This window comes from Notechis scutatus, chromosome 1, assembly GCF_049901735.1.
Source record: "Notechis scutatus isolate UNSWTSFEM ecotype Mainland chromosome 1, rNotScu1.2, whole genome shotgun sequence".
NCBI lineage: Eukaryota > Metazoa > Chordata > Lepidosauria > Squamata > Elapidae > Notechis > Notechis scutatus.
In genome coordinates this window covers 315,819,802-315,891,890 of record NC_142009.1, presented here as the reverse complement: position 1 = coordinate 315,891,890, position 72,089 = coordinate 315,819,802, and positions in this window count along the sequence as shown.

The following is a 72,089-nucleotide window of genomic DNA, read 5'->3' as shown; positions in this document are numbered from 1 at the left end:
CGACAGGGAGTGGAAGTGTGGCTCTGGAGGTTGTGGAGGAGGCTGGGGAAGGGCAGAGGCCAGCTGAGCAGTCAGAGGAGGACCCAGGCCCATCCCCTATCCATCCTAGAACACGCAGGGAGGAGAGGATCAGGAAAAAACATGGTCTACTCGGGAGGAGAGGGCCATGATCCTCTTCATGGGTTGCAGGTGTGAGATCTGCATAAGAGTTTGGACCTGAGTGCTAACACATGCTGGAGAAAAATGGGTGTTTTATTCCTGGATGAGGTTTCTCTTGGTTGGCCTTCTTCCAATGGACTGTACCTGGTTATCTTCCTGAAGTTTGTAATTAAATATCCTGGTCTGTCATGGAACTTTCTTCAGTGCAGTTTGTTTTTGTTTTTTGCTTCGTTATCTGCTCTTTGAGTTTGAACTGTATTTCTTTCGTTTGGAATGTTATTTTGAAAATAGTTTAATCTCCAACTGTGAACAATTGAACAGTGAAGACAACTTGAAGGCATTAAAGGACCTTTATTTACGTTTTGGTTTTTGTTATATTTGTGGTACAGTCCGGGTCATCACACATGGTTTTGCCATTAGGCCTGAGATCACAGAAAACCAGAGGCTTATTTAGATGGCTCCACTATTGAGACGTATGCACTCACTGACACTCTGTTTGGTGTTTGTATACAGTGTATTTTTAGTTTTAATTAACTCAATTTTAATGACTATTTTTCTATTTTTTAATGTCTGTTTTTATATATGTGTTATATGTGTTGTTTTTCTTATTCTATTGTGTACCACCCACTTCTCATGAAATGGGCAGCTATATAAATTTGATTGATTGATTGATTAAATAACTAAATAAATGAAAGGATGAATGAAAAAATCATTTCAATAACAAGGTTTCACAATTATAACATGAAAAGAAAGGTTTTTATCAAAGTTATTTCTGCAGAAGAAAGACAGGTCTGCTTGCTAAATTTATCAAAGCTGAAATCCTAATCAAAAGCAGAAGTACACAAGTGCAGTTAATGTCTGGATCATAAATCCTGAACATAACTTCAAAATGAGGACAGAAATGAATCATGGAGTTGTATCATACATAACATTTGTTCCATAAAGAGATAATGGTCTCAGTTAAATTGTATGCATCAAATAGTCTGGTGTTGTTCACATTCTTTCTTAGGCAAAAGAGGATTTAAAATCTATTGCCATTTTTTTTTTTAATAATGGAAGGATTTAACTCCTGGGTAAGACCTATCTTAAATCTTAAAGCAGGTCTTGTTGCTGAAGTGGCTCCTATAGGACACCAGTGCTGAAAAATTTAGTGTTTTTCTCTTTCTCTTGGATTAATCTGTGACAGTGTTTTTCAAACTTGACATTCCAATAGTTCTTACTGTGGTTGTTTCCTGACTTGATCTATTTATGCAGAGACACAGCAATTAACTTGGAGAAACTATGAAGAAATAGTTAGAAAAGTAAGAACATGCTTTATGCTCCAGAGGAAGTGTTAGAAAATAGTTCAGACTGGCTGTAGTTTGGACTACAGTGAAGCAGCAATTTCCCAGGAAGGAGGGAACAGACTCCAAGGAGAGGGATGTCAAGGTACAGTATATCCATTAGAGTTAGAGTAGTATGGATTTAGTCTGGCACGATTCTGTCTATATGATGTGAACAAATAAAGAACTAAACTTTGGATGGGTGTGTACTGCCATTCTTGAGTGAAGCACAACAGTGGACCCATAAGTCACTTGTGTCTAAAAGGATGGAAGGGAAAACACAGGCCTTCCAAGATTCCATTACTGTACCCTATAACATAACAATAAAGTATAATTCCAATCAAATGTGTGGAGTCTGTTTGCTGACATGACTTATCTCTAAGGGCTAATAATTCCAACCAACCTTGCACCTCTCCCCTCACTAGTTCCTTCATTATTAATTAATCCCACCTACTTCCCTTTCTGTCACCAAGGACTATGAGATTAACTCCTGCTGGTTCACTCTAGAAGCCTCATGTAGTGATTCTCTCCGTATCTCACTCAAAGAAAGATGCAATTCTTTATCCTCCTAGTCATGTAACTTTACTAGAGCTATAGTTATTGCCATTTGGTTTCTGGGTGCTATTCAAAATGCTGGTTGTCATTTGTAAAGCCCTGTCTGGCTTAGGATCTGGAGATGTATGGGACCACTTATGCCCAGTGACTTCTACCCAGGGGTGGGATTCAACCGGTGTTACTACTGGTTTGGTGATGTATGTTTTGTGTGTGCATGCGCGCTTTGCGCGCACACACGCATGTAAAAACCGTTAAGCTGTGCCGCCCAGACAGCTGAAAAGCACTGTGCACAGGTGCACAGCATTTGAAAAGCCACCTTTTTCCTGCTTTTTCAACCTCAGCTGTGTCGTGCAAAGCAGCTGAGGTTGAAAAAGCAGGAAATAAAGAACAGGTAAGAGACCAGGCGGGCAGGTGGGCCAAACAGCATCAAACACAGAACTGGTTCAGTGTCTGCTGCTCTTCAGAGCTACTGGTTCTATAGAGCCAGGCAAAAATCGGTACCATCCCACTCCTGCTTCTACCCATTTAAAGATAAATGCAAAAGAAAGTTTCCTCTAGGTCTTTTATCCCTGGCATATGCATGCACCACAAGAGCAGGACTTCTCAGTTGCTGTCTCTTTCTCTGGAACAGCATTCCCCTGTGGTCCGATTAACCCCAAGTGTCTTGGGTTTTCAAAAAGCAATTAAAACATGGCTTTTTCAGCAAGCCTTCAGTTCTAATAGGATGGATTTAAGCTCTGCAGGGAGAGCATCGGTTAATTGGTGTTTGGAAGCTCCTTGTGGGGGAATAATTGATTATATTTGGATGTTTTCTTATATTGCTTTAATCTTACTCTAGGAATGTAAGATGCCCAGGTGCATATGTGAATGGAGCAGCATATAAGCCAAATAAAGAAAATGCTCCAAGAATTGTTCTTCATCCTGGATTTCGAAGTTCAGATTCCCAGCCAATGTATAAGAACAGCAGATAAACACTGCTTAATAATGACATTTCTTATACATTCTGACCCAACGACAAGTTAGGGGTGCAGTACCAGAGACCAGTGGAGATTCTTTTGTATGAATCAGTTATTGTGAAGGAAGATGCAGAGTACAGCTATAGCCAGGCTTCTCTCTAGTACCCTCCTTATTTTCTCACATTTCATTAATTGGAACCTTTTGGGTTCCAAAATATTCAAAGTGTGCAAACTATCACCCATACATTCCCATTTTGGGACTCTGAGTCCATAAAAGGAAGATTGTAATCAACCAACTCAAAGCAAAGCAACTCTCCTTCAATTCTGCATGCAGAGCAAGTCTCTAATTATGCAAAGGTCAACTGCCTACAGATGGAGTTGGAGGATAAATCATTTCAGCAATTTTTTCCCCCTTCTTTGAACAGGTCCTCTTGTTCTTTTACCCAAAATGCATAATAAAGATGATTCCTCTCTTTCCTAAACAGTAGTTGCCCCACATATTAACAATCATTTATCAAGAGCCATAGCAATAAAATCATGTATGCCATAACTAGAATTTGCATCTGTACACCAGATATTTCTTTACACTAAGATATATAGTTAGAAATGAAATATCCACCACATTCCATTTGACTATAATCACAACACAGACTCAGCCATTTCTTAAGAAAAACTCTCTGACGCTGCAAAATATCTAGTCAAATAGTTCTTTATATTTGCATCTTGATTTGCATGGGATTTTTTTTTAAGTCCGCAAGTATATAAATACTGATCAAGATGAACATGCACCATGGGAAAAATTGTGAACAAATGTAGAATCTTTATGAATAATAAAAACCTTAAGGTTAGATTTCATATGCCTTTGCTTCAGAATATATGATAGGTTATAGTTACATATTTAGGAAACTAGAACTGAGCTAAGAATGGCAGTTACTAGTAGGTCATTTAGAAAATTGGTTAGTAAAATACGATTTAATGCATGTGTGGATTCCCCTAATGTAGGGACATAAATTGATCATATAGTTTCCTTTGATATTTCAAAGGAAAACTCAACACATGCCTGTCATTTTAACCACATTGTTAACCTGATTTATCATTTCATACTCTTGATACTTATCTTTTGACCGCTGTATTTAAAGGCCTTTCTGCAATTTTAGATAAGTGCACCTGCCAAATAAATGAATGTTCCTGCTTCCTGCTGGCAGCTGCCCACATCCAACATGCTTGGCCTCTCATTGTTCGCACTGATGAATGATTCAACAGACCTTGGGACTGAAGGAGCTCCCTCTCTTTCCTCTTTCCCTCCTCCACTGCCCTTTGCCCATGGAACATGGCTGGCACCATGAAGTTGCGAAGACAAAGCCTCTCCTTTTTCCTTTCTCATTCTCCTGGTCTTGAAATGCAACATTGCTAACAGTGCAGCAAAGAAACAGAAAGCACAAAAGTGACGGCAGTGCTGGACTCAGGATGATAACCATTGCTCGCACGTTCTCTACTCCCGATATGTGCATACTTTTGGAACAATGTCATGTTTCATTATTATTTTTTGCTTGTTTTCTAATTAGCTGGAATCTCCCTCTAACCCATCTGTGCCAAAAGCATTATTTGACAAAGCATCCTAGAAGATGTACCTGATGCATAAGCTATGCGTTTTCTACTTCAGTGCATTAATACCCTGGACATTTTCCCACTTTTGAGTTGATGGTATCCACACATCCTTGAGTCAGCAATAAACTATATTGACATGACATTTGCTGAACAGAGTAAAGTAGAATAGGAATAGGGATAGGGATAGAATAACAAAGTTGGAAGGGACCTTGTTATGTCTTGTAGTCCAGGCTCAGGCAGGAAACCCTATATCATTTCAGATAAATGATTGTCCAATCTCTTCTTAAAAACTTCCAGTGTTGGAGCATTTACAACTTCTGGAGGCAAGTTGTTTCACTGGTTAACCGTTCTAACTATTAGGAAATTTCTTATTAGTTCTAGGTTGCTTCTCTCCAGGAGTGGGGTTCTACCAGTTCACACCTATTCGCCAAAACCAGTTGTTAACATTCTAAGCAGTTCGGAGAACAGGTTGTTAGAAGAAATTACTGGCCTAATTCTGTAAGGAAGGCAGGAAGGAAACATTCTGGTGTTGCTTACAGAAACAGCCTCTCTGTTAACCCTTATTACGTTCTTGGAAGGACTAGACTTCCTGTCGCAGGAACTTCTCTGGAGTTTTTTTCCCCTCCTTTGCTGGTACTTTGCTTGTGTGGAGTGACCATTCAAAGTTACAATGGCACTGAAAAAAGTGACTTATGACCATTTTTCACACTTATGACTGTTGCAGCATCCCCACAGTCATGAGAGGCCAGGTGAGGAGATGCGTGCCTCGATGTGAGTGATATTGAGTTGGCCACTCCCAGCTAATAACATGACTACCAAGCCATGTCCACCCAGTCACATGACCACCACACCACGCCCACCACCTAAGCCACGCCCACAGAACCGGTTGTTAAAAATGTTGAATCCCACCCCTGCTTCTCTCCTTGATTAGTTTTCATCCATTGCTTCTTGTCCTGCCTTCAGGTGCTTTGGAGACTAGCTTGACTCCCTCTGCTGTCCTTAGTAATGATCCCTGTTCTATATCTATTGATTCTGACCTCATATCTGCAGTCACTTGATTTCTCTCCAAGGTGATAGCTGCAAAAGCCTTAAAGATTTTACACGTTTTGATAATATTTGGACAACATCCGAATAAGGAGGGAACAAGAAGAGAAACAATGCTTTATTACCAGTACAGCTAAGGATATTTTAAGCACTTCTCATTCATGGGCTAGAAATGAGACAAAGGCAATATTTTGAGTTTTTAAGGTTGCTTTTATTAAAATATTGTAAGCCGTACAGAATGTTTTTGGAATCGGGTGGACTTAAAAATCCAACAAATAAATAAATGTCAAGGAGATATACGGGAACAGAAAAAAATGTTATCAAGATATATTTCCACTGTGGTTGGGAACAAGTAGAGCATAATATGTTCAATGAACAAATATATTTTTGAAAATAGATGTATGGTTATTTTAAAAAATTAACAATCTAATCAGAAATGGGTACACCTGATCTAACAGCAACAACAAAAAATTATGAGAACTGAAACTGTCAAAGTCACCCACCCCTAACTTTAGAATGAACGTAGCCCTAATGTTTTGTTAATCTAAAGTCACAGTACCACCAGCAAAATGTGTTATATTTTCAAAAGCTTTGTGAAAGTAGAAGAACAATAATAGAATATTGGGGAGCAGGAAGATTATTGGATTGCATCTGGCTAGGGACCAAGGGAATTACAATCAAACAATATGAAGAAACCACATTGGAAAAAGTTGGGTGATCAATGGATGAATTTGTGACCTGAATGTAACAGTACTAAAATGTACTGCCAGTTTAAATACCTTGACTATTACCCAGCCTGCTTCTTGCTCTGTTATTTTCCATTTAAGTGGGTGCAAAAGCACAACAACAGGTATCGTAATATCCTTCCGTGGCCTTAAGTAGTACCGAGCTTGAGGTAGCATCCTGACAATAATCTTAAGGATTGCGTCCTGGTAAGTCATAAATCACTTTTTTCAGTGGTGTTATAACTTTGAATGGTCACTAAATGATGTAAGTAAGTTGTAAGTTGAGGACTACTTGTACGGTACTGGTCTTAGAATCAAAATATGTCTTTAAAGGCATTGAGTTTAGCTCAGCCTTTCCTAATCTGATATCCCCCATAGATGGTAGATCTGCAACTCCCAGACTGCTAGCCAAGATACGAGTTAGAGTTCATGTTTGAGAAGATATGTTTATGTGGCTGTCAAAAAGCTCCAAGTGCTGACATTGTCCTCAACAGCAAAAACCATTGTGCCATTCCAAGCAATATTTCTCAACCTTGACAACTTTTAAGCAGTGGTGTGATTCAAATTTTTTTCACTACCGATTCTGTGGGCATGGCTTGGTGGGCGTGGCTTGGTGGACATGGCAGGGGAGGGATACTGCAAAATCCCCATTCCCTCCCCACTCCTGGGAGAAGGTTACTGCAAAATCCCATTCTTTCCCCACCCCACTAACCTGTTTTCCAGCTCTGTTCTCCTGTGCAGGGCAACCAAAGAAGACCCAGCTGATCAGCTGGGACTCGGGAGGCAGAGAATAGATGGGGGTGGGGTCGGTAGTCAGAGGTGGTATTTACTGGTTCTCCAAACTACTCAAAATTTCCGCTACCGGTTCTCCAGAACTGGTCAGAACCTGCTGAATATCACCTCTGCTTTCAAGTTGTGTGGACTTCAACCCTGTCATGACCTTGTTGGAGACTGACTCCAAGGGAGAGGAAGAACAGCCGACAGGGAGTGGAAGTGTGTCTCTGGAGGTTGGGGGGGAGGTTGGGGAAGGGCAGAGGCTGGCTGTGCAGTCAGAGGAAGATCCAGGGCCATCCCCTCTCCATCCTAGGGCATGCAGGGAGGAGAGGATAAGGGAGAGATGTGAATGGCGTGGTCTACAGGGGAGGAAAGGGAAGGCCTTGATCCTCTTCATGGGCTGCAGCTGTGAGAACTGGTTAAAAGGACGGACATGCGTATGGGCCAGCACTGGAAACAAAGCATGGAAATATCTCTAGTCTGTTGTTCCTCTCTGAGTTTGGTGTCCTTCCCAGTGTGTGTTCCGATATCTGTGGATGTCTTCAAGCTCTTATCTTGCCTGGTTCCCTTAATTGCTTCAGTGTGGTTTGTGTTGTTTTTACTCTTATAATTTATAGGCATTTTTAGGTTAAATGGCATTTCCTCCTTTTCGTAACTGCTTGTGGGGGAGTTTTTTGTCTCCAGTCAAGGATATCTGGAGCTTTGAAGCAAAGTGAAGGAATAAAAAGAGGCTTCACCTGTTGTTCGTGACTGTGTTTATTTTGTATCCCACCCTGGGTCATCATAAACCCCCAGAATTCCCCACCAACCCATGCTAGCTGAGGAATCCTGAAAGTGGAACACCACACCTCTTAAAGTTGCTAAGCTTGAGAAACACTAAGGGATTTGCTATTTGTTTTTAGAGGCCAGGACTGTTTAAATACACACTGCACATTTATACTCTGCAGATGGCTTGCCCAAGTCTGGTTAAGGATAATACCAAAACTCCATTAAAATTTATTATAGTCTCACATCACAGCATGACTCCAAGAGGGCAGTAGGGGGAAAAAATAGATCTAATCCTTTCGGTGCTGTCTTAGTACATCCTGTGCATCTTTTTCCTTGCCATCCCTCTGCTCTCAACAAAGGCCATTTGGTTTCTCTTGGCATCTCTGCAATTGGAATGCAGTCAGCCATGACAGCAATAAGGGAAAAAAATTACTTGACTCTTGGGAGACCTTTCCAGCCTGTTCTATGAGGCTAATGGTGGTGGCAGAAGGCCAGCTGAACTCCAGCTAACTGATCCACCTATGATTTATCTATTGGGAGGGGTTGGATCTATACTAATATTTATCCACCTCTTCAACAAACGGGACTGCAAAAAAAGTGTTTGTGAATTGTTAAGTGCCCAAGGCAGTGGTGGGATTCAAATTGTTTTACTACCGGTTCTGTGGGCGTGGCTTGGTGGCCATAGCTTGGTGGGCGTGGCAGGGGAAGGTTACTGCAAAATCACCATTCTCTCCCCACCCCACTAACCTGCTTTTCAGCTCCGTTCTCCTGTGCAGGGCAACCAAAGAAGACCCAGCCAATAGACGGGGGCGGTGCCAGTATGAGGTGGTATTTGCTGGTTCTCTGAACTACTCAAAATTTCCGCAGTTCTCCAGAACTGGTCAGAACCTACTGAATACCACCTCTGGTCCTTTTCAGACTTAGCATCAACCCTCTCCCCTCCACAATTTCTTTCTCTTCCCTCAAATACAGGTACTTCTCAACTTACAACCATTCATTTAGTGATTGTTTGAAGTTACAACAGCACTGAAAAGGGTGACTTATGACTGTATTTCACACTTACGATTGTTGCAATGTAGCATCTCCAGGATCACATGATTAAAATAGAGACATTTGGCTACCAGCATGTATTTATGGTGGTTGCAGTGTCCTAGGGTCAGGTGGTCACCTTTTGTGACCTTCCGACAATCAAAGTCAGTCGGGAAGCCAGATTCACTTTATCAACCATATTACTAACTTCACAACTGCAGAGATTCACTTCATAACTGTGGCAAGAAAGGTCATAAAAGGGCCCCCAAACTCACTTAACTGTCTTGCTTATTTACGGAAATGTTGGGCTCAGTTGTGATTTTAAGTCGAGAACTCCCTGTCTTTAAAATTAACCCCTTGGCAGAGACAGTTTCAAGTTAGGCACAAATGGCCTTTTGAAGTTTTCTATCCAATTTGTGAATATAGAAATGTAAGTGGGAACCATTTCTCCAACTCTCTCAAGGGAAAAGAGAAATTCTCCCATTATTTCTCCAGGCAATATAAATACAGAGGAAAAAGACCTATGAGAGGACTTGTTCTCATGGGATTTAAAGCAAACAGGAGAAGCTAGGGAGTCTGCCGGCCACTGGAGTGATAATCGTATAATTAAAGACAGCCGTACTCATACCACCTTGGCTTATTCATGTCTAGGTGGCTGCATCGTCACAAAACACTTAGTTTGGTTAGTAAAGTAATCCATTGATGTGTTTTCAAAGTAAACTGAATCATCAATTAACCAAACCAGCAAACTGTGAAAAAATAATAATAATAATAAATAACCATCTCAGGCTAAACATAACCATACATACAAAAACAGTCAATAGGTGTATCAGAAAACCACACTCGATATCCTCCATAGATGGTGGATCTGCAACTCCCAGACTGCTAGCCAAGATACTGAGGTTAGAGTTCATGTTTGAGAAGATATGTTTATGTGGCTGTCAAAAGCTCCAAGTGCTGACATTGTCCTCAACAGCAAAAACCATTGTGCCATTCCAAGCAATATTTCTCAACCTTGACAACTTTTAAGCAGTGGTGCGATTCAAATTTTTTTCACTACCGATTCTGTGGGCATGGCTTGGTGGGCGTGGCTTGGTGGACATGGCAGGGAAGGATACTGCAAAATCCCCATTCCCTCCCCCACTCCTGGGAGAAGGTTACTGCAAAATCCCATTCTCTCCCCACCCCACTAACCTGTTTTCCAGCTCTGTTCTCCTGTGCAGGGCAACCAAAGAAGACCCAGCTGGTCAGCTGGGACTCGGGAGAGCAGAGAATAGATGGGGGTGGAGCCGGTAGTCAGAGGTGGTATTTACTGGTTCTCAAACTACTCAAAATTTCCACTACCGGGTTCTCCAGAACTGGTCAGAACCTGCTGAATATCACCTCTGCTTTCAAGTTGTGTGGACTTCAACCCTGTCATGACCTTGTTGGAGACTGACTCAAGGGAGAGGAAGAACAGCCGACAGGAGTGGAAGTGTGTCTCTGGAGGTTGGGGGAGGTTGGGGAAGGGCAGAGGCTGGCTGGGCAGTCAGAGGAAGATCCAGGCCCACCCCTCTCCATCCTAGGGCATGCAGGGAGGAGAGGATAAGGGAGAGGTGTGAATGGCGTGGTCTACAGGGGAGGAAAGGGAAGGCCTTGATCCTCTTCATGGGCTGCAGCTGTGAGAACTGGTTAAAAGGACGGACATGCGTATGGGCCAGCACTGGAAACAAAGCATGGAAATATCTCTAGTCTGTTGTTCCTCTCTGAGTTTGGTGTCCTTCCCAGTGTGTGTTCCGATATCTGTGGATGTCTTCAAGCTCTTATCTTGCCTGGTTCCCTTAATTGCTTCAGTGTGGTTTGTGTTGTTTTTACTCTTATAATTTATAGGCATTTTTAGGTTAAATGGCATTTCCTCCTTTTCGTAACTGCTTGTGGGGGAGTTTTTTGTCTCCAGTCAAGGATATCTGGAGCTTTGAAGCAAAGTGAAGGAATAAAAAGAGGCTTCACCTTGTTGTTGTGACTGTGTTTATTTTGTATCCCACCCTGGGTCATCATAAACCCCCAGAATTCCCCACCAACCCATGCTAGCTGAGGAATCCTGAAAGTGGAAAACCACACCTAAGGTTTGGAGAATGGTGATTTTGCAGTAACCTTCCCCTGCCACGTCCACCAAGCTATGGCCACCAAGCCACGCCCACAGAACCGGTAGTAAAACAATTTGAATCCCACCACTGCCTTGGGCACTTAACAATTCACAAACACTTTTTTTTGCAGTCCCGTTTGTTGAAGAGGTGGATAAATATTAGTATAGATCCAACCCTCCCAATAGATAAATCATAGGTGGATCAGTTAGCTGGAGTTCAGCTGGCCTTCTGCCACCACCATTAGCCTCATAGAACAGGCTGGAAAGGTCTCCCAAGAGTCAAGTAATTTTTTCCCTTATTGCTGTCATGGCTGACTGCATTCCAATTGCAGAGATGCCAAGAGAAACCAAATGGCCTTTGTTGAGAGCAGAGGGATGGCAAGGAAAAAGATGCACAGGATGTACTAAGACAGCACCGAAAGGATTAGATCTATTTTTTTCCCCTACTGCCCTCTTGGAGTCATGCTGTGATGTGAGACTATAATAAACTTTAATTTAATAAACTTTAATGGAGTTTTGGTATTATCCTTAACCAGACTTGGGCAAGCCATCTGCAGAGTATAAATGTGCAGTGTGTATTTAAACAGTCCTGGCCTCTAAAAACAAATAGCAAATCCCTTAGTTTCACAAAATTTTTGCATCTGGTCGCGAACAAATACTCAGGTGGCAATCAAACACAGCCGTGTCGATTTCCCCTTCCGTGGCTTTTTTTTTTTTTTTTTTTGGTAGGTGCATGCGCAGTCAGTCACAGCCAAATCAGGTTGTGACTGAAGTCATGGAACGGATTACAGTTGTGACCGGAGGTTCTACTGTAATAGTATTTTCTCAACATAATATTAATACTTAATTGTTAATACTAAACCATATTGATAATAAATATATCATAATAAACCCTCATGGTAAAATTAATCCTTTGCTTATAATTTTAAATAGTCTAACTTCTGTTTCTGTTATTTAACCATGGATAAAATTAATCCCATGTTTCAAAATATTCCATATCTTCCTTCTCTTTAATTTCAAGTATTCATCTATCCATCCATGACAAACTCATCTAAATTTACATCTATCAAACTATGCCCAAACTGACTTGTACAGTTCTTACCTTATCATTCCTAGAGAATGTTGCATAGGGCATAACTAAAGCTAGTATCCTATATATATGTCTTCTCTATCTACTAAAGAATATTATTTAAAAGCTTCAGATGGTCAAAGCTGTGATGAGCACCACAGGCCAATATCTATGGGCGCATTTGCTAGCCACTTTGGCACATGGAAGATTGTGACTTGAAATAGAAGATGATGGCAAACTGCCTTTTCCAAAGAGCTAAGTCTTTGCATAATGTGTTTGAGGTTGTCAGGTGCAAAAGACCAGGGCCACACATGAAGTTCCAATTAAACTGATTTATTGCTAGTGCTTATACACAGGAATGTAGGTGACTAATAGTTAGTGCTATTTTAGCGCTAGACATGGGTTTCGGAATTCAAGAAGGTTGGATTTAGTCCATGTGTGGCAATGAAGAAGCTCTAGGCCAGTGATAACAAACCTTTTTGTTGTTGTGTGCCGAAAGCATGCATGTACGCGATAGTGCCCACATGCGCATGCCGGCATCCATAATGCAACACTCCCTGTGCATGCACGCACAACACCCCCTCCCACTCCCTTACCTGCGCTGTGCATGCACATACCTCCCAGCTGATTTTCGGCCTATTTGAGGCCTGCCTCCCAGAGGCTCGAAGGAAGCCTCTGCAGCCTCGGGAGGCCAAAAACGGGCCTTCTGGAAATACCAGAAGTGCCTGTTTTCAGCCTCCAGAGGGCCTCTGGAGCCCGGAGTAGGCCGTTTTCGCCCTTCTAGGGGCTCAAGGGAAGCCTCTGCAGCCTCGGGAGGCTAAAAATGGGCACATTTCAGCACTTCTGGTATTTCCAGAAGGCCCATTTTTCAGCCTCCCGAGACTGCAGAGGCTTCCCTCGAGCCTCTGGGAGGCTGAAAACTGCCCTCAAATGGGCCGAAAATCAGCTGGGAGGCACACACATACGCAGTGCAGGTAAGTTTGGTTGTGCCAGCACAAATGGCTCTGCATGCTACCTGTGGCACACCTGCAGGAGTCTGATTCAATTTTTTTAACCAGTTCTGTGGGCGTGGCTTAGGTGGTGGGTATAGCTTGGTGGTCATGTGATTGGTGGACATGGCCTGGTGGTCATGTTATTAGCTGGGTGTGGCCAACTCAATATCACTCACATCGAGGCACGCATCTCCGCGCCTGGCCTCTCGTGACTGTGGGGATGCTGCAACAGTCGTAAGTGTGAAAAATGGTCATAAGTCACTTTTTTCAGTGCCATTGTAACTTTGAATGGTTACTCCACACGAGCAAAGTACCAGCAAAGGAGGGGGGAAAAACTCCAGAGATGTTCCTGAGACAGGAAGTCTAGTCCTGCCAAGAATGTAATAAGGGTTAACGGAGAGGCAGTTTCTGTAAGCAACACCAGACTGTTTCCTTCCTGCCTTCCTTACAGGATGAGGCCAGTAATTTCTTCTAACAACCGGTTCTCCGAACTGCTTAGAATGTTAACAACCAGTTCTAGCGAATAGGTGTGAATTGGTAGAATCCCACCCCTGCACGCGTGCCATAGGTTTGCCATCATGGCTCTAGGCCTATTCCTCTTTTGGCTCTTCCTCCCAGGCTTTGTCATTCTTTCTCCTACATTGGTAGGATAATTTGAGCCTGGTCATTTGTGCCTCGAGTCAAAACTCTGGGTTGAAAATACCGAAGTACCAAATTTTAATCATAATTCTATTTTAGCTGTTCAGTTTTCTTGGCTTGAAATAATTTTATGAGACCATATGACCATTTGAAACATTCAGTATATTTTGGGTTAAGGTCTCTCTCCATGTGAGCTGCCCATTCCCCCCCCCCTTTAATTTTATTGAAATATGAGTTTCTGTTGCTATTTGCTTCTAAAGCCAATCTTGAGTAAAAACCTGAATTAATGTAATGAGTGGACAAAAAAGGCCCTTGCAACATTCTTTGCAGAATAGAAGGACAAGCGTAGGAGGTGAGGAATTCCAACCAATAATCAGAATGTCAAAGATCCCCTTTTAAAAATGCATTCTATAACTCTGGGTGCATGTGTGTCATACCTCCGTCTTCAGGCAGTCTAAAACTTAAAAATCTTTTTCATCCTCTCCAGAAAAGACAGTCAAAATCGTATCCACTTAATTTGGTAAATGATACTGCTGCCTGTGCATTTGTCTCTCCCTCACCCCACTACCATCCTCCACTGCCAGTGGTATATTTCCTCTCAGGCTGCTTTTAATGAGATACCTTCTACCACATTGACAAAAGCCTCCAGCAGAATCCCAGAGTGATCTGTGAGTATCATTCAGCAATGTCACCAGGATGTGTATGCTACAAAAAAAAAAAAATGCTTGTCTTTCAGAGGAGCCAGGAACAGCAATGTCAGGCTATAGACCAGTGGTTTTTCCAACTTGCCAACTTTAAGATGTGTGGACTTCAACTCCCAGAATTCCCTAGTCAGCCATGCTGGATGGAGAATTCTGGGGGTTGAAGTCCATGCATCTGAAAGTTGCCAAGTTGGGAAAAGACTGATCTACAGATGGAAGAAAGCAGTAGTGAAACAAATGCTAAGCCCTATTACATAAATAAGGCCTTGTTTAGAGAGCAGTGCATTCCCATGAGTCTTTGCTATTTCCATACCTTTTTTCCATGGGTTGCACCATGATGCAGACTGTATAGTCTGGAAAACAAAATTACATGCTTCATTAAGCATAACCTTGAATGAATGCAGTTCAAGTCTGTTTGCTTATCCAGCAGTGGGATAAGTCTGTTTGCTTATCCAGCTATTTGTCTTCTTCATGTTCTATTCAGAGGGATCAGGCACATTTACAAAATATGGTCAACAAAGTTGAGATGGCACCCATGTCTTCATGGACATATGCATATATTTTCATGCACAGAAGATATCTGGGATACTGCCAGCTGTGCTATACTTTTTCTTACTTCCAGGGTCTTCTTTGGTTCTCTGGTCTAGCCTTTAAATTTAAGAATTTGGGGGGATTTCCTATCCAAGCATTAACCAGGTCTAACCTTGATTAGTTTTTGCAAAAAGCCAAGGAGAGCTAATATATAGCAGGTTATGACTAAAAAAATAATTAACAACTAGGAGTAGGAAGAATTATTTGATCCTCACTTTTCAGACTAATATACGATTGTCATACAGTTGTTCTTTGAACACTGAAGTACTCTGAACCGTATAACTTAAGTTCTGTTCTTTAAAAAGGGGGAAAGGCAATATACCCATTATCTGGAAAAACAGCAAATATATTAGTGTACGTCAGAAATTTTTACACATAAAATGCCATGCAAAATTAAGGTGAATTTAGAAGGTGTATATTTATGCCTGTTTGTTTTGGTATCTTTTAATTTACAGTGATGCTGAAACTGTCTAATGTAGTTTTAAATTAAACTTTGCATGGATTACCATAGAAACAAGCCTATTTAACCAATACCATCAGGACGTGGTTACAAAAAATCAAGATGGCGGCCCTGATAGTGCAGTCAAAATTCTGGCAACTAGATGTAACTTTATCACTGGTTTTATTGTTCAGTATCTAATGAGTTGCAAAGTCCCTAAACCTATTCAGTCCTTGGTTCAAATCCATAGTTAACAGAATCTCTTAATCCATTTCATCTATTAATAATTCAAATGTATTTATTAAATTCAAATTTTTTTTACTACCGGTTCTGTGGGCATGGCTTGGTGGGCATGGCAGGGGAAGGATTCTGTAAAATCTCCAGTCAGAGGTGGTATTTGCTAGTTCTCTGAACTACTCAAAATTTCCACTACCGGTTCTCCAGAACTGGTCAGAACCTGCTGAATATCACCTTTGATACCAATGTATAAAAACACAATGAAAATACACATTATGAGTATTTTCTAATCTGGGAAAGAAATGGTACACTTGGCAGTAAACTTGCTTTTTCCTCTATTGTCTTTTGTAATGGTTTTGAACACTTATGAAAAAAATTATAAATATTGATAACCCTCAGACCCTACTTACTTCTCCTTATGATTTGCTTTTCTTTCACAACCAGCCATGCCCCTTCTCTTGTCAATGACATTCTGTTGTGTGAAAGCAGGCAGAGCTGTGCTGTGCTGTGCTGGGCTGTGCCATGCCAGGATGGGAGGGTCAAGGGACAACCTAGGCTTGTTCTTCTTCGCTAGGACAAAAGACGCCAGTGTGTTCTCAGACTCGACCACATCAGGATGAATGGAAGGAGGACAAGTCAAGTCAGATCCTGGGCTCTGGGGTTGAAGGAAGACTTTAAAATAATCCAATTGTCTCCTAGAACTGAAAAATAGCTCTACTACAGAGAAGTGTTTTGCTAATCTCTATTAGCATAAAGCACAATGTGAGTTACCCATCCAGATATGCCTAACACTCAAGTCAGCTTCCCCTGAAGAGCATTCGGGAGCTTCAACTAATGCAGAACGTGGCTGTGTGAGTGGTGCCAGATATACAGCACGCCGTACATTACTTCGGCATGAGTTGCATTGGTTGCTGGTATGTTTCTGGGTATTTACAGGTAGTCCTCGACTTACAAAAGTTCATTTAGTGACCGTTTGAAGTTGCAACAGTACTGAAAAAAGTGTCTTATGATGACCGCTTTTCACACTTGCACCATCTCTATGGTCACGTGATCAAAATTCAGATGCTTGGCAACTGACTCATATTTATGACAATTGCAGGGTGCCGGGATCATATGACCATCTTTTGTGACTTTCACAAGCACAAAACTAAGTCAGTGGGGAAGCCAAATTCACTTAGCAACCGTGTTACTAACTTAACAACTGTAATGATTCATGGAACCATTATGTGTGCCATATGTGGCAAGGAAGGTTGTAAGAATGAGGCAAAACTTACAGCTGTCTGGCTTAATGACAGAAATGTTGGACTCCGTTGTGGTTTTTAGTCAAGGACTACCTGCATCCCATTACATTCTCCCCAAATAAGTAATACGTTTATAGCTCTTATTTTGGAATAAAAGGAGATGGCATTTGCAGACAAAATAAGACAAGGTGGAGTTCAATATCCCACCTTCAAACCTCTTGATGGACGTGTCCCAAATAACTATTTCCCCAATGTAGCCCTGATAGTTAGTCCACATTTTACCTCTTCTAACTCGCTCTCCCCCTCTTTTCTGTTTTATTTAGAGATACAAATCTACACCTGTTTCTGGAGATGCGGGAACTCTCTGGGCAAGAAACATTTGCAAAACCTCATGACTGCCTCTTTTGAAAAGACATTGCTCCTGGCAGAGCTTTAGAATTGTTATAAAAATAACCCGGTTCAGTTTGGGATGTGGCCAAATCCGATGCACAATGCTGCTTATTAACATAGTTATTGATATTTGTTATTGCTGACGGTGGGCTGGATTATAAATTAGCCACAATTTAAGGCTTAAAGATTTGAGTGGGAAATAATTGCAACTTCCATAGTCTGGATCAGCCGGTTATTGTTTTTAAAATTTTTTATATTTACCACATTGCATTTCATTGGAAATATTTTCAGATCAAGAAGCCTCATTGGTACATATTTTTGTTGTTTTATATTTTAATCTTACTCTTGTAGGAATCTTTGTAGGGCAGCTGCTCCATGGGGATGCTGTTTGAGAAAACAGATACCTTGTCCTAAGCAGCCCTTGACCTCTGAAACAGCAGACCATCCTACAAAAGTGCCACAAGTTGTTGAAAATTTGGCTGTGTTCCCAGCCTTCTGGTGATGCCCCGGATGTGACAAACAGGCATATAAGCCAATCATCATTTATTCATTTACTTACCTCATGGCATATTAATACCACTTTACAATGCCTTGGTAAGACCATACTTGGAATACTGTATCCAGTTTTGGTCACTACAATGTAAAAAAAAATCTTGAGACAAAGAGTACAAAGAACAACAAATAAGATTAGGGGACTGAAGGCTAAAACATATAAAGAACAGTTGCTGGAATTGGGTATGTCTAGTTTAATGAAAAGAAGGACTAGGAAGTGACATAGCAATAGCACTTAGACGTATGTACCACTTTACAAGTGCTTTACAGCCCTCTCTAAGCTGCCCCCAACAATTTAGGTCCTCATTTTACCCACTTCAGAAGGATGGAAGGCTGAGTCAACCTTGAGCCTGGTGGGATTTGAACTGTCAAATTGTAGGCAGCTGGCTGCAGAAGTAGCTTGTAGTACTGCACTCTAATCACTGCACCACAGAGGCTCCTTCTATGATAGCAGGATCCCAATATCTCAGGAGCTGCCACAAAGAAGAGGGGGTCAAGCTATTCTCCAAAGCAGTGGCCCCCAACTTTTTTTGTGCCATGGCCCGGTACCGGCATCACAAAATGATCCGCGGCCCGGTACCGGCATCAGCACGCATGACAAGGCAAGGCGAGCCGAGCGACCAGCCAGCCAGCCATCCCCCGCTTCTCCCCGCCACCTTCAACTCCTCCTTTGTACCTTTTTTGTGCTTTTTTGTGCTTTCTTAATCTCCTCCGCCATCGGGACGGCTCTTCGTCCGAAGCCGCCCCCCCCTTCAATGAAACTAAGGCGCGAGGATTCCTTCAGGACCCAAACGCTGCTTTCCAACCGGAAAAGGTCACCCGGAAGCACTTTCTCGTCGAAACAAGATGGCGGCGCCCAGCAAACCGGCAGCCCGGTAGAAAATGATCCACGGACCAGTACCAGTCCAGGGCCTGGTGGTTGGGGACCCTTGCTCCAAAGCACCAGAAGGCAGGACAAGAAGCAATGGGTGGAAACTAATCAAGGAGAGAAGCAACTTAGAACTAAGGAGAAATTTCCTGACAGTTAGAACAATTAATCAGTGGAACAACTTGCCTCCAGAAGTTGTAAATGCTCCAACACTGGAAGTTTTTAAGAAGAGATTGGACAATCATTTGTCTGAAATGGGATAGAGCCATGATGGTGAATGTGCTGGAAGTGGCACGCAGAGCCACGTCTCTGGGCACACCAGCTGTCACCCTTGCTCTTCTGGGTTCCAGCATGCGCATGTGTGTCAGCCAGCTGGTTTTCCAGAAGTCCAGATGGCTGGCGTACATGCATGTGCCGGAATCAGAAGCTCAGCTGCCTGGCACGCACATGCCTGCTGGGGAGCTCCTCTTCCGGTTTTCGGTGCTCCTGCACATACATGCTGCGGAGCTGTTCTTGCGGTTTCCAGGGCTCCCCCCATGCATGCACACGCTCCTGTTTCGGCACTCGCTGCCAAAAAGGTTCGCCAATGTTGGTATAGAATCTCCTGCCTGAGCAGTGGGTTGGACTAGAAGACCTCCAAAGGTCCCTTCCAACTCTGTTATTCTGTATTCTGTATATCATACATGGACTAGCAATATATCATCTGCACCTCTATAATTGTCCGGTTTGGTTCTGCAACCCAACAGGACAGACACAGACTTCAGAGGATAATTAGGACTGCAGAAAAAAACAATTACAACCCACCTGCCTTCAATCAAGGACCTGTATACTGCACGAGTCAAAAAGAGGGCTGTGAAAATATTTACAGACCCCTCACATCCTGGACATAAATTGTTTCAACTCTTACCCTCAAAACGATGCTATAGAGCACTGCACACCAAAACAACTAGACCCAAGAACAGTTTTTTCCTGAAAGCTATCATTCTGCTAAACAAATAATTCCCTCAACACTGTTCAACTATTTACGAGGTGTGCACTACAATTGCTGTTAATCTTCTCGTCACTCCTTATCACCCATCCCCTCCCACTTGTGATTGTAGGACTGTAACTTTGTCGCTTGTATCCTTACGATTTATATTGACTGTTTCCTAGTATGATTTGATTGTTGATTGTACCCTATGACTATCAATAAATGTTGTACATTATGATTCATTATTCTTAAAGCATGTATCTTTTCTTTATGTATACTGAGAGCGTTTACACCAATACAAATTCCTTGTGTGTCCAATCACACTTGGCCAATAAAGAATTCTATTCTATTCTATTCTGTTCTGTTCTGTTCTGTTCTATTCTATATATTAACATTTCATCTAGATTAGTAAAACACAATAAAATATAAGAGTTAAAAAGATCTATGTTCAAACACCAATGTCTAGGCCATCTAACACAGCATTGTTAATGTTTATATTTAAAAAAAATCAGATATTGGACCTTCTGTTGCCATGCAGACTTATACTTTTTCACAGAAGGCCACTCAATGTTAATTTTTAATGCTACAACATTAATTTGAAACTTAGAAATAAAGATTTATGGGCATCTTTACAGGGATGAATACATTACAGGGATTTTCATAACATTACCCTGCCTTTTGTTAGAATGCAAATATTGAGTTATTTTTCTTCCTCTTTCTATTCTCAAGAAAAAAAAATGTTGTGCATTTATTTATCCACATTCCACTTCAGGCGCTATCACACACAATCAATCTTCTCTTTATTAAAATTAAAACATAATTAAGAATGTGTGATGGTGGTGAAGAAACAGCTTGGGTGATGACTACTGGTATGAGACTACTTCTACATTTTAGAAGTGCATCTTGGCAATAAAAACAAGGTTTGAACAGAGTTAAGGCATTCAGTTGTATTGTGAAGTGAAATGCTGCACTGTTTTTATAAACATTGCAGTACCAACTTGCTCTCTCTCTCTCTCTCTCTCTCTCCACCTGCCTCTCTCCTTCTCTTCCCCTCTCTTCCTCTCTCCTTCTCTCCCTCTCTCTCTCTCTGAAGCATGTTCATTTTAATCCATTCCATAGCCCCTACTGAATAACTGGATTATTTGGACATCAGTCCTGATCTTTGCTTTTTAAATAGTATAAATTGACATCAGTCACTGGCAGAATGACAGAGTTCTTAGCTCAAATTACAGAGTGCGCCAGCTGAACAGAGCAAAAGCTCATGCGTGTTTCCGGAAAGGCCTTTGTAACATCTAATTAGCTCTTTGGGGTCAGATCCAAAAAGGTCTGAAGGACCAGAACATTTTGCAAGCACAAATATAAAGCCTCCATTCCAAATCCAGAAAACCTCTGCTTCTGAATAGCATTTATCCTACCTGCAACCCATTTCCCCCTTGTTTTTAAATGTTGTTTAATATCCAAGATTCTGATCATCACACAAAGTCTTTACTCAATCCCACCCTGGAACAAAAAGATTACAGCGAAGGGGAAATCTCAGAAAGAATTATAATAATAATAATAAAATAGTAATTGTTACCATCTTTCTAGGAAGTATTTAAATAAGGGAAGTGTCAAAATACAAGCAGCAGCCACAGAGACACTGTCACCTCTGTTCCTTGTTGTTATTTCCAGCAGGGATGCCCCTTACTCTTCAAAGGTCGCAGAGGCCAACCATTATGTGAGAAAGATCAGCAAAGCCATCTGTTTCCATCACAGCAGGCCACTGGTAAGAACACTTACGGACCCGATGCCTGTTTTCCTTTTGCCTCCCCATCTCCTTTTCCTTTTGTGCCATGTCCTTTCAGTATGCAAGTCTGAAGGTGAGGATTGTCTTGCTTTGTTTGTTCTATAAACATATCTGGGAGACTTGCAAGCCAAAGAATATAGCATACATGTTTTAAAAGAAATAAAGAGCTCACAAATTCCCCCCTTTTTTCCCCAGTTCAAAATAGGATGACGTGCGATTTGATGGCAATAGAAAGGGGGGGAAGATGATTTAACCTTTCCTGTAGCGCAGGGGTGTCAAACTCAATTTCACTGAGAGCCACATCAGGGTTGTGTTTGACCTCGAGGGGCCGGGGTGGGCACGGCCAGCTCCACGTCACTCGTGTCAGGGGCACCTGTGGCAGCCCGAGCGTTCTGCCAGCGTAAACAGGCTCCCGAGCTCCATTTTCGGCTGCAATGGACTCCTGCAACCCTACGCCAGTGAAAACGGAGCTCGGGAGGATTCTCCCGAGCTCCATTTCCACTGGCAGAGGCACTGCAGGCCAATCCTTCACTGTTTCCACGGCAGCCCCGCAGGCCAGATCTGGGCCCCGGGCCTTGAGTTTGACAACCCTGCTGTAGCACAATTCTTCAGATTGGGAAAGCAGCATTCACCCACCCAAAGAAATGTTGCTAATCCCAGAGAAAACAAAAAATTGCTTCTGTTTTGATTCCTCCCCCAGTGAAACTAAAGATGGACAATCTTTAGACTTCCAGGTAATGTTGGACCATGACTCTCATCCCAATTTCTCTCATGGTCAGGCCCTCCACAGCTAATGGGAACATTGGGAGAGATGTCCAAGGTCCATAGCTGTTCTAGTACCACAAGTATCACCAGTATTACTATATTCTTGTACCAGTGAAACTGCATCTAGAGGACACCAAGAGGATATCAGAATGAGAAAGGAGGATAGCTGAGCTCATGTCTATCAAATCTCTTTGGCTTTCAATCATATGCCACAGTGAAACAACAATCCATTATGGAAAGGTTCTCCAACTTTGTGGCTGTCCAAGTTCAGATTTCTTAACCATGGCCATTCTGTCTGGGAATGTTGATAGGCGGAGTTCCTACATCTGGAAGACAGCCAGGTTGGGGAAGGCTGAACATAAGTATTGCTTTTCCAAACAAAAAGAAGAACCTCTTTTTAAAACTGATGTCACTGGAGTGCTTCTAACTGACCCATTAATACACACACATTTTTCTCAGTGCAGATTGTCTCCATACACAAATTTTGGTTCCCACCCCCCTTCACCCAAGGAAAAGGAGGAGAGAGAGGAAAAGGAGACCCAAGCTCATTTCCACATCACCACAACTGGAATTGTGTATTTTAGTTACTCTCTGAATTGGCTTGTACAACAAACAGCACCCGCTTGTAATGCTCCCTAGTAACTAATCACCTATCTGTGGCTACATCCGTTCCTGAAATGGCATCGAAACAACACAGGAAATCTAAAACACACCCTTTAAAATATATCTTGGGCTGTATTTTTCCTTCTTTTTTTGGTGTTGTTATTTCTGCTCAACTGTTTCCTAGTGACAACTTTTTATGTTGGTTTTGCTTACAGCCATGGTATTTTAGAACCTGAGCAGTGCCCTTTGAACACTGGCACACCTTGTTCTCAGTGAATGAGGCCATTCTTCAATGCTTCTGGAAATACTTTCTTATTCCCTCCCAGAGCCCCCACCTCACATACTAAAGTTAATTTTGCAGCGAAGACTGGAACCCAACTCATCAAGGCTGCAGAACCTCAGCGGGATGCAAACAATCAAGATTTTGAATTTTCTGATTAAAAAAATAAAGAGTTGGAAAAGCATGAAGATTTGCAGTGATAGGAATAGTGGGGGAAACCAAAATACTAGCATGCTCATCTCATGAACATGATAACCACATGCTAAATGAATAATGTGATAAATACGTCCATACCGGAAGGAGGCATGCATAGCTACAGAGTGACATAAACCCCATGTATGATACCCTTTGCAGCCTCTCTGTGCTTAAGAAACATACTTTGTGTGACAGGCTTGAGAATCAGTTCCATGATGGATAAGCTTGATGTTTCAGTTTTTTCTTGGTTTTTTCTTAGATTTGTAAAAAATGTCCAATGTGATTAGTAGCATTAGTGTGGCCCTGTGCATAATTTGGTCTGGTTCAGATTAAATTTAATTCCCAGGAGATTAGCTAGCAGAATACTCTGGCTCCTTTTTTATATATATTCTCACAACTCATTAATTTCTCAGTGTCTCACATTTGTGGAAACCAGACTACTGAATCTGAAACTGTGAAACTGTGGCCCAGAAGAAGTTAAAAATTGCATCTTCCAGATTTGTATTGTCCATTTGTCCCACAGCAAATGTTGCAAATATGCCAGCTCACTGCCCCCAAAGCTAATAACACTTCCAGAATTCTAGGAATTGAAACCCACACTTATTAAAATTGCCAAATATGAGAAATGCTCCTTTTCCAAGTCCATTAATATAACTTAGGCAAAAGTTGTGCTGATTGTTTTTGCAAAACTTGTTCTTCTATTTGTTCTAATAATATTTTCTGGTATTTTAAACACCACTTTATCTAGGAAATAAACTATCTGCAATTGGCTAGTTTCTATTTCCTTGTTTTATATGCTTTCTCTTGGACTAAGTAAGTCATTGGTTTGTTCTTAACAAATATTTTTCATGGAAAAAAAATCTTTCTTCTGAGAAAATGGGTACAATCTAAAAATATTAGGTTTAACTCCAGATATAACAAAGGAAGGTCTCTTGCAAAAAAAATTGTTAGGAAGCCACTGCCATTAAGTTTAGAGTGTATCAATTTAGGTGACCCAATGGTTTGGCGAAGTAGAAAGCAGTTTTCAACATTTTATAAACAATCTTGTATAGTGTAGAACCAATTATTGCCCCTTTGATCTAATAATAATCAACTTAAGCAACTTCTCAGCCTGTTTTGTAGAAACCACAAGAAGGGGGGAAAAAACAAAGATACTTGTTTTCCTTAAGCATTAAAGCACAAAAGAAATCTATGCTCTTCTCTCTCAAGATGGAAAACCATCTCTTTTGTCCTTAAAGCAGGCAAATTAGAGGAGCAGACATAGTTGTTGGGTTTCCAAAGATGCACAGAGACAAATTTGAACTGTGAATGAATGAAATTGAGAAGGCACCATCGTGCCTCCTGTCCCTGTCCTATTGTCCCCATTTATTTGTACCTATTTCCTGTATTCTTACTCATGTTTATACTTATACCTATTATCTTGTAAGCGATTGACAAATAAAATAAAAATAAATAAAATAAAAAATTTGTGTACAAAATCAATCAATCAACCAAATAATCAATCATCAATCAATTAATATCAACCGAGAAACTTTATAGAGGGCAATGATGACTTCACAACTTCCTCTTCTTGACTCTGTCCACAGCCTCGTTGCAAACAACATTTTGCACTGACACAAACACAATAGTTTGTCCTCCAACAAACCACCACATGTACAGCATGTATGGAAAGACTGCGCGCGAGATAGAGAAGTGCCCTACACATCTCTTCTGTATAGTCGTCATTTTGCTAATAGCACTTAATGGAACTTTAAAACAAGTGATTTGGGAAATTATCCAAGTGGTTTCTTCCTCATTTCAGTAGCCTAAGTAGACATTCATTCTGGGGAGAGATTTGTCATGTCATCAAGCATTAGCAATGGGATTTTTTTAAAAACCAGGAGCTGCTGGAACTCATGGCTAGGACTCAGTAGTATTTCTAATGCTTTCTCTTGGTCAGTTCCAGGAGAGTCTTAACGGGTTTACGGTAATCCAGTTGTGCTCCTTATATTCGAAGTCAGCCACAATCACTCTAACTGGCTGGACAGCATAGTCACGTATAGTACAGTTGACTGTAGTGAGTATACAATAATGACTGAGGGTACAATAATAGTTCTTGTTACAGATCCCTAGACCTACTTTATAGATTTGATTTTTCCCAAGTTCAAAGAGGAAAGAAAATATCCATTAGCTCAAATGAGATGGGAGGCCAGTGTATACACTAGATTTTACAAGTGATTCACCTTTGTGGTTACACTAGGATAAGATAGAGCCAGAGGTGGTATTCAGCAGGTTCTGACCAGTTCTGGAGAACCGGTAGCGGAAATTTTGAGTGGTTTGTTGAACCAGCAAATACCACCTCTGACTGGAGATTTTACAGTATCCTTCTCCTGCCATGCCCACCGAGCCACACCTACAGAACTGGTAGTAAAAACATTTGAATCCCACCACTGGATAGAGCCTTCACATTCTGTGGCAGTTTACTTTAGAATACCAGTTGAAGAACTGCTTGTGAACCTCGCTAAAACATCTGGCTGGCCACTGAGAAAAACATGCCCTATATTAGAAGAACTGTTTGGTCTGATCTAGGAAGATCCCACTTTCAGATTTTCCTCAGTATGACCTGATATGCAGCTACAGACCGTTAGTCTTTCCTCTACAGATCATAGATGCTGACAAACCAATTGACGAAATCAAGTTTCATCTCCTTAATCTTAATGAACTTCAGAATGAGGGTAAGAATAAATCCTGCAATAAGAATCTGCTGACTGAATGAGGCTATTATAGTAAGCCATGCCTTGTACCCTGACTTGATTGTACCCTATGACTATCGTTAAGTGTTGTACGTTATGATTCTTGATTCTTAACAAATGTATCTTTTCTTTTATGTATACTGAGAGTATTTACACCAAGACAAATTCCTTGTGTGTCCAGTCACACTTGGCCAATAAAGTATTCTATTCTATTCATACTGCACATTGTTCATTTGGGAATAGCATTAAATAACATAAATGAATAAGCATAAGCATAAATAAAAGGTTAAGAGTCAGATTGTGGTAGAATATAAAAACTGTATAAATAAGTATAACTATGTTCATTGAAATTTAGTGTTTAACACCTTATGTGAACCCAACCAAATAACATTGTTCTAGTTTTGTGTCCCCATTTAGTGCAAATGTGAGTGCAACAGACACAATTCCTATATAGACATCCCCCAGAAAGAATGGGCCACTCAGTTGTATCTGTAGTCCTCACAAAGCACTTATATTTAGGTAAATTTCATCTTAATTTTATAACATCCATGACAATTTACATCAATACACAAATGACATTCCATTTACATATTTTGCGTTACATTACTTATATGAAATAAATTGACACAAGTTTCATACTTTTGGACTTAATGGGCATTTGTGAATAATAAATACCTCCTCCCTCAGTTCCCCAAAGCGATTTTCATTTATCTGTGTCACTGGACTGATTTTTCTAAGTGCTGCCCCAGCTGTTCCAGATAATCTCACATCTATTCTGTTTTCCCATGTATTCTCTTAATAAGGTCAGAGTAAATAGGAAGGAAAAGACTGAAATGGAAGGGAAAAAAATTAAGAAAGTATTCCCAGAAATGATGATGTTACCAATCCATCTTCCCAGGATAATTTCAAGTCATTTTGAATTTGGGGGAGCAGGTGCAATCTGTACATGTCTGAATGAGATGGTAGAAATCTGAAATGGTAAAATGGATTTTTAAAAATGGTCCTTACTGATAAACTTACTTGTTATCCTCCTTTGGCTTTGTTAGCCCTTCCATTCTTACTGGTATCCCCCACCTATAAATTGATCTAATTCAAGGATGCCTGTGGAGTCAATATGGCAACCAGGCCCACCACTGAAGTCTTGCCTGTTTCTATGTTACAAAGCTTTAAGGAGAACAAGCTTTGATCACATAGCTGTGGCTGCCATTTGACTTTTTGAGATGCCTCCACTCAAATCTCTATCACTATAGATGAGCGGAAATTCAATAAAGGGTTTTTTAATTGAAACAGGAACTTGGGAAAGGGATGAGGTAAACATTAGGGAGATGTCCTTGAGGGAATTGGGCACCAAATATTAATTAAGCAAAGAGGGCTGAGACATTTCTTAAATACTGGGAAAAAAGGTATTGTAGTACAGATAATCCTGGACTTATGATCATAATTGACCTTCCAATTATGGTTATAAGTTGTGGTGGTCATGCAGTGGGTCATCACATGACTGATTTAATTTTATAAACTTTTTTCACATCAGTTATTAAGCAAATGCCACAGTCACTAAGCGAATCTGCAGTCATTAAGCGAATGCCACAGTTGTCAAGTGAACCCGTTGTTCGCTAGGAGGCATTCTTGCCCAAACCAAAAGTAAATACCAGTTTTTGGCAAAATGTAGTAAAAGGTGGTTATATGGGATACCACAAATGGGTGTAAATGTGGTATGATTGCTTAAGCACCCAAAATGCAGTCACCTCACCACAGTGGGGAACAGCCATTGGAACTTCAGAATCAGGTCATAAATAGCTTTTGGCCGATCTATTGTAACTTCAAACAGTTGTTAATCAACCAGTCATAAGTCAAGGACTACTATACTTGGAGAAGACTTAGGCAGGGTGTTTCCTGAGCTATTGAGATATAAGAGGGAGGGGAGTAAAGTCCAATCAGTTTGCAAGACTCTGTTATTGGTGTGTTTCAGATATAGTTTTAGTCTTCCAGTGGGGTCTGTTACCTAACCTAGTCTACCCTCAAGGTGTCTAGATACTTGAGTTGCTTTAATTTATTTATTTATTCAGACCATGGGTGTCAAACTCGCTGCATCATATTGCCATCACATGACATGTTGCGACGTGTTTTTCCCTTCCTGGAGTTGGGGTGGGCGTGGCCTGCATGTGACGCATCTGGCCCATGGGCCACCAGTTTGATACCTTTGCCTATATTGTCCCAAAGGTGTTTTTCCAAGAGGCAACTGGACTCTCTGTTTTTTCTTTGAAGACATTTCGCTTCTCATCCAAGAAGCTTCTTCAGCATCTGGATAACTGAGAATCTCCATAGACTTCGCCTATATTCCACTTTCCTCCCAGCTTGACAAAGAATGGGGGGCAATTGGAATGCAAGGGTGGGGAGGGGAATGGCCTCTAGGCATCGTTGATTCCCGGTGAGACATAGCTCCCTTCCTCAAAGGACACTCAGAACAGATGCCACAGCATGATTGGTTGGTCCTCAAAACAAAAGGAACAGAAATGATTGGTGGATGGAATGGACTGTGGGTGGCCTGTGGGGAAAAGGGGAAAGGAACTATGTGTGTGTTTGTGCTGGAAGCTCAAAGCTGGTTTTGCTTCTTCTTTGCCAATGTGGATTTATTCAGTAAAGTTTAATATTCTTGGTAAAAATAATGTCCCAGGAGGGCCTTTTTCTGGACAGTTGATAGAAGGGCTGACCACAGGTGAAATAGATGTTGGCTCTTATCACTTATTTTATAAATTGGATTTCCAAGGCTGTTTGATCCTGCTTTCTATTGTACTAAAACAAATAAAGGCTTTATTGTAAGTTTCTTTTAATGGAAGCAGAAAATGCAGGAAGCGAAGGGGTTAAAAAAAGAAGCAGGCACTTGGCAGTTGAATAAAGAAAAAGGATTAATAAGCAATATATAACAGAAGAAAGAAATCCTATAATGAAACACTCAGGAATTTGGTTGATACACCTTGAAGCAGAAACAACAAATCTGCACAATCTGTTCGTATAATACGACTGTAAAGTTTTAACTGTCCATAATCAACTTTTTTTTTTACTAAATAGAAATAATTTGTAATGTTTCTTTCCAGGTCTAAAATATGCTATTGAGGAGATAAAAGATAACATCAGAATAAGAACTCTCAAGATTACCCTTATAGCTCCTCACCAAAGCTTTCATCAGTTAAATTGAGATTATTTAATGAAGGTGATTTTAATTTACTGGATATGCGAAAATATTGGACTCCTATTCTATGGAACATACAAAGATTCAGATCTATAGAGCCTGTGTCTTGAGCACTCTTGTATTGTAGCAAGTCTTGGACCCTTTACGCACGACAAGAGAGAAAGTTGAACACCTTTCATATGTGCTGTCTCCGATGTATTCTTGGCATCACCTGGCATGACAAAGTTCCAAATGGTGCAGTCAGAGAATGTGCTGGAATTTCTAGCATGTATATACTATTGAAACAGCGATGTCTATGTTGTGAATCAATAAAAGTGAATAACCTAAATGCAAATTAGGGGTTGAAAACCTGCACACTTGATTGGTCCTTATACAACAACTTGGGATTGGGCCAGAACTAGTCCCTGATTGGCCACTTTTGGGACTTTTCTTATTGGTTAGTAGTTTGAACTTGTTGCACATTTTCATTGGTTAATAAGGCAGCAGCTAACCCTATAAAAGGGTTACTGCTGCCCATAGCATTGCTCTGTTATGTTCTATTACTTTATTAAAGAGTTGAAGTCACTGGTCAGATGTCTGGTCTCCGTTATTCTCCATACTTAACAGTCTATGCTGGCTTGGACATGTCGTGAGGATGGTCAATGGGCGGATTCTATCCTATAATGTCACATCAATGGTCACAAGTTCTTAATATCAGTGGTTTGGGAAGTTTGGGATTTCCTTTCATGCAAAATATTGAAGAAACCATTGATCGATGTGATTTGGTCCTGTGAAATACTTGCATCTTTTTACAAAATTTTAACATATCTGGCAAAATTTATGGGGAAATCCTTCAATTTAAAAAATGTTAGGGTTATGTTAAATTGAATTCCAAAAGTCTAGAATCCTATGTCTTTGAGGAATTATGGTTATACTGAGCCCAAGGAGGATGGGGTTGGTAAGGTTGGTAAGAAAATTATTTTGAGAAATCAGAAAAGTGAGAATATTCTAGTCATTGAGAAGTGGATTTTGGAAATATGTTATACAGTTTACTTGATTTGAAAAGGTGGTTTCTTTACTAATCAGAAAATAAAGCTATATATTTTTTCTTTATTATAAATATTACTACATTATCATATGGATATATGATATTATATCTCAATGGAAGATGATACAACAAAGGAAATTGAATGGCATGTTAAATGTCATTGGCAGCAGAGGTGGTATTCAGCAGGTTCTGACCAATTCTAGAGAACCGATAGCAGAAATTTTGAGTAGTTCAGAGAACTAGCAAATACCACCCCTGGCCCCATCCCCATCTATTCTCTGCCTCCTGAGTCCCAGATGATTGGCTGGGTCTTCTTTTGTTGCTCTGCACAGGAGAACGGAGCTGGAAAGCAGGTTAGTGGGGTGGGGAGGGAATGGGATTTTGCAGTAACCTTCCCCCAGGAGTGGGGAGGGAATGGAAATTTTACAGTAACCTTCCCCTGCCACACCCACCAAGCCACACCATGCCCAACAAGCCATGCACACAGAACCGATAGTAAAAAAAATTGAATCCCACCACTGGTTGGCAGGCATTCAGCAAGTAAGCATAATTTTCAAGAACAACCTCCCCCTATGCCTGAAGACAAAAATTTTCAATCAGTCTGCGCTACCTGCTCTAACATATGCATATGAAACATGGATACTAACCTCACAATCGATTCAAAAGCTACGAGTGGCGCAAAAAGCCATGGAAAGATACATGCTCGGCATTTGAAGGCAAGATAGAAAGACCTGCACATGGATTGCAGAACAAACGAAAGTATACAATATCATCAAGAGAGTAAAAGAATGGAAATGGAAATGGGCTGGTCACATAGCAAGAACAGATGGCAGGTGGACCAAGACAGTTCTAGAATGGATCTCACTTGATAAGAAGTGTCCATGAAAGAGACCTAAAACAAGACGGATCAATGACATCAGCAATATTGTGGGGCCCAATTGGCAAAGAAAGCTCAGGACCCTATTGGTTGGAAACATGCAGAAGAGGCCTTCGTCCTGCAGTGGATAGACAATGGCTAAAATGATTATTATATATTAATGTATGGTATTTATTTATTTTTTTATTTATTTATTTGATTTGCCAATTGTTTACAAGATAATAAGTATAAATGTATACATAGTTGTGAATACATGAAATGGGTACATATAAGAAAAATAAAAGAATAAGAGAAACAATAGAACAGGGACGGTAGGCACGTTGGTGCGCTTATGCACGCCCCCTACAGGCCTCTTAGGAAAGGGGTGAGGTCAATAGTAGACAGTCTAAGGTTAAAGTTTTTGGGGTTTGGGGAAGAAACTACAGAGTCGGGTAGAGTATTCCAGACATTGACCACTCTATTGCTGAAGTCGTATTTCCTGCAATCAAGTTTGGTGCGGTTTACTTTGAGTTTGTATCTATTGTGTGCTCTTGTGTTGTTATGGTTGAAGCTGAAGTATTCATTGACTGGTAGGACATTGCAATGTATGATTTTATGTACTATACTTAGATTGGACCGAAGGAGTCATAGTTCTAGGTTTTCTAGGTCTAGAATTTCAAGTCTGGTGGCATAAGGTATTCTGCAATGAGTAGAGGAGTGGAGAACTTTTCTTGCGAAATATTTCTGGTCTTTCTCAACTGGGTTAATATCAGATACATAATGTGGGTTCCAGACTGATGAGCTGTATTTGAGTATTGGTCTAGCAAATGTTTTGTATGCTGTGGTTAGTAGTGTGATATTACCAGAGAAAAAGCTACGTAGGATTAGGTTAACAACTCTTAATGCCTTTTTGGCTATGTAGTTGCAGTGGGCTCTGCAACTGTATGGTATAGTGTGGTATAGTGTGGTGTAGTGTGATATGATATGATATGATATGATATATGATATGATATGATATGATATGATATGATGAAGTGAGGTTAGGTTACATTACATTACATTATCATGGTATTTTCCCATTTTAGAATATTGTAAGTTTTTATTATAAACCATTTTAATACAACAGCTAAAATGTTATATATCATATTGTATTAAAATAGTTTACAATGTAAGTGATGTCTTTAAGTGCTTGTTAATGGTCTACCCCCCAAATTAAATTTAAGAAGAAATTGCGTATTGTCTGTGGTTTTGCCATAGTTAGCATAGAAAAATACCAGGAAATTGTTGCAATGAAGTATGACGGAGGTAGTCCCATATTTAAATGATTCACTTGGCATGGTTAATAGCAGGTGAAAGTGTTGTCCGAGTTCACATTTCTTGTTCACCAATTCACTAATATTTGTATAAGTCTGCTCTGCTGGAAAAGGAAAAAAACAACAACCAAAAATACAATTCAATACACAGTTTTCTAAAAGGACCACTAGCAACATTCCAAAGATTGCATGATAAAGCATTTCAGTAAAAAGACAAAAGTGGATATTAAAAAAAAATGCAAAACACATTTTAAAAAGTTCTGGAAATAACTGAAATTACCATAAAGTAAGTGCCATGAAAGCTCTCTGGCCTAAGAAAACCCTCTATAATTATTTCAAGGTAATAATCATTTCTACTGTGCTGCATGACAGTTTTTAATTATATTCTTTGCCACTTAGATTATTGTAATAGATACCTGGCATCAAAATGTGTGGGTGCAACTTCTTTAAGGCAATGCTAGCCTAGCAGGTATGACATTCATGCCTGCACATGTTCCAATCACCTTTTCCACTTTGAATCCAGTTCACCCCATACCTTCAAATGAAATACTTCAATGAATCTTGTCTGGAAACAAACTTCTAATGGGAAAGTTTAGCCCCTAATTGAGAAAGACAACATGGCTGTGTTTATGTATGAGCAATTAACCATGGTTTCTTTAATTGTACCAACAGGGCTGTTTTCAAAGAAGTCAAAAAAATCAAAATGGCAGCCTCATGATCAAAATTTCCCTCTTGGGGCTGGCATTATGCCCTTTCTGACCCAGCTCCTTATTAGGGATACATCTGAATACCCATTTTCTGACCTCTCAGAGCACACCTAGCCATGCACTGACTTCACAGGTTGTGTTTATGGTACATATAACACTAAAATATGATAGGCACAATCACAAAATGTAATTTTGCAAACACACCTTCACTCTGTTAAACACTTCTGTTATTTTTATTTCCTGTATTCTTACTCGTGTTTATACTTATATTTATTATCTCGTAAGCAACTGACAAATCAAATAAATAAAAAATAAATAAATAAATGTTATTGCCATTCAACCTTGAGTAAAATTGAATTCCCCCACCCCCCACCCCCAGTATAAATGCTTAGGAATACTTTAAAAAATCCCTCCAGTGCCATGATGTGTATCGTTAGAATAATGGCTGAAGTAAGATGACTGCCAAGCATGTCAAAATGTATGACTATCTCAACTGTTGCCTACATCCCAAATATCTTCCTGGTATCTTAGGAAAGATTGCAAGAAACATTCCTGATTGATTTTTAAAAATCGCCCTTTTTTTCTCTGTGGTCTTAAAAAATGCTTGAGAAGGGAAATCTGGTTTGTGCATTCCCTTTCGCTGTATACATCCCCATTAGAATTTAGAACATAGGGAAAATGAGATTTAACAATAGTTCTGAATGTCAATGAAGGATTCTCCATCATCCAGGATATGGTTGTCCCAAAGAGGCTGTTCGAAAAGCAATTGGACTTCCTTGGGCTTTTTTTTTTCCCCTTGAAAACATTTCATTTCTCATAAAAGCTTCATAGATGAGAAGTGAAATGTTTTCAAGGGGGGAAAAAACCAAGAAAGTCCAGTTGCCTTTTGAAAAGTACTTTATGGATATAGAACTCCTGGGTTTTTGGAAGAATAGAAGTCACACAAAATTGTAAGACAGGGCTGTCAAACTCCTGGCCTGCGGGCCAGATGCGTCATGCACTGGCCACACACACGCCGGGTTTAGTGAAGCAGGGATGGGAAGTCCCGATATGTCACATGACGCTGCCATGACGCTGTGAGTTTGGCACCCTGTTGTAAGAGAATAACTAGCTCAGATAGTATAATGTGAGATTAAAAAGTCATAGGCCAAAGAAGCAACCTGAAAAGTTGGGGTTCGTTCCTTACTCCTGAGATGCCAGTGTTAGACAGATGCTGAAGTTTCAATCTGCAAAAGCCATGTTTACTGATGTGCTTTGATTTTAGTCAATAATCTTAGTGACATTTAGCCTGAAGAAAAATTCTAGACAGCGCATTTTTAAGGGCGCAAGTGTGATGTTTAATGAATCATATTTTATTTTACTATTGACTTGGTTCTTCTGTTCTAACAAACCACAAATACCAGTTTCACCAGTAGTTGATCAGGCTGTGGGTCAAGTGTTGTACAGGTTGTCTCAAGCAATGCTTATAAATAGGGACAATAACAAAAGAATTTATTGGCCTGGTTCACACATCATGCTAAGATTTCTCATAGCAGACCAAGTGATGATGTAAACTAGTCTAACACTTTATGCAAATCCAATCATTGTGTTTAAAATTCTGGTGTGTTCTCGTAGCTCATTCAATTTTCTCCTCTATGTATAATGTCTTCATTTTCTGCCTCTTCATAGTGTCATGCTAATTGAATTAAGAGAGAGGCCTCATTATCAAAAGAAATGCTAAGCAACCAAAACAGACCCAATTTAGTTCACTAGAAAATCTTAGAAAAATGTAATAGTGACATTAAGGGTTAGAGCATCAATTGTATTAATTGGCAAGACTGAGATGAGCTTATTTTGAGTTTTAAAATAGTGTCATTATGGCAAGGTGTTAATGGGGATTGTGTCTTTCACATTTATTTTATTTATTTATTTGATTTGTCAATTGCTTAAAAGATAATAGGTATAAGTATATACATAGTTATGAATACATGAAATGGGTACATATAAGAAAAATAAAAGAAACAATAGGACAGGGACGGTAGGCACGTTGGTGCGCTTATGCATGCCCCCTACAGACCTCTTAGGAAAGGGGTGAGGTCAATAGTAGACAGTCTAAGGTTAAAGTTTTTGGGGTTTGGGGAAGAAACTACAGAGTCAGGTAGAGTATTCCAGACATTGACCACTCTGTTGCTGAAGTCGTATTTCCTGCAATCAAGTTTGGTGTGGTTAACCTTGAGTTTGTATCTATTGTGTGCTCTTGTGTTGTTATGGTTGAAGCTGAAGTATTCATTGACAGGTAGGACATTGCAATGTATGATTTTATATACCATACTTAGATCAGACTGAAGACGGCGTAATTCTAGGTTTTCTAGGTCTAGAATTTCAAGTCTGGGGGTATAAGGTATTCTGCAACGAGTAGAGGAGTGGAGAACTCTTCTTGTGAAATATTTCTGGACTTTCTCAACTGTGCTAATATCAGATACGTAATGTGGGTTCCAGACTGATGAGCTGTATTCGAGTATTGGTCTAGAAAATGTTTTGTATGCTGTAGTTAGTAGTGTGATATTACCAGAGAAAAAGCGACGTAGGATTAGGTTAACAACTCTTAATGCCTTTTTAGCTATGTAGTTACAGTGGGCACTTAGATCATTAGAGATGAGTATTCCAAGGTCCTTTACAGAGCTTGGATCATCAACAAGATCTTGACTATTCAGCTTGTATTTTATTTTCTGATTTTTTTTTGCCAATATGTAAGACAGAGCATTTATTTGTTGAGATTTGAAGTTGCCATCTGTTTGACCATTCTGATACATAGTCAAGATCTTTTTGAAGGGTAGCAGTATTGTCTGTGGTATTGAACAGCTTTACATCATCAGCGAAAAGAACGCAATTGCTCTTGATATGATCACAGAGGTCATTTATGTAGAGTATGAAGAGAGTTGGTCCTAGAACACTGCCTTGGGGGCCACCAAAGTTGACAGGTACAGAATTTGATAGGACACTCCCAATTTTGACCATTTGTTGTCTGTTTGACAGGAATGCTTCTATCCAGTTATGCAGTTGTCCAGAGATACCATAAGATTTTATTTTTAGGAGTAGTTTGTCATGTACCACTGAATCAAAGGCTTTACAGAAGTCTATGTAGATTGCGTCTATTGCTTTGCCCTGATCGAGTTGTGTAGTCCATATGTTTTTGCAGTGTAAGAGTTGCAGATTACAGGATAGTTTTTTTCTGAAACCAAATTGTTTATTGGAGAGTAGGTTGTTTGTCTCTAAGTGGAGGATAATGGATTGGTTAATAATTGATTCCATGACTTTACAGGTGACACAGCATAAGGAGATTGGTCTGTAATTTTCAACTAGGCTGGGGTCTCCCTTTTTGAAGATGGGGATGACCGTGGCTTGTGACCATAGTTTTGGCAAGGAGCTGGTCCTGAAAGATTTTTCAAAGATTATGCTTAGGGGTTCAGCTATGGCAGTGGATAGCTTTTTTAAGAAGTAGGCACATATTCCATCCGGTCCAATAGATAGAGATGGTTTTAGATTGCGTAGTGCTTTTTCAACATTGTCTTCTGTAAAATCGATATGTATTAGATCATTGTAGTTGTCTGTGGTTTGGCTAGGAAATACTGGGCATGATCCATTGCTGTTTACAAATACTGAGCCGAAGAATGTGTTAAAGATGTTGGCTTTAATGGTGTCATCGTTGCAGTCTTTACCATTAGGTCCTATCAGGGGTGGGATGGACCTTGAGTCTTTTAGTTTGTTGTTTACAAAATTGTAAAAAGCGCGGGTGGAATTGGTGCATAGAAGGTTTTCCTCTTGTTTAATGTGATAATTGGTGCATTCAGTTTTTATGGTGGCATAAATTTTTGTATCGGCTTTTGAAATTGGCAACGTGACCAGATTTGTTTTTCTGCCAGAGTGATCTCTTTTTGGATTGAAGTTTCTTTATTGTTATGGGTAATCTGTTTTTGTTTTGTTTTGGGAGTTGTTGTTGGTACATATAGTTTGATGACTCTTTTGACTTCAAGTAAAAATATGTTGTAATGGTCTTCAATAGTATTGCATCCAGTGAAGAGAGATTGCCAATCAAGGGATGAGAGATCGTTGTCTATAAGATCATAGTTGCCTTTTTTGAAGTTATAATTGGGGATTACGTCATTGTGATGATTTTTGTGTGGGTGTATGTTGAGACAAAAGTCAATCATATTGTGGTCACTGCTGGGAAAGGGTTCTTTAGTTTGTATTCCATAAATTAAATTCAAACTATTGCAGAAGATGAGATCAAGGCAGTTGTTTAGTCTAGTGTTGTTGGTTACTAGTTGTTCCAGTCCCAGATTTGTAACAGCATTGTAGAAGGTTGCATGTATGGGTTCAGTTGTACATTCATTTAGGGTCCAGTCAATATGAGGTAGATTGAAGTCACCAAGAAAGATAAAAGCGTGTGGGCAGGATGCTGCCCGTGTTAGTAGTGTATTTAGCTTGTTTACATGTTCAATGTCATAATCAGGTGCTCTGTAACATAGTAAGAATCGAAATGTGATATTTAAGGATAGTTCACAGATGATGGTCTCAGGAAGAGCAAGCTCCTGGGTAACTTGGATGTTTTTTTAGATGTAAGGACTTTTTATAGAAGATAGCAACACCACCTCCTCTACGAATTTCACAATCTGATCAGTAGATTTAGTACGGTTGAAGGATTTAACTGTCCTACTGGAGGTTCTTGCAAGACAGAGTAGGTAGCTGAAGCATTTTAAATCTTTTATACCTACAAACATTTTCTCCTTTCAAGAAATCCTGCCAGCTTTTGAAAAATGGACAGAGGAGCCATGTCTGAACCAACCCCAAATGGTCAAGAGACACTATTAGCAATGTCTGAAGTTAGCCATCCATGCTCAGTACTGCCAGAATGGTTAGTAAACACTGCAGGTTTGATACAGGCTAGGGCTGTGATGGAGCAGTTGATCCTTCCCCACTACTGAGTTGCAGTATAGTCAAATGATAATTCAGACAACAGTGGCATCATAATCTTTCAACCCCAACCCTGCCCTGTTCCTACATGTATTGTGATGTTGCGCACAAAAAGGATGGAGCTTGTAGTGGGACAGCAAGATTTTATCCAAGGTTTTAATGCCCTCGACGCATCCTTCAGTTGATGGAAAACTACATTACTATGAAATTTGCTATCTCTATTACTCATTCGCTCTATTGCTTCTTTATCAAGTTGTCAAAATTTCCTGATTTTCCTCCATAATGGACAACAAAACCCACAGTTTTGTAGACTATAAGACTGCCAATGGAAAGAATATGGGGAAAATTATTATTTTAATACTGGTATAGCTAAGGATGACTTAGGTCTAGCTTATTGTTCATAAGCTGAAGATGACATTAAGGCACCATCATGGGGATATGGCAAAGAAATATATTTGTGGAAGTCTATTATAAGTTGGCAAAGGCCTTTAGTAACTCTGGTGGGCTCAGGGCTGTATCAAAAGACATAGAAATCAATTTCTTCTCCCTGTATAATTCAGCCATGAATCTAGCAATTCAATTTATCTTAGTCAAGATGATAAGAGCTTCTGATTATAAGGGTTTTTACAGTACACTGGTGTGTATGTGCGGATCTCTTCAAACTTACACCCCATTGGTGGTTCCACTCCTACAATGCTAAACCATGCAGCTAATGAACTTTATGACACGATTTAATGGCTAGGGAGTTTTCTCTTTCTCAAAAGCCTGGAACTAGTGGTTATATAATACAACTGGCTGGAAGGACATTTAATCAGACAACACAAAGTATTTCTTAACATAATGCATAAATAATCTGAAATTGTTATTACCACACGAAGTGGTAATTGCCACTAATTTGCATTATTTAAAAAAAGAATTGGATAAATGTGTGGATAAAGGATTCATTAAGAGCTATTAATGTTTCATCAGGTTAGCTTCCTGCTTTGAAGAGCATACTCTTTCACACAAAATTCCTCACTCTCACTCCTGCAGTATTTCCAAGTTAAATTCTACAACTAATCAGAAAAAGTATGAGTGCAAACACCTTCAAATTCTATTTATACACATCAGCTTTGTTTATAATTTTGATGTCCAAACATTTTCAAATTACGGTAGCTAAAAAATACTGCTCTAAATGCTAAACATTGCAAAAGAATAACTGTGGGTGAAGGATATGTCTCTTTTCTTGTGGGCATCCCAGAGATTGCTGGTTGACCACTATCAGTAGCACTCAGTTGGGCCTTGACCTGAACCAATATAATTATTCTTATGCAATGTTTTTTGGCCTGAGGAAGGAGCAACTCCCTAATTATTATTTTGACTTCTGAAGTCAAAGGAGCCTAGAGATACCATCAACAGAGGGTTGAAAGTTCATTTTTAGCAATTTCAGGGGCTTTGGAGTAGTTTTAAACTTGCATTACATGGATCTTTAAGTAGCAAGATACTGCTAAATATTACACACACACACCTCCAAAAAAAATCCCTACATTGTTGTTGGAAGTTGAAGCATTGTGTGTACAAGGGAGAGCTTTCTCAAGAGTAGAAATCTAACCAAGATCAGATTCAAATTTATTGCACAGAGGCTGATCAATATTGATCCTTGGTTGGATTCGAATGCTATGACTGTTTCATATACTACAAAGCATCCATAAACTTCATTGTTTTGGAGGAAAGCTAATGTATCATGATGACCAGATCTGGATGCAGTATTCCAAGTTTGATCTCACCAAGGCTGTACCTAGCAATGCAATTCAAGTGATCTTGATACGATTCCTCTGTTGATGCAGCCTAGGACTGCATTGGCTTTTTTGGCAGCTGCCAAAATTTCCCAACACGAAGGAGCACAATTGTTGTCACTTCCCAAGGAGTAGGAACAAAGATGGTGCAGCCTCTGCTGAACATGCCCTTGGCCTCAAATTAGGGCTAAGGTGCAGCCATCCAGTGGCCTGCTACACCTGACGACAGAGCTGCACATTCTCCCCATCCAGAGAAGCATCTGGATGAGATCAGCAAGGTGCTGCACTATGTCCATTGCTCTCATGCAGCAGAGGAGTATTAAAATCAGCAGCACTTGCAGGCAGAGCAAACGGCAACAACATTTTGGTTTTAAATGCAGGAATTGGGAGAAAACGAACACAATGTAATGGAATGTCTTACAGACCTTGGGAATGTGGAGGAGCAAGATTGTTAAAGGAATAATTTTTAAAAATCACTGTTGTAGAAAATATTTCCTGACTTCCAGGGAGAGGAGAAACATGAGAAAGAGGTGCAAATCAACTTTTGCTTGAATTATGCCAGGTCTAATTTGAGCTGGAGAACTGCTTCAACTGGCCTTCTGATTCTGTCAGCTGTAGAGTCCTTGGTGCTCTCTGAGCTCTGTTGTTTTATTATTATTATTATTACCTTTATTGTCAGAGTACAACATGTGTACAATGAGATTGGCTGAGCCTCCCTTCGTGCATCCCTCCCCCCAACACAACTCACAGTGAGGACAGAAGTCCCTAACCCAGTCCCAATCTTATTACACTATGTGACCTTGTTGCACAATGTGCCGGTCCTGCAAATCTATCATATTATGTTGGCATGGAGTTATTTTTCTTGTGGATATTTCATTACTTGACTGGGCAACATCATTAGTGCCATTGAGGATGTTACTTAGTTGGCTAATGGAATATTTGTGAGCAAATAATCGAGCTCAGAGAGCATCAAGGACTCCATACTTCCACCCTGAGCTACAAATAGCAATAGCATTTAGACTTATGTACCACTTCACAGTGCTTTACAGCCCTCTCTAAGTGGTTTACAGAGTCAGCATATTGCCCCCCAACAATCTGGGCCCTCATTTTACCAACCTCGGAAGGATGGAAGGCTGAGTCAACCTTGAGCCTGGTGGATTCAAACTGCCAAATTGCAGGCAGCCAGCAGCTGACAGTCAGCAGAAATAGCCTGAAGTGCTGCATACTAACCACTGGACCACTGTAGCTCAGAATATTCTCTTCTATGGGATTGTGGCAATTTTTACTCTCCTGGCAAAAAAGATCTTTCCGGGAATCCCAGGAGGCTCTTATTGGTGTGCCTACCCCACAGGGCTCGACCCACAGCCAACTTCTCTCTTTGCCTTGCTATACACTCCACGATCTTATAACATTTTGATGCAGATGTGATGGTATGTGGGAGTGACCTTGGAAGACAAAAGGATAAGGATAAGCCTGATAAGGGTTTTCAGAAGGAATCCTCTCTAGTTTTCCAAAGGCTAAAAAGAGAGAAGGGGAGGAATACTCTCACTCATTCTAGATTCTGTGTAATGTAATCTTACAATAAAGGAAGTTTCTGATTGGGTTCCTCGTCAGGATTATCTTCAAAGACTAATATCAACCCGTTTTATACAGAGATAAACTTTAAGCTCAACAGGGCAGAGCAAACAAATGAGAGCAAGTTTTAGAAACTGTGGCAGAGGGAACACCTTGATGCTGCTTGATGATCAGACGCTGAGCTATAAGAACAACAGTTAAGAACTGGGTTAGACACAACACAGCAGCCTAAACAGGAAAGCTTTAAACAATGTTTGTCGTCAGAGTCTAAGCTCTAAAAGTCTTAATCTCTTCAGTGGCAGTGAAAAACTCTAGTAATGCTGAGGAGTGAACAGTGGGAAAACAAGAGACGGGGGAAATATGAAAGTAGGCTTGTCCGTTTCTAAAACACCAACTGGCCATGGGTGAAACAAAGGAAAAGAAGACATTTTTCTTCTTAAAGACACAGCAGCATCAAATATAATAAAAATAATGCAGGGCAGGACAGAAGAAATATAATATAGTATTTCCATAACAGAGAGCCCCACGCTAAAGCAGTGACGAAGAGGGCTGTTCAAAGCCCACAAACTGGGTCTAAAAATTCCAATCTAAATTCACATGGTTCCATCACAGATGTTTTATAACTAGCATATTGCAGGGGATATTGGTTATATTGCCCACAATGTCCATAAAAGAGAGATGGCCCCAAATCCATTTTTTGCCATGAGCCAGAGGTCCTATATTTGTAGTTCCTTTTCCCTGTTTTCATTACACACAAAAAAGAAACAAAACAAGCATATCCAGAGTGCTATATATGGGCCAAAGACATCATATATTATATAGCTAGTCCTTGACTTATCACACAATGGGAACCAGAATTTTGGTTGTAAGCTATGTTGGTTGTAAGTTGAGGCACCTACATGACCACACCCAATTTTATCATGATTTGTATGGCAGTCATTAAATGAAACACATTAAATGAATCTATTTTTCTGAATGGGTTGGGATTTTTTTTTTGGCCATAAATTGGCACAAAACACCATTGCCAATTGCAGTCATGCAACCTCAGGACACTGCAACCGGTCACAAATGTGATCTGGTTACCAAGTGCCTGAAAAGCAGTGTGACTGAGGAGAGGAGGGGCAGCATATAACATTTTAAGACAGAAGAAGTGCTTTATAAGCTGTCAGAAAGAGGGAGACGGGAGCTCTAGAAATGTGAAATATAAACAAAGAAACCCTTTCTGAGGCTGTCATAACTCCGAAAAGTTGTTAAACAACAAACAACCAGTTGTAAGTCAAGCGCTACCTGTACTGTGTTTTTAGTAAACACTGTTCCTCACTGGAGCTCATCCTCTCGCCAACAGCTGATGATGAACAACTATATAAAACCATTGATGTCCGCTTACTCTTCCTTCCAGATCATTGTCAGGACAACAGGCGTGGTGACGCAATGTTGTCTGGGCCATCAGGAGCATCTTCCTTGCTCCTCAGCGTTGGTGGTCAATTATTATACCCTTGGTTATAAAACCATCTCTTCTCAGAAATCATCTTGTCATCTCCGAATTGAAGGCGAAGAAAAATGCAGAAATGAAAAGCCGCTATGAGGAACTCAAGCATCATAAAGATAATTAACTTAGCGATGCATGGAAATGGGATATAGATCCTATAACGGTTTATCAAAAAAGGTTTCCAAGCAACTGGCTTTACTGCATGGAAGCTGCACCGACTCACAAGTCAGGAAATCTTCGGCACTATCTGAGTATTCTGTGCATTGTTGTAGTTACTGCTTAGATGACAACCTGCTTGGAGACAAAGTTCAACACCCCAGGAATGGCTCTGGTAACCCTCTCTTGGGAAAGCATGAACTCCTAGGATTGTCTCCAAGATGCTTTTCAAAAGGCAATGGGAATTTCTTGGTTCTTTCCTTGAAAACGTTTTGCTTGTCATCCAAGAAGATTCTTCAGTTCTGACTGAATGATGGTGAATAGAAGGATTTGTTTTCTTCTCAGCCATCTGATTGTTAGCACTCTGAATGTCATCTGTTTGCTCCCTCTGACCGACCTTCAGAATGCTAAAGATCGGATGATTGCGAAGAATATAAATCCTTCTATTCCCAACCAATCGGAAAAGAAGAAACTTCTTGGATTAGATGCTAAATGTTTGCAAAGAAAAAACCAAAAAACCAAAAAAAGGCCAGTTGCCTTTGGAAAAGCACCTTTGGGATAATCATGACCTGAATGATTGAGAGAGACAATTCCTAGCATCATTCCTCTCCTTTTCCGTATAAACACCAGAATGAGTAGACTATCTAAAAGACACAAATAGGCATGTTCTTTGGGGCAGTGGGTATGTTTAGCATTATGCTATGGGTATGTTTAGCATGCTGTGGGCTCTGTCACAAAATAATTTCCATGGGGGGGTCTTGTACAGTCCAGAAGTGGTATTCAGCAGGTTCTGACCAGTTCTGGAGAACCGGTAGCAGAAATTTTGAGTAGTTTGGAGAACCAGCAAATATCACCTCTGACTGGCCCCACCCCCGTCTATTCTCTGCCTCCCAAGTACCAGCTGATTGGCTGGGTCTTCTTTTGTTGCCCTGCACAGGAGAATAGAGCTGGAAAGCAGGTTAGTCGGGTGGTGAGGGAATGGGATTTTACAGTTTATCCTTCCCCTGGAGTGGGATGGAAATGGAGATTTTACAGTATCCTTCCCCTGCCACGTCCACAAGCCAAGCCACGCCCACCCAGCCATGCCCACAGAACCGGTAGTAAAAAAAATTGAATCCCACCACTGGTATAGTCATAAGAAAATGAAAAGAACCGAAAAAATACTGTCTTTCTTTTTTTTTTAAATTACCAGAAGACAAACTGGAGATACAATTCTTCAACACTCACTCTAATTCTTCAAGATGCCCCGTTTGCATGCTAATTTACTTTTAGACTTTTGCTGCACAGGTAGGAAGACTTCTGAATACTTATATTTTCTGTACCAATTACAGTTGGTATACATGCAGCATGTCAGCTTCCTACTAAAAATCATAAGAGGGTTATATTTTAAAAATCAGGTGGGAATGAAAATCTTCTACATATTATAGGCTCATATTTATTCACAACTCAAGACTCTACAGTTTCCTCCTTGGTCTTAGTTTATTCCTATATCTGTGTGCTATAGTGTCCTCAAGAAATCTGAAAGGCATTGCCCTTACTGCATTTTTGTGCTAGAGAAATTGTTATCCATAGATAGATAGATGATAGATAGATGATAGACAGATATAGATATAGATTAAAAAAAACATTTCAGTAAATATATATACATTAAATTTATCCTCCATCTTTTCTCACAGAAGCATTCTCACATAACATTCTTCAGCATAACTACCCTTTGACTCAGCTTAGAATGAAAAATTGTGACCAGCTAAAATTGACTCAATAAATTTCCATGGCTGAAGTCAGATCTCCACCCACAGGCTTTGGGATAGAGTGACATGTGAGCCTGTCTTGAAGTTTTAAGTATTTTTTTCTATTTCGGTTTTCTTTGGGTGCTTGCAACTCTGTCCGTTGCCCAGAATTGCATGATAAGGGAGAGAAAGAGATCTAATTGGTGTTTTTTAAAAAAAATCAAATAAATAACCAACTCTTCTCTATCTTTGCCCAAATATTATGTAGTCTATCATGCTCACACTTTAAAATCAGTAGGGGCCTTCACTGGTGTGGTTTACTTCAGTGGTGGTATTTTACCGGTTCAGCCCGGTTCTGGTATACTGGTAGCGCCGAAGATCAGCTGATTGCAGAGAACCGGTTTGCTCTGAGCCTCTCTGATGCTCTGCAGTTGGGCCCACCCACCGGTCCCTGCTCTTAGCTCCTTTTTAACCTCTCATCTGTTTGGCACAGCAGAGCAGATTGCTGTGCTAAACAGCTGAGAGGTGCAGTAGCTTAGTTTTTACTGTATTATAACGTGTGCGCAAAGCACACATTCGGGTGCATGCGAGTTGCGTGAGGCGCGCAATCCCACCCCTGCAGCCATGCCCACTAAGCCCCTCCCACAGAACCGGTGGTGAGAACTGTTGAATCCCACCACTGGTTTACTTCCTTCGAAGGTGCCCAGTAACTTCTCAAGGAAAGCCCTTCACTTAAGGGTAACATTTCCAACTGGATATCTTGCTGATTGCTGAAAGGCAGAGAAAAACTGTAACACCAAAAACTATTTTGCTGGTTTTGCAATGCCGGGTCGAGATTCTGCTGTTTCCCTGTGGGTGTCCTTGGGGGTAGGTAGCAGAATGCTGAGAATTCTGCAAAAATCAAGCTGCACAAAGCAGCTCTTTGATTAAATCACAACAAGCCTCATTGATCCTTATGTGCACAAGGTTCTTGTTAAATAATTGGGGAAGGAAGCATCCCAGGGCTTTGTTGGCTGCATTATTGCCAGATAATGCATCCAGTTGCCTGGCTTTCCACATCAAACATGTCGGATAATTCCTGTTATTCTCCCAAGTGACATGGATAGAATTTAGGCAAGCATACAGATTACAGATAATCAGAGATGGAAGGTGTTGTGTCTGGGAGGAGGGTTCCAATAACGGAGACAGGCTCAGAAAGTAACTACAGCTCTTTATTAGTGACTTCAGATCTGAGCAATTTGCCCTAGCTGCAGCAGCCCCTTTTATAGAGCTGACTGCGGCTATGCGGCCAATGACAGAGGTTTGAGCTTGCCGCGCTAGTCTAGTCCAATCGTGGCCGTCCGTTTGCCAGCCAATCGGATCAGTCCGAAACGACCAATCACGAAACGCTGTCAGCGGACCAATCCGCTTTGCAGGCTACAAGCCTGCTCATCCATAACAGAAGGGATCTTGTAGGACATCTAGTCCAATCCCCCGCCTAAACAGGAGACCCAACACCATTTTTAAAGTGGTACTAATACTTTGCATGATTTTGATTCTATGCTTCTGCTTATACGACCAAGGATTGTCTTAGCTTTTTTGGCTTCTGCCACACACGGCTAACTCGTGTTTAAGTGATTGTCTACTCCAAGGTCCTTCTCACAGTTATTGTTTTTGAGCCAAATTTCACCTATTCTGTACTTGTACCTTTCCTTTTCCTGCTTCCCCCCACCCACCCACCCCTGTTTTTCAAGTTTCCTGCTTGAACAAGGAATACAACTAGAAGACCTCCAAGGTCCCTTCCAACTCTATTATTCTGTTATTAGTAATAAAAAAGTGGGCAGGATCAGAGTCACCTGCTGTTTCAGGCTGATATAGGCCTGCCCCTCCTCTCCAGTACCTGATTACCCTTCCATGATCCCTTTCTACTGTTCTCTCTCAAAACAATTGAACTCAGTCATGCCATTCTGGTCAATATTGCACTGTGTAGTTTGTCTGCTCAACCAGCATGATATTATGCCCTTTAGCACTGGAGTTGTTACTAATTTAGCACAAGGCTGAAATGATAAACCAGTAGAATGAAGCAGCCTTAAACCATCGCAATAGAATATCATACTATCCTAAAAAAAAAAAAAAAAAAGCTGCAAATTGCAAATGTTCTACTTAAAGGATGAAATCATGAATGTTTATTTTTCTGATGTTCTAGAGAGACAAAACCCCAGCTGAGAAATAATCCAAGACTGGCTTGTTCCAGTTTAAAACTTAGCAAGAGAATCCAAGGAATTCAAAACAGCATATAGAAATGATAATTTCCTGATTGCCACGAAGAGGCCATCAAGCAACAGCATTTTCCCCCACTGGCTGGTGAATTCTGGGATTGAAGTCCACACTTTAATTCTGCGATTAAATTTGCCAGGTTTGAGAAATGCCCCTTTTTTTCAGCTCTTATGATCAATTTGACTCAGTGGCTCAGCCACGCTTCTTTATTTCAAGTAGACACTTTAATTTCCTTTGCTCTTCTTAATATGTTTTTGTTTTTTTCACCTTTAATATTCTGTAAGGCAAGAAAGAAACAAGAAGACAAAGTAATGACACAGAACAATAGCTCTCCACATTGTCATAGCACTAAATTTATGTATAGCACTAAATTTATCAACAGAGGAGTTGATATCACTTTGTGTAACTGAAATAAGATAAATTAGATAAGCTTTCCAAATTGATAGAAATGAGTTTTTTCCCTCTGAAAAGCCAGTATTGAAATTTTAGTGTTAACTTTCCTATAAGAGTAACTCACCATACATTAATATGCCAATTGTTCAACCCAACTGGTCTACAAGTTTCCATTTCTGAGCAATTATGGATTAGGTAGCCGAGAGTAATAATTCAATAAGCTCATTTTTGTTCAATGTATTGTTATGTTCCTCAAAAAAATATGTAATAGTCTCCATTTAGGAATTCATTCTAGTTTTTGTTTAGTTATTCTAACTTTTTGAATATCGTCTTTCTCTTCTTAATTTAGATGGGGGAAATTAAGGCTCCAGATCAGTTAACCTTTCCTATCTTGCAGCCTGCAATTCTCAAGGTGCAGCTGGATTCAGCTGGTCAAACTCTTCAAACTTCTGAGTCTGAAGATTCAGCATAGCGAGTCTAATAGAAACAATTAGCAATGGACAAACAGTACAGAACCAGCTCTCCTGGATTTGATAGCTTATTGTTTTAAACTCCTATATTTGTCTTTAATTAAACAAACCACCCAGCCTGTGCACAAGAACTCTTCCTCATGGCAGCATGAAATTGGTTCCTCCCTATCTGAGCTGGTAGAAAAGAATGCTAGCAAAATCACCCTGCCTTGATTGGCAAGGGTTATTCTACCAATTAGGCTGAGACTGGTGTTGTCTTCAGAGTTTAATGTGGGACAAGTTTAAATAAAGTGAATTCACCAAGGCTTTGTTTACCCTCCCACCAAATGTTACCTGGGAGTGATTAAAAACAGCCATCAATAATTCTTCCTAGTGAGAGTTAGGCAGGAGGCAAGTTTTGACAGACAGATAGACCATTATTTTTTGCCATCTTTCAAAATATATTGGCAAAAAAAATATCAGAAAATAAAATACAAGCTGAATAGTCAAGACCTTTTTGATGACCTCAACTATGTCAAGGATCTTGGAGTACTCATCTCTAATGATCTAAGTGCTAGAGCCCACTGTAACTACATAGCCAAAAAGGCATTAAGAATTATAAACCTAATCTTACATAGCTTTTTCTCTGGTAATATTACACTACTAACTAGAGCATACAAAACATGTGCTAGACCAATACTTGAAAACAGCTCATCAGTCTGAAACCCGCATTACATATCGGATATTAATACAGTTGAGAAAGTCCAGAAATATTTCACAAGAAGATTTCACCACTCCTCTACTCATAGCAGAATACCTTATGCCACCTGTTGTGAATCAATAAAAGTTAATAACCTAAATGCAAATTAGGAGTTGAAAACCGGCACACTTGATTGGTCCTTATACAACAACTTGGGATTGGGCCAGAACCAGTCCCTGATTGGCCACTTTTGGGACTGTCCTTATTGGTCAGTAGTTGGAACCTGTTGCACATTTTCATTGGTTAATAAGGCAGCAGCTAACCCTATAAAAGGGTTACTGCTGCCCATAGTATTGCTCTGTTCCATTCTGATTCCTGTTATTATTAAAGAGTTGAAGTCACTGGTTAGATGTCTGGTCTCCTTATTCTCCAAACTTAACACTGGCGACGAGGATGGGATCCGGAGACCGAAGAGCTGACTAAACCTACAGAGCAACCTACAGAGCACGTGGTCAAACATGCACCATCAACGGCAACATGGCCAGCGGTGCCGTACCACCTGCTCCATTCAATCCAGAGACCGAAGACTGGGAGGCCTATATGGATCGGTTCCAGATGTTTCTGGAAACTAACAATTTGAAAGATGCAACAACCGGAAAAAAAGAGCTATCTTTCTAACGCATTGTGGGCCAACCGTGTTTAAAATGGCAAAGTCGCTTGCCAAGCCAGCAGAGGTAAAAGAAATGGACTGGGACGTCCTCGAGCCGTTACTACGGGCTCACTACGCCCTCCGTACCAACCCTAGTAAGAAGACACGAATATTACCAGAGGGATCAACGGAAGGGCGAAAGCCTTGCCAATTACATCGCGGACCTCCGAATCTAGGAGGCCTCTGCGGTTCGCCGACTTGGAAGAAGCCCTCTGGGACCATTTGGTTCTGGGCCTAGAAGACGGCGCTATCCAGAGCAAAATTATGGCTAAGGGGGACATCAGCCTTACCGATGCCCTTAAAGAAGCCTCGGCAGCAGAGGCGACAAAGAAGTCAGCAGCCCAAATGCGCCGCACCAACGCACCGCTACGTAAACTCGCCACTGATACCTCGCCGCTCAGAGAGACACCCAGTATCAACTCACCACGAAGACCTAGAGTCCCCGTCCGACAGCGATGAGGAAGAGGTCAACCGACTTCAACGGAGAGAGCAGTCCTCACAACACTCATTTCGACCGTGTGCCGGCTGTGGAGCGAATCACCCACGATCCGGCTGCAAATTCCTTGACGCACTTTGCCGCCATTGCGGGAGACGCGGTCACATCGCAAAGGTTTGCAGAAGCAAACAGAACTCCAAACCCCGACAGGCCGAATTCCAGTCTTCCAGATTCTTCGGCACACACCGAGAAAAAGTGAACCACTCCTACAGAAACAAGCCGTCCACCACTTCCACCAGGCGTGAGGAAACCAGGCGGAAGAGACCCACCAAACAATCACCATAGGCCACGCTACATCCCTTGATGCCGGGAAAATCCGAGTAAAGGTCGCCATCGAAAACAAACCTTGCGTGATGGAGGTAGACTCGGGATCTTCCCTCTCTATGGTGTCGTGGAAAACGCCCAACAGCTCCTTCCAACGATTCGCTGCCAAGACCTTAACCCTCAGAGGGTTATATTCAAAGACTATCAGGGCAACCAATCCCGTCGCCGGGTCCCGCAGATTCCAGGTCACATTCAAGGACCGCACCGTCGCACTACCACTGACTGTCGTGGATCGAGACAGGCCTAGTCTTCTAGGCCTACAATGGTTCAGGCCGCCGAATCACTGTAGCCGGAGTCCACAAGGCCGAAAGCGCCAATGGGAGGAAGCACTCGTGCAAGAATTCCAAGACGTTTCGCGAACGGACTAGGCAAGTATAAGGGGACCCCAATCTCGCTTAACTTGAACCCTGAAATAGCACCCATCCGCCTTAAGCCGCCGGGTGCCGTTCGCCTTAAAACCTAAAATCGACGAACAACTCGATAAGCTGATAGCGCAGGGCGTACTGGAACCCACCGACCACGCCCGTTGGGAAACCCCAATAGTAACACCAATCAAGCCTGATGGGTCCCTAAGAATTTGCGGAGACTACCGGGCCACATTAAACCACGCACTGCAGCAAAGTGCTTATCCAGTACCAGTAGTGCAACACTTACTCCATTCTCTGGGCGGCGGGAAAGTTTTCGCCAAACTAGATTTAGCCCAGGCGTATCAACAATTGCCTGTAGACCCAGCCACAGCCGAGGCGCAAACGATCGTAACACATAGGGCGCATTTAAATGCAACCGGCCCAATTCAGAGTAAGCGTCGCCCTGGAATCTTTCAGAGCTTAATGGAAAGGTTGTTACAAGGGATAAAAGGTGTTGTCCCATATTTCGACGATGTACTCATCGCCGCACCTAACAAAGACATTTTAGAAAAACGACTCAGAGAGGTTTTACAAAGATTCCAAAATGCAGGCCTCAGAGTAAAAAAAAGATAAATGCCACTTATGTACCGAAAAAGTAGAATTTTGGGATACCTCCTGGACAGCCAAGGAATTCATCCCACCGAAGACAAATTACGAGCAATTAAAAAGGCACCCACTCCTAGGAACAAGGCAGACCTACAGGCGTTCCTTGGACTTATCAATTTCTATAATGTGTTTTTACCCCACAAAGCAACAGTAGCTGAGCCATTGCATAGACTATTAGACAAAAAAGCAACGTGGGTTTGGGGACAACGGGAACAACATGCTTTCCAACAAGTAAAGAAATTGCTAACTTCTGATTCAGTACTTATGCAGTACAACGAGACTCTGCCGCTCACTATCACGTGTGACGTATCACCCTTTGGGGTTGGGGCAATTCTGGCCCACGTGTTACCAAACGGAGCAGAAGCCCCCATCGCGTTTTTCGCGAACCTTAGCTAAAGCTGAACGAAATTATAGTCAGCTGGACAAAGAAGCTTTAGCTATTGTTGCTGCAGTTAAAAGATTTCACGAATATGTTTATGGCCGTACATTTACAATAATCACTGATCATAAACCGCTACTGGGGATCATTGCGGTAATAAAAACCAACCCCGTATATATTGTCCCCCAGAATGACTCGTTGGTCTGAATTCCTGGCGGCCTACAACTACACTTTGCAGCACCGCCCGGGAAATCGATTCTCCACGCCGATGCATTGAGCAGAACACCGCTCCCAGACGCTGTTGTGGATCCAGCCCCAACCCTCTCAACACTACAGATTGAAACTCTACAGGCACCACCCTTGACGGCTAGAGACATTGCTTTTGAAACGAAACGTGACCCAGTTCTGCAACACATACTACGCTGGGTTGAACGGGGTGGCCGACGGACCAAATTGCACCTGAATGGGTGCCCTTCAAAGCCCGCCAAACCGAGCTGTTTTCCCAAAAAGGCTGTATCTTGTGGGCGATCGAGTCATAATCCCTGCCAAATTGCAACAGACTGTGCTGGCGGTATTGCATGAGGGACATCCGGGCATTGTGCAGATGAAATCACTCACACGCAGCTACGCTTGGTGGCCGGGAATCGACAAAAGAATCGAGGCCTGGGTCGCTACGTGCCAACGTTGCCAGGACGTCAGCAACGCCCCACCGAAGCAAGCCCAACCGAATGGGAAACACCGAGAGGACCGTGGTCCCGTATTCATATTGACTTTGCGGGGCCTACCAAAGGTCACACTTTCCTGATTACTGTCGACGCCTATTCTAATTGGCTCGAGATTCATCGAATGCACACAACTACAACCGACTCAGTTATTAATAAATTAAACAGACTATTTGCCACGCACAGGTTTCCGGACGTGTTGGTCTCGGACAACGGCCCGCAGTTCACTGCATTGCCCTTTGAACAATACCTGGCTGATCGGGCATCCGCCATGCGCTGACCTCGCCCGCACCCTGCGGCGAATGGACGTGCAGAACGCATGGTACAATTTGTGAAAAAGACCCTGCATAAAATGGAATTTGGCAACATCGACGAGAAAATCAATCGAATCCTTTTATTGCAGCACATCACGCCCACAGCGTGACCAACAAAACACCCGCTGAACTTCTTATGGGGCGGAAAATACGATCGCACCTTGACCGGCTCCACCCCGCTTTTGCACCAGAAAAACCTTTCGCCCAGCAGCAAATGCCGGGAATTTAAGGTAGGCGATTTAATCTTTGCCAAAAACTTTTCCGGCGACCCGTTATGGATACCCGCAACCGTTACCCACCTCACCGGGCCTAGATCTTACCGCCTGCTAACAGACGATGGGAGGGTGTGGAAACGCCACATAGACCAACTCCGATCGAGATTACCACCCAGCGGCCATGACTTCCCCGGTTCAACAACTCAAGGGGAGGGAGTATCGAGGGAATTGACTTTGATACAACTAATAGCAGGTCAACGGGAGCCCTACAGCCCAGCGAAGCACCGGAACGTGAAGCGGGAGGGAGTTGATGTGTTCAGGGAACTTTAATACGGGGAAAACGAACTGCAAAACCCCAAAGAAACACGCAGCAGCAGAGACAACCACAGTGAATGCAGCACGGAATCGCCGTGCAGCGAAATAGAACTTAACAATGGTCATCCAAACGCTCCACCGGAACCGGACATGGGACAAACCCGGTGGAGCCTCGGAAATCATCCAGGCAGACCAAACGGCCTGCCTATCTTGAGGATTTTATCACAGCTCCCTCAAACGGAACCCAAGTGGGAGGGGTGTTGTGAATCAATAAAAGTTAATAACCTAAATGCAAATTAGGGTTGAAAACCGCACACTTGATTGGTCCTTATACAACAACTTGGGATTGGGCCAGAACCAGTCCCTGATTGGCCACTTTTGGGACTGTCCTTATTGGTCAGTAGTTGGAACCTGTTGCACATTTTCATTGGTTAATAAGGCAGCAGCTAACCCTATAAAAGGGTTACTGCTGCCCATAGTATTGCTCTGTTCCGTTCTGATTCCTGTTATTATTAAAGAGTTGAAGTCACTGGTCAGATGTCTGGTCTCCTTATTCTCCAAACTTAACACCACCAGACTTGAAATTTTAGACCTAGACAACCTAGAACTATGCCGCCTTCTGTCCGATCTAAGTATAGTACATAAAATTATCTACTGCAATGTCCTACCTGTCAATGAATATTTCAGCTTCAACCAGAACAATACAAGATCACACAATAGATACAAACTCAAGGTAAACTGCACCAAACTTGATTGCAGGAAATACGACTTCAGCAACAGAGTAGTCAATGTCTGGAATACTCTGTCTGACTCTGTGGTTTCTTCCCCAAACCCCAAAAACTTTAACCTTAGACTGTCTACTATTGACCTCACCCCTTTCCTAAGAGGTCTGTAGGCTGGCAGCCTGAGCGTTCTGCCAGCGTGAACAGGCTCCCGAGTTCCATTTTCGGCTGCAATGGACTCCTGCAACCCTCCACCAGTGAAAACGGAGCTCGGGAGGATTCTCCCGAGCTCCATTTTCACTGGCAGAGGCACCGCAGGCCAATCCTACACTGTTTCCAAGGCAGCCCCGCATAAGTGCACCAATGTGCCTATCATCCCTGTCCAATGTTTCGTTTTTATTCTTTTCCATTTCATGTTTTCATAACCATGTTTATACTTATGCCTGTTATCTAATACTTGCTTGAGAAATAAATAAATAAATCTCTTTCCAAAATATCTGTCTGGCCCTTGCTTGCTTGGTCTCCCTCTCACACGCACACTTTTTCTCTCTAACTCTTTATTAGCCATATTTAACATTTCCTGAGTTGCAGGGAGGAAGTACTCCCATCTGGTAATCAGTCAGAATATTTCTGAACATGAGTCTAGCACTATCTGAGCCCTAAATCTTTGTCCTCAAATGACCAACTGATAGGTCACATTCACATAGGAGTGGATTTCTTCCTGCTTCACCTCATACTCATCGTCTTTACCAATGTCCAGTCAGACAGGCTAATTTTGGGCACATGGTCTCCAAAAGCAAGTGAGATGTGTACAAAAACAAATGCACATGTGTAAAAACACCAACGAAGGAGAAATATCTGAAGAAGAGACTAAGGACATGAAGAGATGAAAAAAGGAAAGCAATGAAGAGGGAGACAAGGATGCCTGAAGAGACTGTAGTGGAGAGTTCTGAAAGTGGCAGATTTAGGAAAGGGTTGTTTGCTGACAATAAAGAATTCACCTCTCATTTATGCCCCCAAGACTATCAATTTAGTTCAACCATTGTTCTGAAAGCATGCTAAACCCTTGTTTCTAAGGGGTCCGACACTTGTTTTGGAAAACACAAGTCTGATATTATATGGACAAATGCATCTGTGGAAGGCTGAAGTCCAATATTTCTCCAGTCCAGCACAAAATAACCATTGAAAATAATCCACAGTGGCTGAAGGAGATAGGACATACCTGCCTAAATATGGCCAATGTGATATGGTGAGATCCTCCTTCCTTCCTCTTCCTCTTCCTCCTCCTCCTCTTTCTCCTCTTCTTCCTTCTTTTTTCTTCTTCCATCCATATCATCAAAGAAGCATCCTAGAGCTTGTCCATGAAAAAAAAAAAATCTGTAGAGTGGAAATGGATCACAGTAGTTTAAAACAGGACCACCTAAAAGATAACTTTAAATTGATTCCAGTATATGTTGGGAGGGTAACACTATTATAATGTCATAAGTCTGTGCCATTAAAAATGGTTTGTACATCAATTAAAGGAATGAGAATGAACCCTACAATCAGCTAGGGCAGTGATCCCCAACCTTTTTGACACCGCGGCCCGGTACCGGCATCAGCTGGCGCCGCGGCCCGGTCACGGCATCAACTGGGCGCCGCCATCTTTTTGACGAAAAAGTGCTTCCGGTGACCTCACGGAAGCACTTTTTCGTCAAAAGATGGCGCGGCGCTCGGTGAGCTTTTTCGGGTAGAAATGGCTTTCTACCCGGAAAAGCTCACCGAAGCGCTGGCACCGCCATCTTTTTGATGAAAAAGTGCTTCCGGTGAGCTTTCTACCTGGAAAAGCTCACCGGGCGTAAGGCCGCCATCTTTTTGATGAAAAGTGCTTCTGGTGAGCTTTCTACCTGGAAAAGCTCACCGGAAGCACTTTTACCAAAAAGATGGCGGCGCCCAGCAACTCAGCGGCCGGTAAGACTTGTTCCGCGGACCGGTACCGGTCCATGCGGACCGGTGGTTGGGGACCCCTGAGCTAGGGAATCCAATCCACTTGGATTCCCTTAACTCTCAGGTCCAACCAATAGATCCATGTCATACGATGGTGGCCAGGAATGTCTCAGCGTCAATATTCTAATTATGAAATTCCTTCCAATTACAGTTGAAGAGATGCCTGCTTTTTCAAGCAGGTCTAGGATAACAACTCGCCCAAAATGAACCTGCTTTTTAGACAGCATTATCTAAATGAACATTGTTTTAAAATTGTGTATTGTTATTGTCTTGTTCAAGAGTAGAACTTTATTATTAATATTCCTTTTTGTATTCCATTCTAACTCCTTCAGGCCTAAGTATGACTAATCATTATCATCATCATCATCAACAACAGCAGCAGCAGCAGCAGCAGCAACAACAACAACAACAACAACAACAACAACAACCATAACAACAACTGTATGTGTACATTCTTAACCTCTGATCTTCTGTATCTCAAACGTCCTGAAGGAAATCTAACTAGTTCCTGGATACTTACTCCATCTCCCCCGGAGAAGTCACAATTCTTACTAAGGCCATTCATCTGAATTTTGCAGAGTTTCTTTGCTTTCTCATTTATTTTCACCTCTTCTCATTACTGTTTTCTGCAGTATTCAAGGAGGTGGTACTTCAGACTGTCCCTTGGCTCCAACCTCCTGCAGCCTCCTCCTCCTCCTCCTGGGAAACTGAAATATTAGAAGCATGTTTAACTAAACATCAAAGGAGTTGGGTAGTTCTCCCAATGAACATAGAAGGAGGTAGGCAAGATAAATAATTACATATTAAGAAAAAAATGACAGAATGGCAAGTTGGAGGCTGTGTCCTATGAGATTTAGTTAACAGAAACAAGACTAGAAGATAAAACTTGTGTACTATATATCTGCTTGATTAATTTCTTTATTTTGTCTGATTTGTTTTGTGCAAATCTATCACAACCAATAATGAAACTTGAAAATCTTGATTTCACTTTGTTCATTCAACAGAGTAATTACTCAAGACTAGTGGTTGTTATCATTGCCTTTGTGAGAAAAGTCTCAAATCAGGGTCCCCAAACAGCCTGTTTATAGGTAGTTATTCCTTATAATTTATCTGTTAGACTATTAAGGGTGATTTCTTCCCACTTGGCTGCTTCCATTAATTTCAGTGACATATACACAGATTTTCCTGGTTTTAGTCTCTGCTATGCTACAGTGCAGTAATCATGAATGCAAGAGGACTTGCTAAGGCTGAGAAAGAAAATAATCATTTCAAAACACCATTAGTGAAACGAACAGCCAGTAGAGGTTTTACCATCCAGCTTATCTGAAATAGGGGCAGTTATTCTTTCAGTTTTGCAATCAAGGAAAAAGAGCTTCAAACCATTTACATAGATGCTGCCTTAAGGAAGTCTCTCCTAAATGAGAACAAGGGCCTTGCTGATTTGATTTCCACTATTCTATATCTTTAGCTCTTCTTTTGTGGCAATAAACCTAATTTAAAAAGCTCTGTTGTGCTGTATTGTTATCCAGGTCATGGTTTGTCCCTAAGGTGGTTCCCCTCCCCCCCCCCCCAAAAAAAAAGGCAACTGGGCTTTCTTTTTCTTGAAGACATTTTACTTCTCATCCAAGAAGCTTCTTCCGTTCAGAATGATGGGCAGGTGGAAGGATTTATATTCCTTGCAGTCATCTGGTTGTTAGTCCTCTGGAGGCCACTTGGAGGTTTATCTGTGCCCTCAGGGTCACCTGAATAGTGCAAATGGATGTGGAACCTTCTTGGAACTGTTGAACCCTTTCTTATTGCAAGGTCTTTTGGCAGAGAATTCTCATGTCAAACACATAGGTATAATTTCTTCCCTTTCCAAAATGCTTTGTCTAATTGTCCTCTAAATCAGGGGGTCTTCAACTTTGGCAACTTTAAGACTTGTGAACTTCAACTCCCAGAATTGCTGGCTGAGGAATTCTGGGAGTTGACGTCCACAAGACTTAAAGTTGCTCAGGTTGGAGAACCCTGCCTGCTCTAAATCTCAAAAAGAGATCTTATTATTATGTTCTATGGTGACTACTGTATCTGTGCCTTCATATTTCTTGACCCAGGGGCTTCTTCTCTCATTGCAGTTTAGCTTCTGCAAAATCGATCAGTCTCTATTTTTCACTAGAATCCTGTTTAGGTGATGCTTGTACATAGAGCTCAAATTGTAAACAACAATGAGCAGTCATCTTCCCTTTGTAAAGTTCTCTTGGTGATGTCTTTGAAAAGCCAGTCATTCATGGGTACTGGGCAGTTGTCTTCATGTCTGTTCAAAAGCCTTCATGTCTTCCAATACTCCATCATCACTTATCCCCACTTTAGACAATAATGCTGTACTTATGGGGACCAGTTTCCTTCTGAAACCGCCAGTGCCACGAGGAAGGAAGCTGTTCATTATTATTGGTATATTCAATTCAAACTAAAATCTCTTATAGAGTTGCATTGTTGGCCAATGATCTGCAGCTGATAGGGTTTTTTTTTTGTAAGCAAATGAAATAATATACTATAGCAACCCTTAGAAATTATTCATGCACAGATAAATTGGGTTTTTAATTAAATGGCATGCTCTAATACACTACCCAATAGATACCATAATAGCTGTCTTTAATGCTCCAGCCATATCTGAGTTTTAACGGCAGAGTGCAGGGATAATTATAATCCACAGGATATACAGCCCCATCTGGCTGCTTGTGACACCCACAGTACTGCTCTTGGGTGAAATCCTTTTTGTTGCTCCTGAGGTTGTTGTTGTTATTATTAAACAGAAAAATAAGTAAAGAGATAGAAGAACAGGCCACACGGAAAGGAGTCGAGATGACCTCCACAATGGTACATTTTACCTCACTGACTTTCCAGACTTCTTAAGGGCAGTGCTCACCAACTGGTGGTACATGTCCCACTGGTGGTCCACAAGAAAATTTTGGTAGTCCACAGAGAAATGTCACCCCCAAAGCATCCCCCAAAGCAATTAATCCAGGCTGCAAAGAAACACAAGGCTGCACCACCCACATGGCCCGCAGGAACACAAGACTCGCGTCCCTTGCACTGCGAACAAAATGAAGTAGTGAGGGGAGGGGGGAAAGGGTGAAGGGAGGGAACTTGCCCCACACACCCCACACACCTTGCCTGGCCACCGGGCTGCTTCTTTTCACTTCTTTCTTCTGCTTTTAGCTGCACACAAGGAAAGCAGCAAAAGTCTTTCTTTCTCTCCTCCAATCTCCACCAGAAATGAGTCTTTGGGACTCTGCAAGGCATCCTGCTTCAAGAGGCTGCACTGGCAAAGATTCATTTCTGGTGGAGTTTGGGGGAAAGAAAGACTTCTGCTGCTTCTGCTGCTTTCCTTGTATGAAGCCAAAAGACTCTCTCTCTGTCTCCCCCGAGAATGGAGCTGGAGACAGTAACGAATGATTGATCAGTAGGAAAACGGGGTGGAGGATTTTCCTGCAGATTTTTGGGGGGATTTTCCCAGGGTCTCTACAGATAGAGACCCTGGGAAAATCCCCAAAAACGTCTGCAAGAAAATCCCCCACCCTGTTTTACTACCATTCAATTTGGGATCGCAGAATACCATCTCTCTCTCTCTCTCTCTCTCTCTCTCTCTCTCTCTCTCTCTCTCTCCCTCCCTCCCTCCCTCCCTCCCTCCCTCCCTCCCCCTGAGAACAGAGCTGAAAAGCAGGTTAGGAATGTGGCTGCCTTGGAGGGGGTGAGGGATGTGTGTGTGTGTGTGTGTGTGTGTGTGTGTGAGAGAGAGAGAGAGAGAGAGAGAGAGAACATAACTACCAGCCCTCCTAGATTAGATTAGATATCTCTCTCTCTCTCCCTCCCTCCAACGTCAACAAGCCACCGTAAGTCAAAATTCATATTAATGGTCTGCGGAATTTAAAATTATGAGTTTGGTGGTCCCTAAGGTCCAAAAGGTTGGTGAGTGGCGACCTCTGCTTAAGGGTGTGTGTCAGCCATAGATATTTTATACCTGGATGTTGTCAGAATAATTCACCAAGGGCTGCTGAGCAAACTCAGTTGCCATGAGTTTGGCATGGTAGGAGGACACATAGCATCATGAATTGGCAAGACAGGTAGGGCTAAAAAGGGCCCTTTTCACTTGGTGACCCAGAGTGTTGATTCCAAAACTTCATCATATATATGAACCTATACCAGCTGAATGATGAGCTGATCACGTTTGCTAATGATACCAAATTGTCCAGCATGGTAAAATCCGAACAGGATTACAAAGAAACACAAAAGAAATTCTCCAATGAATATTCAGAACATGCTGGGATATTGCAAAATGGCTACGAAGAGACTTCCTCTTTCATAGAGTGTAATTCAAGGTGTTGTCTGACTATAGTCATGTATTCATGCTTATACAAATCTAGAAAAGTGAGCTGAATAAACCATGAAGTAATGATTTATGGGTAAATATATTAAACAGCTCATCAGTGCACAGATGTTTGGGTCTTACCTAACCCTTATTTTGAGGATGATCAGTGTAATTTTTGGTAGCTGAGTTTGCACACTGTGCTAGGTTTAAATGTGGTCAGCTAATTTATGGTTCAGTTATAATGCACATGAAATTAAAGGCTGGTAGTTCCTGGACAGAAAAATCATGACTAATCCTGCAAGGCAGGGCTTACCACAGTGGTTGTGTTTTCACATCACAGAAACACCCCTTGACTAATCAAGCCCTGATTTATTGAAGTAACCAAATTGCGTGATGTCACTCAACCTAACTAAGTATAATGGTTCGGTCTGTCTCCTAGGCTGAGCCACAAATTACCTAAACTGTATTGCAGCCAACCTATTGTCCAAACCAGCCAAGCAATGCAATTATTTATTTATGCATTAAATTGTAAGAAGTGGGTTTGTTGCAAGTAAAAAAATAAAATAAAATCAGATAATGAGTTAAAACAGTACACTTTCAATTCTGCAGTCAAGCAACTGTAAAATGTTGCTTGGTTGCTGACCCCAGCACTTTAACCTCTGTTACTGTTTTCACCCCTGTGATGGCAGCAGCAGATGCCCTAGAAAGTAGCAGGTGTACTTAATGGCTCCCCAGAGGGGTGGGGGAAAATGTGCTAAGGAGTTATCCATTTGTTCTGAGGTTTATTTATGCACTCATCACCAGCTGTGGTGCTAGAGTGGTGAGTTGAATAAGGAGGCTTTTCAAAGTCACAGATCTACTCAAATGCAGCCTTCCATTTTCCCTAAAAGGAGATAATCCCCATGCCCTCAATTCAGAGATGTCTAGATGAGTGATACGCGTTAAATAAAAAAGCGGGGGAGGGGAGTCAATCACACAATCGCAGTTACTAGCTGGATTTTTATTTTTTTTACCCTCCCTGAAGCGGCCCCTACCTCAGCAACCCCCACATGTACCACCCCTCTGTGTGGTTTGAAATTGCTTTATGAAATAAATTTGATTCCCCCCACCCTCCCCAAACAGGATGGTTAAAACAACCCTCATCAGTTTAAGCAGATTAGTTGACTGCAAGTGTACAGAAGGGAGAGTTAAATTTGTGCCTATGTTTCCTAGGTACATATTTCCCAGTAGAGCTGAAGGGTTCGTTGATCTTTTCCTTTGTTTTTAAATGGGGAGCAAAAAGGAAATTGCTGAGGAATGAGGTATTTTCTATTACATTGTCATGAGAAAAATCTGGTCTAAAGACACTTTACAAAAAATGGGTTCTATTGTGATCACCAGTAATTCTAGCTATATATCTATGAATTATCACTTTGTTGTTTGCATGTACACTCAGAGTTTATGAACTGGAGACAAATTTCTTGTGTGTCCAATCATATTTGGCCAATAAAGAATTCTATTCTATTCTATTCTATTCTATTCTATTATCTGAATTAAGGAAAGGGCTTTGAGGAATTTTTGTTTTATTGGGAAGCATAATAATTTTATTATTTTAGTCACATATGTTGTTATTCTTAATCTCAAAAGGAACATGCACAAAAGGGTTGATCATTTGTACATACCTCATTGGTTCTGATTTTGCAATAAAGTCTTTGTTAGTATTGATTTGACAAAGTGCTGCATGGAATAGCTTTATGCTTTAGTGAATTTCCTACAAACATTAGATAAACTAATTAATGAATTTTTTAAATGGTGATTTGATCAAAACTGGAGGAACTGCTTTGGGGCCTTATTAAATTCTCAAAAAAATATCAGAAATTAACCCTTTCTTAAAGCCATTCAAACTAATGGCCAACACCATATTTTATGATAGTTAATTCCTAAACTATTCATGTGTTATCCCAGATCACAAACAAATTTGAACTTTACCTGATAATAACACATATTCAAAGGAGAAATTTAAAAAATGGGGAAAGACATTCAGCAATTGGAATTTCACTCCTTACAAAATGTATTGTACCTAGTTGACTCCAATTAACACTAAAAACATGATGTCAGTATCACTCAGATCTGAAATAGCCTTCAATTTGAAACGAGAGGAAAAATAACAAGAGGGAATTGTTTACTTTAGCTATCAGCCTAATAACCTACATGTGATGCTGTCCTTTCAGATTCTGCCATCTAAGCAAGGTTTCTGGGGCACTAATTGGATGGGAAAATTCTGAGGGAATTCAGTGAAAATGGCTGCTTTTTTGAAAACTGTGCATTGGAGAGAGTTGGTGTTTTATTTTATTTTTTATTATTTCTTTATTAAATTTATATGATATAAAAAAGAGGGGAAAGAAATATGTGTCCAGAGTTTGCCTGCTAAAGAAGAGAATATGAAATGGGAAATCCCAATCTCTTTTTCACAAATAAATTTTGTTATAAAAGAGTGTTAGGGATACACCCTAGCAGAATTTGTACGGCAGTCAGGCAGGCAGGCAAATATGTGAGATAAACGTTTTTGTAGCTTACACTCAGTAAAACAGATACACTGTGCTAGTTAAATAGTTTATTCCAGTAAGAGTTTTAGCATAGTCAAACAGTCCATATATCATTCACTAGTTCAGTCCATTCGGGGATTATTCAGTTGCAAAGTCCAGTGTCGAAAAAGAGGTCAGTAAACTTACAAATATCAATCCAGTAATATATCTTCTTGCAGTAGAGATATAAAGAAGTCAAACCTCCTTTCTTCCTTTGACGTTCAAGAACTCAGCAGCAGGGAACACGCAGTTAGCAAACCATCAATCCAGCATAGTCAGCAATCCAGCAGGTTCTCTTGCTCCCTCTTATGGCGGTTTTACAACCGCACCCAAAATTACATGCTTTGCAGTTTAAAGTGACACACACTTAAACTTACTATCATAGTTTATATATATTATTTTACCCAAACTATGTTAGGTAACCTTGTTATTCCTAACAAAGAGCCTACAGATTTTTTTTATTTTTCCTTTCCCCCAACAATTAACACTTTATTAAAGAATAACACAGCATATACAGATATAAAATTAGAGATACAGGTGAAACTCAAAAAATTAGAATATCATGCAAAAGTTCATTTATTTCAGCAATGCAATTTAAAAAGTGAAAATAATATATGAGATAGACTCATTACATGCAAAGCAAGATAATTCAAGCCGTGATTTGTCATAATTGTGATGATTATGGCTTACAACTCATGAAAACCCCAAATCCACAATCTCAGAAAATTGGAATATTTCATGCAATCAATAAAACAAGGATTGTATACAGAACAATATCGGACCTCTGAAAAGTATAAGCATGCATATGTACTCAGTACGTGGTTTGGGCAACTTTTGCAGCAATTACTGCCCCAATGCGGCGTGGCATGGAAGCTACCAGCCTGTGGCACTGCTGAGGTGTTATGGAAGACCAGGATGCTGCAATAGCGGCCTTCAGCTCTTCTGCATTGTTCGGTCTCATGTCTCTCATCTTTCTCCTGGCAATGCTCCATGGATTCTCTATGGGGTTCAGGTCAGGCGAGTTTGCTGGCCAATCAAGCACAGTAATCCCACGTTCATTGAACCAGATTTTGGTGCTTTTGGCAGTGTGGGCAGGTGCCAAGTCCTGCTGGAAAATGAAGTCGGCATCCCCATAAAGCTCGTCTGCGGAAGGAAGCATGAAGTGCTCCAAAATCTCCTGATAGATGGCTGCGCTGACCCTGGACTTAATGAAGCACAGTGGACCAACCCCAGCAGATGAGATGGCTCCCCAAATCAACACAGACTGTGGAAACTTCACACTGGACTTCAAGCATCTTGCAGTGTGTGCCTCTCCATTCTTCCTCCAGACTCTGGGTCCTTGGCTTCCAAATGAGATGTAAAAGTTGCTCTCATCAGAAAAGAGGACTTTGGACCACTGAGCAACAGACCAGCTCTGTTTTTCTTTAGCCCAGGTAAGATGCTTCTGATGTTGTTTGTTGTTCAGGAGCGGCTTGACAAGAGGAATACGACATTTGAAGCCCATGTCCAGAATCTGTCTGTGTGTGTTAGCTTTTGATGCACTGACTCCAGCCTCAGTCTACTCCTTGTGAAAGTCCCCAACACTTTTGAATGGCCTTTTCCTGACAATCCTCTCCAGGCTGCAGTCATCCCTGCTGCTTGTGCACCTTTTTCTTCCACTTTTCCCTTCCACATAACTCTCTATTAATGTGCTTTGATACAGCACTTTGGGAACATCCAACTTCATTTGCAATTACCTTTTGAAGCTTTCCCTTCTTATGGAGGGTGTCAATGATGGTTTTCTGCACAACTGTCAGGTCAGCAGTCTTTCCCATGATTGTACTTCCTACTGAACCAGACTGAGAGACCATTTAAAGGCCCAGGAACCCTTTGGAGGTGTTATGGCTTAATTAGCTGATTAGAGTGGGACACTTTGAGCCTAGAATATTGCACCTTTTCACAATATTCTAATTTTCTGAGATTGTGGATTTGGGGTTTTCATGAGCTGTAAGCCATAATCATCTCAATTATGACACATCACGGTTTGAACTATCTTGCTTTGCATGTAATGAGTCTATCTCATATATTAGTTTCACCTTTTAAGTTGCATTACTGAAATAAATGAACTTTTGCATGATATTCTAATTTTTTGAGTTTCACCTGTACTGTAGATTCATTTCCCCATACAGGGAGATTTTATTCTTCTTTCAACTGTTTCTTGTTTCATGATCAAAGTAAATGGCAATGTCCATCCAGAGCTAAATTTGGCCTTCATTTATTAGTTATTGATTGAGTCTTATGTGATTTATCAAAATGTGCAGTCTTGATTTGGACCTGAGAAAATTTGTTTAGTTTTGCATTTTTATCTGGAGCCAAATTTAATTTCTGAATTAAAACATAAATCAGAATGTAAATTATTTTTCATTATTCCTCCTTCTACAGACCCCTCACATCCTGGACATAAATTGTTTTCATTTCTGCCCTCAGGACATTGCTATAGGGCATTGCATGCCAAAACAACTAGACACAGAGACAGTTTTTTCCCCTGTGACATCACTCTGCTGAACATCTAATTCCCATAGCAATGTTTTATGCCTAAAGATATTTACCCATGTAGCATGCTGTATTGCTATTAATCTTGCCATCTTTCCTATTACCTTTTCTTATTGAGGTCTTATGATTTACTCACTTTGTTGTTTATATCTTATGATTTATGATTGTATCTTATGATTTATTATGATTTATCACTTTGTTGTTTATATGTACACTGAGAGCTTATGCACCGGAGATAAATCCCTTGTGTGTCCAATCACACTTGGCCAATAAAGAATTCTATTACTATTATCTATTATTATCTTCTCTGAATAGTGCAGTACAATGGATCCATCACTATCTCCCTAATAGGACCATCCCAGAATTAGATGAGTGATCAGAGAAGAAAGATTCCATTGTTAGTCCTGGCATGAGAAAGGCAAGGAAAGGCTGCTGATAATTCTACTCAGACCATATGCCATTCAGAACCATTCAGGATCATGTGCCAAGGAAGTCAAAACATTGGAAGAATCAAAGGGTCCTGGCTTCAATTCTTCCAACTTCCAAGGATCACTTCAAAAAAAATTCCAGGAATAAAGGCAACAGAATAAATAAGAACCTAGTTTCAGAGATGCTGTAATATTTGGCAGCATGTTGTTATTCTTGAATCCTAGTCATAAAAAGGAAACTTTCCATAAATACTCTGATAGAAGTCTGCCGGTGTACAGTGTGTAAGCCGACCTGTGAAACTGCAACCAAGATGCCAGGAAAAACAGAATCTGTTCTGGAAAATTTACAAGCTTGTTTTTCAGGTACCTCAAATTGTCTGGAAGCACCAGAAATGTTCATCTCCTCTGTTGTTCTTATAACTTTTATACAGTAACTTCTATCCTAGTTTCTTGAAAATCCTGTCCCTTTACTTTTGCAAGTTGATATTTTCACAAGTCTGTCCAATATTACCCTAGAGCCTTCTAATGGTCTGTGTAAATCAGCATACGAAATATGAACATCAATTTGATCTTTAAATAGTTTATCAGCTTTCAAACTTATGAGTTGAACTTTCAGCTCTAAAAACTGCAAGAAAAAAATCCAAAAATCTATTTGCTAAATATCTATTATCAGCCACCTGACTGATTATGAAAAACAGCTGCAGTTCTGCTTAAAATTTCAATTAGTCTTTAGCAGCCTTATATGAGACAGTTAAAGAGCAAAAAGCCTCAAATATTCCATTTCATAAAACCACATCTTTATTCTCACCAGCAAGCTTCATTTTTGTGGCAAGAAATGGAAATACCTTCGAAAAGATCAACACAATACTTTCACCATTAACAGCAGCTTTTACCAATAAGTTAATAAAATTGCTATTTATACTGAAACATCAATTTCCAGACTTAATGCAACAGCCATCACACACAAAAGACCAAATTCTATTGCAATTTATGCTATTTGCATAACAATGCCATTATACAAGTGGGATCATCTGCATCATTTCCATGATCATGCATCATTATGCAGATGAAATAAATTGTGTTATTTGCATCAGTTTACTTCATTTGCTTAATGATGTCATCACGTAAATGAAACAATTTGCATCATTTGCATTACTTATGTTGACATACATATCAGCTTACCAAACATTTGGAAAAAGACAGGTAATTCCTCCTCCCAAATTAATCCATTTTTTAAAAAAAAATCTTATTGTCCTTCTATCTTTAAGTTTTAGTTGTCAATTAGCTGTCCCAAATCCAAATCCAGTCTTTGAAAAACTCCTAATATAAGCGTTATGATTTTTTTTATAATATAACTTTATTGACCTGGGCTCAAGCCAGCCAAGAGAATGCTTTCTTCTGGATGATGGCCATCACTCATTAATACCCTCTGGGGAGGTCTGTGTGCATTGCCCTGATTTATCATATGACAATTGGGTAGGACCTTCCCTGTATATATTTCACTTGAGCTTTGATTAATACAAGAGGGCTGGCATTTTTGCGACTTAAAAAAGACTTTAAAAGGTGAAATTATTTTATTTATTAAATCGATATGCTATTTGTATGGGGGTGGGGTAATTGAATGTTGCTTTTCTTTGAGTCTTTTTTTATCACTTTGCTTTAAATTGCTTAACTTCTTATTGAATTGTCCTATAAACTGCCCAGGGTCGTCTTTCTAAACAAAGACAATGAATACATTATGCGCCTATCTTTTAAATGTCAACCCTTTGAAGTGGCTAAAATTTCTTCAGCTCCATTCATGCCATCTGATCCAATCCTTTTGTGGGAAGCTTCAACCCCCATATTACAGTGCAGGACCATTCCTGGCTGATTTGCAGCAATTGATGCTGTCATTTACTAACTTAAAAGTGAGCAAAGTGATCCAAGTTGGGATACATTTCAAAAGTGTCTTATTTCTTTTCCAGTGGTGGGGCCAGAAAGGTGTTGCACAAGGAAATTAAAAATTAATTCCCTTTATAGCCTTTATCTCTGGAGATACCAAGGTCAACCAGAAATAGATCTGTTTCTAAGAAAAACAATGTGGAACTAGGAATCTAAAAAGACTGGAGTTGTTTACATTCTCCTTTTTCCTTCTCTACAGTTATTTCCTTTTCCTGTTTATGACATATCTACTATGCTCCTACAGTGGGCATTCTCTGGCTGGAAAGTGGATAATTTCCTCTTGCTTTCAACAGTAAGTAAATTGCTGCATGGTTTATTCTCTAGGGTTCTATTGAAGATAGCCACATTTTTTTCTGCAACTTATCTTCCTCTGCCCTTCTTTCCTGCCCTCTCATTTCAACTCATTTTGCCATTCGGCCACAATCATAGTCTCAATTTCCTGAGCATCTTAACATAGTCTGTCAAAGTACTCTAGAGCCAAAATGAAGATGAATGGGGGAAAAGCAGGAGGGAAGCTTTTAAATGTTACCCCTGGGATTTTGAGTGTAGAGGCTGTTAATAGGCTAAAAGGTTTGAAAATGATGGACTGAGTTTTTAAGGGGCTTCTGCAGAAGTTGGGCCAGTAGGGTTTAGAAAATGCTAATTTAAATACCCAGAGTAGATGGGAGATGAGAACAAAGGTGGAAGATTGGAGCATTGTAAAAAGAGTTGGGTGCAATGATGGCAGCTGATGCTCTCCATATGCAATTCCATAGGCAGAAATGCTGAGAGCTTTGAAGAAGAGAAGTGGAGTGCCTTCTGTTTGTTTTTCTTTAGCAAATATTGTTAAGTTCGCCTTTGGAAGGAAGGCTCGGGAGTCAGTGACCGTTTTCAGCTCTTTATGTGGTCCCGAGATCGACAGGCGGCGGCTTTTATAGAACTTGCCGGCCAAGCCACGGCCAATGACACCGCCAATCAGTGCGGCTCGCTCGACCAATCGGTTCGCCACGCGTCTTAGCCAATCAGAACGGTTATTTACAAGAATGCTAATGTACAGTACAGAACAAATATCCTATGAGAAGAGTGTTTACTCGTAGCAGAATACCTTATGCCACCAGACTTGAAATTTTAGACCTAGACAGCCTAGAACTACGCTGCCTTCGGTTCGATCTAAGTATAGTACATAGAAATATATTGCAATGTCCTACCTGTCAGCTTCAACCATAACAACACAAGAGCACACAATAGATACAAACTCAAGGTAAACCGCACCAAACTTGATTGCAGGAAATACGACTTCAGCAACAGAGTGATCAATGTCTGGAATACTCTACCTGACTCTGTGGTTTCTTCCCCAAACCCCAAAAACTTTAACCTTAGACTGTCTACTATTGACCTCACCCCTTTCCTAAGAGGCCTGTAGGGGGCGTGCATAAGCGCACCAACGTGCCTACTGTCCCTGTCCTATTGTTTCTTTTTTTTTCTTATTCATATCCATTTCATGTATTCATAACCATGTTTATACTTATACCTGTTATCTAATAATCGCTTGAGAAAATAAAATAAAATAAGTAAAAATAAATTTATTGCAAAAGCTGATGCTGCAAAAGGACAACATAGATTGAGGAAAGGAGGCAAGGTAATTTACCTAGAGAGGCTTCTTGTAGCATCAGCTCCTTGTGATCATTCTCTGTGGCAAGTGATTTTTTTTTTGTTCCCTAACATTTGACTAGGCAAGAAATGTGTTCACTAAAACATTATACCTCTCTCTCTCTCTCTGTCTCTGTGAGATATGTGCCCACAAATGACAAAAATTATTATGTTTTGATAGTTGACAAGTAAACCATTTTGCAAACATTGAGGGGGAGAAAAGAATCTGAAAGCAGGACATTTGATCGATAGACTATAATAGAATGCTGAAGGAAACATGTTGTGCTCTGGATTTGCTGAATTATAACTCTCAGGGGTCCCAGACTCAAAGCCAGGAGTGAAAGATGTTGAAGTCTTAGTCTAGCAACATCCAGAGTGCCTTTCTTCCCTATTCCTGTTCCTTCTTCATCAACAGCATATAATTCTCACAATGTGCCCAACAGATCTCTGCTTTCAGAATACCTCTACCTGCTTTCCCAACCTTTTTATTAGGTACTGTAGGTGACAAAGAAATTGCTATCCATCAAGCCCTATAAATCACAAGTTGCAGTTTCCAATGCCAATAAAGCTGCAGAGGTCAAACACCATGTTCAAAATTTTAACTGTTAAAATAAATTGTAACTCGTTTTTCAATCTTCACTCTGTGTTTTCATGTCTAGTTGGTGGATTTATCCTAGTTGGTAAATTTACACATTTGTTGACTTGACCTTTTCCTGATCTTTCTCATTTTGTATGCCTTTCATTGTATAGCAGATGTAAAGAAAGATGGGATTGTGCTTGGAATAATAACCTGGATGCATATATTTTAAAGCCGTAAACTAGCTTAGAATCCTAAATTGCAGTTGTCACCCAGCTGAGGCCCAGATGAGAACACGTGCCAAATTTCACTCCTTATTGGAAAATAGACCTAGTCTCAATTTGAGGCAAATGATCTGTTGCCATTCAAACAAGACAATAAAATCCAGGATTAGAACTCTAAACAGCTCTATCATTTGAAAAAAGTAGGTCAGCTTCCACTATTCTGAAGCCATTCAGCTATTTCAAGAATACAGCTCCCAGACTTCCCAGTCAATTCTTTTAATTGTACTCTAAAAGTTTCAAACTGAGGAAGAGCATAGTAGTATTGTATAATAGTAATAAAAATGGTAATAACAGTATTAATTGCTGATTGCATCACTAGATTGCATCACTGGGCTTTTCTTTGAGCTGGGTGAAGTCGGTGCCATGTGATTTGTTTTCCAGAAGAAAGGTGATTTTCTTAATCTTCTTATTTAAAAATAGTTGGAAATGGAAAAGGTTTCCAAAACATAGATTAACCAGCCACTTCTGAATTGTTGTCACAACAACAACGTGGATGTTTCGAAGTCACTGAAAGATCTTGATTGGAGAGAATGTTTGCCTTTTTCTTATGTTAGAAAAGCTATTGTTGAGGTAATTCCCTGTTAGGAGAATGAGCGCATACAGGGAGACGTATTTGAGAGAAGTGTTGGAATAATACACACAGAGCACACAGATACACAGTACAGTAAATGTAAGTTTTTACTTCCAGAAAGGTTTAAGCAAAGTCCAAAATAAGCAATCCAAAGTCATTCCCAAGTTAAATCAGTCAGTTTTTCAATCCAGGGATAATCCAAATATCAAAGTCCAGTGTCAAAAAACAGTTCAGTAACAGACTTATATTAAATCCAGTAATATCAGTCAATTAGGAAAAATGGAGGAATGGCAATATTTTCCAACAGAAGGAAACAGAGATACACTTACACTCTCTTCTGAGACTCAGACTAAACAACCCAGGTTTTTGGCTCCATCTTATGGCCGTTTGAGAAACCACACCCAATTACAGTTTTGCATTTTCTTAAAGATACAGTTTTAAAATGTTTATCCTGATTTATATATTTCTAACCCAAATAGCTGTTAGGTGACTTATATTCCTAACAGCTATGTAATCCAGCTTCAGTTGTAATAGAAAGGATAACAAGGATACCAGCTACTTGTGTGAAATAAATGTTTTTTTCCCCCCTTTGGAGATGCTTTGCTTGGGACAAGACACGTGTTTGACCTTCATATGTCAATGACCATTGATTGCAGACTTCTCAGCCTCCTTCAATGTCATGGAATCCATGTAGGAATAGATGTGACCTTCAGACTCCTATAATAAAAAGGCAGGAGATCATAAAGTAAACCATAATGCTTGTGCATTATGGACTTTGGCTCTAATGCTGCTCATTGAGTAAAACTTGAAAAGTGCAGCTTATCATAACAACCTACTTTATATCTATTTCTTTAAAGAAGGGCATAGTCAAGGTGCAAAAAGGCAGGATTTTAAAAGTGCTGATATTAAGAAGACTAAATAGTATCTAATCTTCTTAATATCAGCAATAAGAGCAAAATTACATCATAGATAGCAATAGCAGTAGCACTTAGACTTATATACCACTTCACAGTGCTTTACAGCCCTCTCTAAGCAGTTTACAGAATCAGCATATTGCCCCCAAGAACAATCTGGGTTCTCATAAATGCTATGTTTTCCCTTCTATTCACTTGCGATCCTACACAAAGAAGGGGAAAATTACAGACTAAGTAATATACCATAAAATCTGTAAATATTGGATAAATTAAATAAGAATAAAGGGCTCATACAATTCACTTTCATCCATCTATTAAAGTGACTATAATAGAGGGGCATAGAGAGGAGGGGAGAGAGAGAGATGGAGGGGGAGAGGGAGTAATATAGTACAGGAAATAGCTCTAGGAAGACCAGCAGTGCA